Raw genomic sequence first — 64,056 nt, forward strand, 5'->3', positions numbered from 1 at the left:
TTTTTTTTTTTTTTTTTTTTTTTTTTTACATTTTCATCTTTCTAGGATCACATAACAGATTTTCTCAGGCATTGAAGAACATTGAGCATGATTTCTAGTAGCAATATTATGCATACTTCTTATTATTCCCTCTTGAATTATTAACAATACTTGTGCCTATGTTTTCCTACTTTTACTTTCACAACTCTTCATATAGACCCCTTTTTGTATGTTGTTCCAACTGTCATTGCTGTCAATGTTTGTTTAAGTTGTTTCTTCGAGAAATGGAGCACTCAAGACCATCTGTAGTGCCTGTTTTTCCAAAGTTTAGGCATTGTCTCACGTTTCTGTTAAACACTGTCTTCCTTGCTGCGGACTGCCCATTGCAACTATCTTCAATAATAATATGAAACACTTCTTATTCCTAACACTAAACTACCTAATTCTTATTGGAGCTGTTGTACTTGTAATTAGTGTTCCAGCTTTTTGGGTGTACAAACTGTTTTCCTGCTACCTTCTCCAAAGAGGTTTCCCTTGCAACTCATGTTCTAGTAGTAGGTCATGGAGATGAACAGTAATTACATTTGGCCCTGCTCTGCCCTGTTTTTGCAGTTTGACCTGAGTCTGGGCTGTGACATACAATCCCTTTGCAACTCCATCTCAGCAATTCTCTTCCCTTTCTTTCTCCCTACTCGGAGCCTTGGGTACCTCTTCTGCTTTTGCATGCCTGCTGGGGCAGGGCAGAGGCACAAAGTATGTGAGGCCAATGAATCCAAAGACAGAGTGGATGAAGGAGGTTATTTTTCTGGGGTACTGTATCACTGATCTAACCTCAGCCTTGGGTGTGATGGAGAGAGAAAGAACTGGTCCTAATGCTCTTCCTGACAATTGGCACAACAGTCTCCACTCTGGGGCAGAGCATCCAGAAGAGAATCAACTGAGCAACAAGAGGGAGAGACGGGTCATGACAAAGGTGACAACAGAAACCCTCTGTCTATTCCCTGAAGCTCTGGTAACCCTTTATCCTACTGGTTTAATACTATTTTTAGTATTACTATTATAATACTATTTAATACTATTAATACTCTCAGGGTGAGTGCTGTGAAAGGATGAAACAGAATAAGCCTGTTGCTGCTGGACTCCTCCTCCCACCAGCCAGCTGGCGTGATGGAGGAATGACACCCTGTGGGCCTTGCGTCCAAGGAACCCAAGGAGGTGACTGGCAGCTCAGGGCTGCAAAGAAGATCAACTGGCTGGTAGGAATCAAGGCAAGAAACAGGTTCAGCAGCCAAAGGAAGCCTGTTTTATCACAATCAAACAGAGCAGAAAATTATCCAGCACAAGACATAAGAGACAAAGATAATTGGGGCAAACTGTCAGACTTACAAGTACATGCAATTACTTGTATAGGTGAGAAACAGAAAGACAGAGGCAGCAATTAGCTTTGTCTGGCAGAGGTCCAACAATGCTGAAAAAAGAACAATTTTTGAATTTATTTCAAGTTCTAGTAGCTTGGAGGATCCTAATAGTGGTTGAAGTCCAAAAGCCCATCTGATACATTGTCTGGCATACTAGACTTCTGCAATAATTCTACCAAATTTAGAAAAACTAAATGCTTGTTATATCATCTGTGCTTTCCACCAGCAATTATACAGGACCACTCCCCGAAATACATTTACTTTCACAACAGAAGTTAACTTTAAATGGGTCAAGAAGAGGAAATTATGAGACGACTCCACTGCCTCTTCTATATCAATGTCAGGAAAAAGTCCCCTTTGGCAATGCTGCATGCACCCTGAAGGGCAAATATACTTCCAAGGTAACTGCTTTCCTCCTTTTCATGTTCCTTTCAAGGAGCTAGCCACCCAAACGGAACTGTCTGAATGCCTATGAACTATATGGAAAAAAAGACATTGAAGTTCTTGCATTCTCACAAAGGTGTCTGGAGAGTGATCGACGGACGAAGGAAGGGAGGATACTGTTTTGGCTTGCACAGGCAATGCCTGGCAGCCCTTAGCAATCAAAGATCATCAGCCAGGCCTTTTAGAGCAGGATGTTTAAACAAAAGGAAAAAAAATCAACCTAAAAATAGAAGATTCTTCTTACTTACCTTTTGGGTTTCAAGCACTCATAGGATTTTTAAAATTATGTTTTCTCCATGTGCAACAGGACTAAAAATTTGTTTGTTTTTTATCCAAAGCCAAAATTCTTGATCATCAGTGGACTTGAGGAGCTGAAGCTTTAAGAGATATGTGAGACAAAGAACTAGTAACACTGGTCCATGTTTTGAGACTAACTCATGACGTGATGGCTACCTCAGTCTCACAGCTGTTCAGTGTTACTTCTCCACTCAATCCATGTAAAGATCAGGCAGCTGCCTCTTGAGTCATGCTAACTCAACTTATTGGTGCAGATGGGAGAGAGGTCTATGGAGGCCTATGCATCAAGTTTAGGCAGTTAGCTGGTATGGAGAAATAAGGCAGTGTTCAGACTTGGGAGAGGAGAAACAGGAGAGAGGTGGGAACACAGAAATGGAAGCCCCCCACCCCAAACTAGCTTTTTTGACTGGGCTGACTGACTTTTGACTGACTTTGCAGGGTTTTCTGATAGTGTGGAATGATTTGTTTACCTTCTCAGAGGTAAATAGTAGATTGGTGACAGGGCTTTTTTTGTGTGTGGTGGTTTTTTTTTTCCTCCCCCCCACAAACTCACCATAGTGATCAGGTGTTACTGATCATCAGTCAGTTCTTCCAAGGTTCCGGTAACTGTTTAGACACATTACTGCTGGGCTGTGCCTGAACTATTAAGTCCTACTGAAAGATCATGTAAACATATCTTTCGTTAAAAAAAAAAAAAAAGCCAAAATGCCTCTCCTTTGAAAGCTGTTATTGTTTTCAGGGAAAATATGTCAAATGCTCTTACAGTTTTCATTAATTTTTTCATCATTTCAGAAACCATTTCCATAATAGTTTTTTTGAAGTTCATCATCTGCCTTATTTAGAAAAGGCAAACACTGAACAAACATATCTTAACATTAATAACCAATTCAAAATATTTTAGATAAATCTTTTCTCATTGATCAGCTAGAAGCAACAATTCACATTTAATATTTGGGTCCCATGGAAATGAAACTACAGTTTCTAAACTGACCATGCTCTGTGCATGTAGAGATACATATTTTAATTTTCAGACTGGTTCCAAATTCACCAAAATACTCGAAGAACTGGGAATTACCTGAGTTGGTGACCTCAGTCTATTTGCTTGCTGGGAAGGGAAAACCCTATTCTCTTAAGACAATAAGCCTTCTGATCAAATAAAAAAAGGCGCTCTCTGTCCCCTTGGGGTAGTGAACAGAGGAAAGAACTGCCGCAGAATTGTTGTATAAGTAGAAACATTTTCAGAAGGCTTCAGTTGAAGTGAAAGTCCAAAGGTGAGAGATATCACCTTCTCTGTATGTTCATAAACTGACAGTGCAGGTTTATATGATGTTGGAAGATGAAGAACTTCCAAATGAACTGCAATTGCATAAACTTGCTATACAGAATTCCTTCAGTGATTCTTGGAAAACTCATCAAAAAGAAAGGAAAAGAAACTCTGAATTCAGTGTATTACAGAAATAAATAAAGATACAGGAAGCCTTCCTCCAAAATAAGAACTACAACCAAGAATTTTAAGTTATTGAGTTATTTTTTGAGGGCTTTATGAGAAGAGATGATAAAAAGATCATCCTTCAGTAGAAGAAGAAAAAAATATCTTATAAGATGTGGTTTCTTGACAAAATCATAGAAACAGGCATAGAAGGGATATGTGATATATTGATATATATACATATATATGTATATGTATATACGTGACATAGTCTAGGAAGAAACAAGCTCTGTTTAGCAGCACAGAGCCAGAAAACTCAAAGCCTAAGAACAACCTTCTCAAAAGCTGTATGACTACAACTGAGTGGCTGAGCCCACATTGTCTCTCTTCATTTTACCAAACTTGTTAGCCTGAACTTGACATTGAAATGATTCTGTCACACATCATGTAGAATAACCAAAAGTGAGTGAGATATGCTAAGGCCTCCATGTTCTGCTGCTGAATAAAGCTGAAATGACTGCAAACTAATTGGTGTTACCGATTACCAGCCTTTGACTAGGACTAGGTAGTGCTTTCCCCACTGCATTACAGGATTGTGGAATTATGTTGTCAGTTGTTGCTGAACTGTGAGCAGATACAAATAGTGTGGAAAGAGAAGTGATATGACAAAGCTCATTTACATGTTGTATGGTCATATGAACAATGGGATGCCGGTTAATAATAGATTACTACTAAAGTGGCTGTGGATAGTATGTTTCATTTAGAAAGTTACCTTAGGCTTCCCAAACTGACACTCCATTCCGCTTTAAAATATGTCCTTTTAAGGTATTGTAACTGGGGAAAAACTGCCTGTCAATGACATTTTGGGAAAACTTGTAGAGATCTCAAAAATTCTGTGCAGGACCTTCAACCATCATTAGTATCAGTTTTACAAAGGACTCCCAGCTTTATGAACAGGCTTTTATTACTGCCAGTATTTGGCCAAGTAACAAAATGACTGTCTCTGACACGTGTCCACTGATATAACAATAAGGCTGAGAAGGAAGGAGACAAAGGAGGTCAAATATTAGAAGAGAAAGAATAAGAGAAGTGAAAAAAGGGGGAAAAAGAAGAGAAGGTATTTGGGAGAGGAGGGATATGGGAGAGAGAAGGAAAGTAAGATTAATTTAGAAAAGAAAGAAGCTTGAGAAACCAGGATCAGAAGGATACTCTTTTTCAGCACCCTGCCTGAATGAGAGAAAAGGTGGGGGAAGGAGGCACAAAAAGCTCAGATGCTTTTGGGAAGAACTGGAAGCTTGGAAACTTCTGCTCCACAATGCCTCCTGTAGTAGTGCTGAGGTCTTTTCTAAAATCTGAGAGTTATAATGCCTCAGGCTAGTCTAACTTTACTTTTCTGAGGAGCTGGCAGGACAGCAACAGCATTCAGTAACACTGTCTAGTGTTTGGAATACTGTCTAAAGTACCATGATTAATATGTAATCCAATATTTGAGCCCTGTCCAAACACAGAGAATCTGTGCCGATGTGCAAATAACACCGATGAGCTTTCTTCAGATCATGCATTACTATATTCTGTGCACTAGTTCATGCTGATGTGGAATTGCCTTTTACAATGAATTCCAGAAGGAATATGGTAATATGCCACAGCCATGAATTTCGTTAAAGATTTGTTGGAAACCACATGAAGAAGCAATGTCAGCTGGCAAATCAACTCTGCAATGTTCTCAGACTTAACCCTTAATCTGTAAACCATATGCTTCTCCATGTGCTTAATTTTATCAGCTAATATTTCAGACACTGGTTGATATAAGATCCATGGTCTGCTAATTTTTAGTGGCCCTGTAACTTGTTGGGGTTTTCATGGAGCGCTGTGGCCCCTCAAATACTTTCACGTGCTGAATCATGGCTCAGATGTAGCACAAGCTCAGAAGCAAAAATGTTTTGCTTCTTGCTGGCTTCCACTTAACATCATGAAATGAAGAAGTCCTATTTTTTTTTTCTAGAAATACCAAAAAAGGACCGTCAATGTTGAATGCAAAAAGCCTACATCAGATGATTATGGAAACAATGTATATAGAAGTTCTAAGTACAGTCACCTAGGGTACAGTCTGAACAGTAGTTAATCATAAACCTTTGACATCTCTATTGTTGTAAATGGGATAACTTTGTAAATTCACCTCATTCATAAAAGGTAAACAGCTGGATACTAAAGCTTGATTAATACAATTCAAATTCAGATTTCAATATCTTGTAGAATATCAGAAATCCCACTGTCAGAAATTTTTTATCAATGGAGAACTGGTTAGCTTTCCAGATAAACATTTTTCAGGCATTTTTTTTTTCGTGTCAGAATAAGCATCTGGTCTTACTTCTTTTGGGGTTTCAGGATTCTAAGATGCATTGCTTATTACATGGATCAGTTGGGTTGTTTTAGTCCCAAAATGACTCCAGTCAACAAATCTGCAGTGAAAACAGCAGCATTATTTTGAAGCAGCCATAATGACAGCAATAGCAACAAAATTCAGCTGTTCCCTCACTCTGGGCTATGAAGTCAGTGAAGGAGTCATTTCCAACCAGTGAGGGTGGCCTTTTGGGCCTCCATTAAAAAATAAAGGGAAAAGAAATGGGTAAAAGGAAAATTATGTGAATTTCCCTAATTCCTTCTCTAGTTTAACAATAACTACAATAGTGCAAAACGAGATTAACTTTGAGGTCTGAATTTCAGTGACAAATAGGATTGAAAAGCTGAGAAGGGAGGCAATAGTCTCATATCAAACCCGTCTACCCGCAGTATTACTTTTTGGCTTAATCTTAGCACAACAGCATTTTTATTTCAATGCATAATTTAGTTAAGGAAAAAATTGTTGTACTGGACTGTGCATTCCCTCTCCACATCCACACATGTTCTTGCCACAATCCCACAGTGGTAGGGTTGTTCTTTGTGTCAATAACACAAGATTTAGTGGTATAAATGCTTATTTCAGTATATTGTTATCCAATTAAATATATGCCTGGTACACAGAAGAAACATACTGAATACACATAAGACACAGGGTAGGGGACAGGATAATAGTGAAAAAATATATTATGAAACAAAGACTTTCCCCAAACTGTTTTTACTTAGAGAAAAATGAAGCTTTTAACCATAATCAATGCTTCAAGCTATTCCGGAAATAATCCAAGAGAAATGAAATGAGAATGAGGTACATGAAAGCTTCAGGGTTTGCAATAGTACCAGCCGTGTCTAGAGAACCTGGGGATGGGAGTTTGATATTCAGATATGTCTGCTTTAAATATCATTTTAAATTCAAGCATACATGGTTGTCCTTTAAAACAAAGAAAAATTCCAGGGTTAAGCATACAGTACAAACACCATATGATCTTCAAGAGTCAGCCTTACAATCAAACACCATGTAATTAGTGCAAGAATTGAATGCCAAAAATACATTGTGATTCTATTAAATGTACCCTTAAGGATTTGTAAAAAAAAGAATAAATATTCTAGGACTCATGCCCATTTATCCTGTTCTGTTCCACATGAAAGAAATTATATTAAATCAACTGAATATCTGGAAAAAATTAAATCATCATCTCTCATTGGCAAGCCTAAAGGAAAAATTCACAAGAAAGCACAGTTTTATATAATAAAAGCTCTCATGCTTCATGGAGTAAAAGGCGAGGGGGGGGAAAGACTGCCAAAGTGAAAGTTTTTGTTGCCTTTGGTTAGTCTTCATTTCAGATAACGTATTATGGAGCTCTTCTCTGCTCCTTTTTCTTATCTTTATTCAATGGTCCAAAGCTGCACACTTAGTACACAAAGTTATTTAGATGAAATCAGTTCAAACTCACAGCAATCCTATAGGAATGAACCTTTCTCTGTAGTTGCTGATATCGTGACAGTCACTGGCACTGTACAGTAGCAATCAAAACAGACTGGCCCCCTCAGCAGGATACTTTTTTAATGATAGAAATGTCTGGCTTTTTTACTACCCTTGAGGTCTGTTTAAAGTAGACTGTGGCCCAAACCCTGCCTTTGTTCAGTAGTGTTTCAGAGGTGTAAATGAAAGCAAGGACTTTCTCCAGCAGACCAAACTCACCACTGGCTCTAAATGATGGCTTTAGTTCAGTACTGGAGTGTTACAAGTCATATGGCTCTGTGCTTTAATTTATATCCTTACTAACAAAAGATCATAAGTTAAACAGGTAGTTTCAGCATATCATGGTTGTGTATTGGCTACTCTCATTAAACCACCAACTCAGGGCCAGAGTCTCATTTAATCAGTGCTCTTAAATACAAATCCGCTGTCTTACATCAGCTGAGGATATGTGCCTCAGACTTTACTAAGAAGTCATAAACTACAAATACTAGACATTACAACTAAGATTTAGTTACAGATTTAGGGAAAGTTTGTTTTTTCATGCTTAAAATTCAAGCATCAGAGGAGAAATGCTTTAATATTGCTGTAGAATATTAAAGATTTTAGCATATTTAAATGTATGCATAACAGAAAGAAACTGAAATTTCTTTTTTTTTTCATGAAAATAATCATGTGAGCAACTGGCTGTTCAACATCTCAGCTCTGGGCTTTATCAACTCCATCCATTCATGGGTCTCCTTTTTCATCTCAGGTCATTTCTCAGCAGGTCTTACTCCTTCTCCTGCTCTCTTCTATGACCTGATGGTCTATTTTTCCTTAGATAAGCTACTAAGTTCACCCTATTTAATTGTTAAAATCTGTGGTGAGGACTACCCAGTCTTCTGCTGGAGGCCACATTAGAAATTTCAATTTGAAATGGGAAAATATGGAACTTCTGCTTTTCCCTCAGTAATTCTCCATAAACCCATCTATGTGTGCTCCTTCCTGCTGTCCACTTCTCCCCTGCTCTTCTTTTGGATTCTTCCCTCCTCCTGCTGTGGTCTGAATTTTGTCGCTACATGCCATACTGTTTCCTACGCCTAAACAATTTTTCCTATGCATGATTTTTGTCAGTATTTTTATAAAGCTCAGTCTTTATTGTTAGAATCTCTTCTTTCTGGCCTCTCTGCAAGGAATTCCTGTTTCTGTTTTATTTTTTTTTTCTCCTTCTATCTCTTGACACACATGCTCACACACACCTCATACATTAAAAATTCAGATTTTCAAATCATCTTCCTTGCCTATCACTTTGACTACATTGTTCCACATTTGGATTTTTCCACTCATCCCTTTCTCCAGCTGGTGAAATTCAAGCTTACGATCTTCACATAGGACTTGTTCACTTGAGCCAAAAACCTCTGTTAATTGCTATCACATAATCCGATTCATATATTTCTATAATTCAACACTAAACTAGCAAAGGTTTCATCTTGTGTTTCACTGGGACAGTAGCTCCAAAATCTATTGCTTTTACAGTTTGAAAATTTTAAGTTCTCACCTGATTTTGTATGTGGCTGATGTAGGCCCTTTTGGTGTGGTGCCAGCAGATCTGTTTTCAGTCATTTACAGTGAATCAACTGACTACCAAAAGGAATCAGCAAAATAACTGTGGACATCTGGGCAAACAACACTATAACCACCAATTGCTCATCAAAGGACAGAAACAAAAAGAAAGCATCATTTATACAAGAAGAATTTTCCCCTCCACCAGAGCTAGAGTAATTTCCTCAGTCTAAAGCTGAATGAATCTGGATTAATTTGGGGTTTCTGAATTCAGAAAGCTTGCACAAACTGAAACTTGCCCATGAATGATCCCCTCGCATGTTCATTGACAGAGCCATTAGTAAGCTTAGAAGTATCACTGAGAGATTCATTGCTACTCTCACTCACAACCTAAGAGTCATTTGCACATGCTCCTTCATTCATTGCTTTGTTCTCTGAATCTGCAGTTACTTTGAACCCTAAAACTCCCCTTTCCATTTGCATGTCTGATCCAGTGCTAGTGTATTTTCCAAATACTCAGCACACTTGCTCAGATCTGGTGCCTAAAGTCTGGATTTGCCTCTTTTTTGTGTTATAAAGCAGTAAAATTCCACCCAAAAGAGAATTTTACCTATATTTTAGCTATATTAGCTGTGCTAGATAAAGGTAAAGACCATCAACTAATTCAAATCCTGTTTGTGTTAATAGTAAGACAGAGATAACAGAGCTCATGGGACAGAGACCACACGGTAACTTGTTGCAGATGATGACCTGAGCAAATGCTGATTGCAGTTTAAGTAGTGAGAGTCAATGACACATTGTGCAAGCAGTGAAGCAAAACATACAGACAAAAGCCCCTAAAATACAATTCTGTAATCAGACCTTTTAAAGCCATTTGATTATGCTGACTTGAGGTTCTGTCAGGCTACCAGGGTCCCATATGTGAGTGTCTGAGTCTGTGTGTCTGTGTCTGTGTCTCTGCTTGTATAAATTAAATAAGCACTTTTGGAAAACAGCACATAATTCCAAATAGAAACTCAAAAGCGATGTTGTAACACTTCGTTTCAACCAAAAATAATCATACAGCATTAATTTAGGTATTTTTCTTGGATATTGTCTTTTAAAAATGTTGCTAATGTCTGATCTTTAAAATGATAGAGAAATTCATATTTTGCTCTTGAACCAATGTTAGTTTTCTCTGTTGCTATGCTAATAGAAATCTGCACTTTTGCTGAACTGCTATCTGGGATGACCTTTTCTGCAAGCTAATATGTTTTTAAAGAAAATTTCCAAATATTTCATTGATATAAATGGAGGGCTGGCTAACATAATATTTCATTCTTGTTTAGAGGTACATTATATTGCAGATAACTAACAAATCACCATGGTAATTCTAACAGATGAAGAAAATTATTATTTTCTATATTTTCTAAAGTCTATGAGAAAAGTTTTCTATGATACGCTGAATTCTCACATGCATGCTTCATTAGTCTCATGGGATATGTTCCCAAGTCTGCTCAGAAAAGAAACAATTTAAAGCAGAAATTCAAAACAAATAAACAGAAATACTGGCTGAAGGGTGGTGTCTCTCTTATTTACTGTGCCAGAGGTCCTGGAGTCAAACTGTGGTTTAGCAGTGGCACAGACCGGCTATGTCGGTCTCACTCTGCGCAAGATTGGCAAAGTTGCCTTCTGATGTGCATTCCCCAACTGCAGCATTCGCGTCCCACACAATCCCAGTCGAGCACTGCGGTTCCTCTTGTGCTTTTCATCTGTGCCTGCTGAAGCTGACTGGCCAGTGTTGACTCGGACCAGGCGTCCAAAAGCTGGGGAGGGCCTGAAATGCTGTGCTGTAGTTCAGAGTGGGTTACCTAACAGGACTCCATGCTCTTTCAGAAGCCCCACTAGGAGATATATCTTTGGTTACAGCTCAGATCCATGGTCGCTCCCCCATCACATGACCTAAAGTTGGTATGTCCTCTATATCACTCAACCCACATGCATGCATCTGTCAAGCATTGTAGTCTGGCCCATCACATGAACTGACCTGTCGGAGTGGGAGGCGGGCCCGGAGTAATGACGGAGTCTCAATATGAGTATGATCGTTCTCCCTTTATTCAAGCTTTTACAGAGTATATATAGACAGGCAATAAGCATGTGCTAGCGATAGCTATATGATTGGCTTACAGTTTCTGTCCACGCGCATAAAGCGGATATATGATTGGTGCAAGGTTGCTGTCCACGCGGAGGTGTCCGTCGACATTTATGGAACCTAGTTCCGTCTAGACTTGTTTACCAGTTTTGTGAATACCTTCTTTTGTAGTGCTCAAGGCCGCTTCAAGGATCGCTTGCCTTGGCCTCGATTCCCTCCCTTACCATGAAGACGGGATTGCTCATCCCAATCAGATCATGCCCTCTCTCGCTTAACCATTCCTCCACACTGACCTCTTCATGTTCCCTCTAGCTGTCATTTGCTAGAGGGAGCAGTAAGGGGGAACTTAGAGGGTGACTAAAGCAGGTATAATCCCTTACCTCCTCCCATTTCCAGTGGCTGGTGCCACGAGTCATTCCATGGGCCATCGTGATGAAGCTGCTCTTCTCCGCATAGCCTTCCTAAAACTCTTGGTGCTACACCTCCCATTGAGGAGCAAAGCTGGACCATGGTCTTTTCTTTTATCAAATTATTTCAAAGTCAGAAAATGCTAATTCGCTAGCTTGACTACTAGACTTCTAGAAGAAGCAATCAAAAGGAGATAGAATGCATAAATGTCACTGAAGTATGCAACTGATATTATGATAACATGAATGCTATCCTCATGGCTGACATGCTGGCATCTGAGCAAAGTGTAAGCATGACCAGTTTGTACACTGTACTAATAAAGCACAGATTATGTTCTGCTGGTTGGAATATTTATATCTTCTTTTGCATTACAGCAGAGATGGGACTTACTAGTGAGTTATACTAATGCTGCAAAATTTCAGATAATACAAGTAATTAATATTCATATAGTTTGTAATGAATTCAGTGAAAGCAAAGATTGTTTTTATGTTACAAGCACAGGATTAGGTGAAGGCCTACAAGTGAAAACAATCATGCTATCCTCTTTGTAAGCATTTTTTGAACACTTTAGAAGTATATTTAGAGGATATAAAAGACTGCAATATATGCAGTACGCAATTTCAACTTAAAAACACATATACAATTTCATCTTCAAACTTCATAGGAAACAGGGTAAAATTTATGCTAATGATAACATAAGAAAAACCACTTTATGTCTTCCATTCCAAATTTGCTCAGGATTTTGAGAACATTATGACCGTCCTTATGCTACATAAAATCATTTACAGGCTGTATCCATGAATTAAGTATAGTATAATACGTTTCACCATTTCTTTTGATTAAATGGGTATATCAATATACAATATACAGTACAAAGCATGTGCTCTAGTAAATTCCAAATCCTTGTGCTATTGAATCTTGTTTCTGGTTTATTTTTCTGTCCCAGACAAAACATCATAGATCTTTTAGCGATAAATATGATAACCCAGCTCTGAACTGTACATGTTTAGCTAAGCAAAAGCACCCTAAAGTTTTCCATCTTTGGGGCTAGGAACGGAATTTTCCTGAAAGGGTCTAACACCACCAATCCACAAGCTAGGCTAGAACAGCAGACAATAGCTCTGGATGTTAATAAAAAACATTTTGACCCACCACATGTTTGCACACTCAGCAGTGCTATCTTGTGTTTAACTATGATTAAAGAAAGAACAGAGATTCCTTTCCCAGCTTCTCAAAACTGATGCAAATTATACCTCTTAAACTGCAAACTGTAAATTTTAAAAGAATGGCAGTCTGTCTAATGTGAATGGAATATAACCCAAATATGTAAGTTTGAAGCTCTGACTCAAGCCTTTGGGCTCAGTGGGAATTCCAAAGACTGCATTCATTAATGAACTACAGTATAACCTGTATACATACTCTGTCTGCATGTGTATACATAACTGATATAGCAACAAAGCACAAAATGCACATTTGTTGTAGCATAATTAATTTTGAAAGCATGAAAGGATTAGTAACAAGGTTGAAAAAACCCTGACCCAATATTTCTTCAGCAGATTCTTCAGTCTCTCCATCTCTCTTCTCCAAGTTTATATGGAACCCAGAAAAATGTTATGATAAGCATCAACCTCAAATTAGATTACATTTCACGATTGCATGCTGGTTGTGTCCAGACGTAAACTACTAAGTATCTTGAGAAAAATATATTCTCTTGAAAATTTTGAATCAGATAAAAGGAAGAAGTGCAAGAAATGTAAGTTACTATAAAGGCTATGGAGAGATTTTCAGAACTGTATTTGCAAACATTAGAAATTTCTATAGTTTGGTTTCTCTGATTTTCTAAGTGCTATTCTAAGTTAAACATATGGCTTACTCATTTCTAATATAGAGTAATAAGCTGACAAGCCTTTCATCTGCTTGGAAATATATAACATAAAGAAGAAAGGAATAACACACTGTGATGGATTTAACTTATGGGCTGTTTAAACAAGCAAATGTTAGAAAGGTAAAATTGGAAATGGATTTAAGGAGGATCTCTGCATTTTATAGGTCAGTCAAGACAGAAAACCTGACTAAAGATGACTAAAACTAATAGTTTTTGGATCACAATCATGGTTTGCAACAAATTTAATGTTTTCAGAAGCAGGTATTGCAGGAAAACACCTAAACAGTGTTTTCCAAAAGAAAAGTGGGAAACATCCATTCCTTCCATTATAACTACCGTTTTGCTGTTTGATTTTACTTTAAATTTGCACAGTCCCTGTTAAACCTAATGCTTTATTCTTAATAAAATAAGAAATTCCAGGTCTATTGAATTCAATGACGAATTAGAGTTTAATTAGCCATGGGTTTTACTTATGGAAAAAAAAAACCAAACAATATTCTGAGTGGTCATTCAGAAAAACATCATACTTTGGTAGATTAGACTGCATGAAAATATTCTGAGATCTCACCATTAATAATCAATATTAACCAGATCTAGTATGCATCTGAAAAATTTGTAAATAGGCTTGTTGATTTTTTTTTTCTGGAAGATAAAAAACAGCTGGACAGGCTGTACAAAAGAGTAGCAATTAATATCTGGATGACAGAAAAAAGTTATATACTGAAAGATGTGTCACTTTAATCTCCCTACTCATCAACCATGGAAGTGAGAGGTGACAGTAAAAGCAATTTTGAAGGGAGCGAATAACAGGTTTTAAGGGGCATGTGAATTTAAAGGAAATTAGCCACCAAGAACCAAAGAACAGACAAACTGAGGTCAAAAATAAGGCATTTAAGTTGATCCATACAGAGTGGGGTTTTAGTTATATCTATGACTCGTTAAAAAGCTATGTGTTTCCCTGCATTCACTGTTTATGCTGAAATAATCACTCCTAAACAGGACTTTTCTAGTAAAAACAATTGTAGTTATCTTACATTTTCTTTTTAACTCTTTTTTCCTTCTTTTTATGGTGGTTTGCACAAGGGATGGAACAGTTGGAGCACTCTTAATTCTTCTTTTGTGCTCTGTTTAACTTTGATGAGCGAAATGGAAATGCTAATCCCTCTGCAGACACATGATTTCCTTCCTTTCTCCTTCCCTCTGAGACATTTGTTTGCTCTGTGCTCCAGCCTTTGTTCCCTAGTCCCAGCAAGGTTCATATGACGCACATTTTTTCCCAGGGTCTCAGGGTGAACTAGGTTACACAGTCCAGCAATTCATAAAATACAAGTGATACTGAGACAGGCAAGGGATAGGTAAACACAACTTCCTACCTCACCATCCTCTCCCTATGCCTTTAAAACAAACAAACAAACAAAAGGACAATGAGGATATTCAGTATCTCAGAAGCAAACACTAAAATACTGGGCTGCTTTAGCCCTGCCTTTGATTGCGGCTGACTTCAATGATTCCAGGATTTCACATTGTGGTTTCTCTTTGTTCTACATAGCACTGACCAGATATTTAAAGTTGAAAAAAATGAATAATAAATAATAATTCAGTAAATAGTAATGTCACATACTGAGAACAAGCTGAGAAAAATGTTTGTTTGGAGATGATGCAGGCTCGCTGTTACAGGATAAAGCATTCACCAAAATATTGGAAGATTCCAGTATTAAAGTTCTGGGGGAAGTGGGATGTCAAAGAAGATGGATCTGGAGGCAAAGAGGGAAGGCTCTTTTCTGTACCTTAGCAAAGTTCTTCATGAACAGTGGAAACAGTTTGGAGTGCTAAATACTATTTTATTTAGAAATTTAAAAGTTATTCAGTTGGATTAGATTGAGTTATATATATGCAGGATAGAGGTTAGAGACTTAAAAATCATATTTAAAACTCTAAAATAAAAATTTTATAACTTCACCATAATAGGTGTCTTTCCAAATAATCTGGAGTGTCTGTAGAAAGTTACATTTACTTTATAGTTTCTTCCCTAAATTAAAGGTAAAAGAAACAGGCACTTGTTGTGGACATTTTATTAATAAAGGATACACATGTGCCACAAAATAATCTGAAACCTGAAACAAATAGTGACCAAAGTGACACAATATATGACTTTTTTTACTTCAGCTAGGAATTCTCTCCTAGTATATACAAGATGAGCTTCATATTACACAGGGATTTTAGGGAACTAATGCAAAATTATTTTTTCTAGTAAAACTCTTTGTTTAGATTTACATATATCTGGAATACACCCAAAGTGTCATTTTTAATGTTTAAGAACAAAGTTTATATCCACTGGGGTGCTATTCTCATAATAACTTGATTCAGATGGCTGGCTCTTGCTCCTGCTTGGTAGGCTTAACCTATAGCTTTTACCTTAGAGCCAATGTTTTATGATTCAATTAGTCTTCTCTTTACTGCCTTCTTTTTTTGAGTGCCCCACAGTCTCTTCCTCATGCTAATGCTAATGGTAACATTCTGATCCTAATGTTAACATGCTAATGTTACCTGCATTTTGGTCACATGACATAGCATATCTTGTCAAATGCAGGCATATGGACCTCCCGCATGTGACCAAAATGCAAGTGTCCCCTGTCACATAAGGAAGCATGTACTTACCACATAATGCAGGTGACCCCATATTGGTCATGTGGCAGATGCACTTCTGATCACAGAACATGAAAAGGGGTTGGAGCATAGAAATCTAATGTATCTTTTTAAGAGGCTATGTGGCCCAAGCAGATGAACTTACTGTCACCACTACTGGAACACTCCTTTAATTAATTGCCCTTATGCAGACTGGTTCCTGGCCTGAGAGAAGATAACCTTTCTTTTTATTACTGTAGTTTTATATGAAAACACATTAATGTCTTCATTTACTGCTCTTACTGTATAGTTTCAGACTTGGAGCATCTTTTGGCCAGGTGCCAATTACAAACAGCCAAAGGAATGACTCATTTTGGGACTCTTGGGTCATTTCTTCTGAAGTTGGACATTATCTTGCCACAGTTGTTTAAAATCAGTACTAGATCTTGCACAAACTTTAGTAGTAGGCTAAAGATAAGTAGTTCTACTCAGGCTGGAAGACTGAAAATGCAATGAGAGAGTACCATACACAAAGTCATGTTCTGAGGGACAGACAAGATTTTTCACTTTATGGCAAAGCCAGTAGTTTTCCCACACATTCTTTCTTATCACAAGTTTCTGGCAATGAAGTACATGACATCCAAAAGAAAACAAAGCAAAGAAAAAAAGTATATATATCAAGTGAATGCTGACAGTCTGAAGCAAAGGCTCAGTGCTTTATAAGGAAGGTTTTGGAAAAACAAGAGCAGGACAACCTTGAGGCTTTGGCATGGAGTTCAAGAACACAGTTAGGAGTCACTGCACCTCCAAGAACTGGGAGAGCTGAAATGGAAACAAAACCTTCTCAAAAACAAGGAAATAAATTAATTCATTTAGTGCTGCCAGCACTTATACAATTGGAATGCATTTTAGTTAGGAATGTGTTAGGCAATGACCACAGCTGGATATGCTCGCAGCTGAAATCATGCTCCAAAAACCACTGATGCAATGGCACTCTCTATTAACTTCAGTGAGCTTTTAATCAAGCCCAAGTTAGTAAGTCAGAGAGTAAGATTTAGAGACAACTGGGGAAATTTGCAAGAAACAGTAACTTACGCTGCGCAACAAGGCCAGAGAACCTGGGGAAAAAATAACTGAAGAAAGGTCTGTGAAGGCACTAATTAGAGGACATGAAAAGCTCAGTCACAGATGTCCTTTAGTCAGACTCTGGAATCCATTTCATTATCTTCTGTGATAGCAGGACGCAGAAAGTACAAGGCAGAGATCTCAATCAGTTCCTAGCTCAAGCATAGATTTCCTGTAAGCTTTTTTAAATGCTTGTCTTTCTGCTCAACAACACCAACAGGGCTATAAGAAATCTTTCTTTTCCTTTGCTTTTGATGGCTTAATATTCTCCAGCTGCTTAACTGCTAAGCCTTTTGGGTTTCTAGCTAGTCTGGATTTGCTAGCATCAGGACTGATAGCAACCAAGGTCAAACAAAATCCGAAACTTTCATTCCAGCATCAGCTAAGGTGTGTCCCCTACAGATATACCACTCAGCCTCCAAGGCTGGATTCTTTAAGGCATAAAGTGAGACAAAGAAAACCCTTTTCTTTCTTTGGCCCTTGTTTAGTTTGGAAAATTTGTGTGCCACATAGAACATCTTGTTCATATGCTTGTACAATGCTTCATATAAAATATATCCTTTTTTCATATAAATTTCCATAGTTTTAACAAAAAAAAAATAGTAGTAATAACAATGTTTCTAAGTTAACATTTGCCTTTGGCCTTTATTTCATTTTACTTGCTTATTGGACTCCTTGTTTTTGGAAAAACAAGACCAGATTAGGAGTAAACAGTAAAGCATATCATAGACTGCCAGGAATTCAGTAAGCCACTAAAGTCAAGATAAGTTAAGATCCAGAGCCAGAATGGTTTGAACTCCACTGGTCTTAACAAAACACAAATAAACAAACTTACAGACTCAAAGATACAAAACTTTCAGGCCTGAAGTTGCAGTAGGTCTAAATAAACTTCACTGTGTAAGGAATGAATAAAAAAAAAACAAGAATAGAGATGTGAAGAAACTGTCTTAGACAAGACTTTTCCTTCAATAAAAAATATAAGATCAGGGGTTTTGTACAATTGAAATCAATGAACACTGGACCTGTCTAGAAAGAATACATTTTTTAAATGAAAAAGATATATTGGGAATGGCATTAGAGGAGTAAATCTTTTAAATGGCCAAGCAGGGCAGCAAATAAAACACTTAAAAGTGAAATAATGTTGACTACTTCAGCACCTCGAGCAGCATAAAAATTACCAGTAAAACTAAGAGGGTGAAATGATCCATTCCACTGCAAAAGCTATAGCTCTTTGCTTTGTAGCCAGGAAGTAGTATACATAGGCATCCAAGGTAATCAGATCATTAACTTTAGGACCAACCTACACTATCTTGAGGACGTTGTTACTGACCTAAGGAAACAGAATAGCAACAGGACACAGGAGAATGATGCTCCCACAGTACTTTCTGCCATGATTCTTCAGGGAAGAAGATGTTTTTACAATGGGAAGGGTCTGTGAAAAAGGAAAAGAAAAATAACCAATTTAATGAATCAATGCCTGCCTTTTGATAGAAGTAAATCATGCTGAACCTGCCTTAGAAAGAAGTCTGCCATCCAGGAGGGTGATAGTACTGTAAGGCACTGCAGGCTTGACTCAGTCGCCAAACCAACAAATGATAGCTCATGCCATCTGATACGTCCTTCAATATTCTATCCTCTGTCTACCTGCCTACAGAGGTATTGCTCTCTCTTCCTCTCCTGTAGGCCTTTTGTCTTATCTGCTAAGCACTTTCAAAAGTCTTGGATTCCCTAGGCTAGTTCTAGAAGAAGTTGGACATTATGTTCATACTACTGAGAGCTGGCTTAAATATCCTAGCATGCTTTTACCGCCTCATACAAATTTGGTCTTGTAGGATGGTCTCCCTATTTATAAAGTATTGATGTGGAGATTACATAAGGTGAAGAGAATCAGATTTACTTAGAACATCATAATCTTCTATGTGAATCTTATATTCCTCCATAGATAAGTATTGGGTTCCAGCTTTTCCTGACTGTTAATATAGAAAATTGACAGTATTTGGGGATATATTTAATTGAAGAGCTGGAGGAATGAAGAAAAAGTGCTGAGGAACGGTTGTATCAAAAACCTTCATAAGAAATGCCAGTAATACAAAGGCAATGACAGAATCAAGTGAAAGAAAATACCGTCAATATGAAAAAGAGATAGCCTGACTTGTGTTAACATTGTAAAGCCTATTTCTAATGTAATAAAGTGCATGCTACTACAATGGATATATTTCATCTTTCATTTGCAATATTTGATAGCAATTCATATCTGTTAAGTAGCATTTCCCCTTCAGGATGAAAACATACCAGAAAGAGTATACCCCATTCCCATAAGTATTTAGAAAACAAAAAAACCCCACAGTACATCTAAATACATAGTAGACAGTACCTATAACAGACTGAAATTCAGTAAACCCTATCACATACAAAGAGCCCCAAAATAGAAATGTTACACACAGGAAAAAATATTAAATATGTAATCCAATTTGCTCAGGTCTTGGTTTTGGAATTAGGTAAATATGCATCTCTAGATCATTAGGGGACACAAAAGATTATTTCCAGAAGCCAGTGCAGAGTGTTATTTTGGCTATTTTCAATAACAGTAGTAAAATGTATGTCTGCTAGGTAACAAAAGACTTCAGTCATCTTGTGGTAAATCTGGAGGAACTTGGCCAGCTTTGCTGGAATTATGGCATGCTCATGCAAGTTAAAACAGAAGTTGTCCCAAAGTTTTGTCACATGGATTTTGAATGGATTGTATTACTGTTTGCCTACATTTCTTTTTACTGTTGTGTTGTTCTGTGTTTATCATTTACATCTGCATATTGAATTAGTAATAAAGAATATAATGCTAAATATCTATACTCCTTCTAGGCATTTTTTTGCAGAGGTCTGCATTAAAATATCCCATCTGTCCTTGAGTGATGATTATGCATTGCATATATGTTCTGTGCTGTCACTGTTATCGTAGAAACTGTAATGTAGGGACTCTAAAATTAAAACTATTTCTCCTTTTTGGTCAGACTTATGAAGTTATTGATAGAATCACTAAGAGATTTGAAGGGAAGAGTAAAAAAGCTGTGACTTGTGAAATAAATGCCATTTGCTTACAATAAACCTTTGTTTGATCTTGCTCAAATTTGATTCAGCAAAATTAATATGAAGGTGTCTAAAGACCAAGAAACGCCCTGGGCTGTGGTCTCCAGTTGAGGGTAGAGGTTGTACCACCTCCCACAGCCCCAGAATGCCACTGCCATTGGTCAGGGTCTAATAGCACTGGCTCTGCATTCTGAGTAACTCTTTGCCGTTTGAGAGATTGGAAGCAAAAGGTAAGTTTTTGTACTTCTTTCTTAGATCATCTAATTGGATTCTTAAGGCTGGAAATATTTTTTTATAATATTTGTTTTTATTTTATCATGCAAAATACTGATTCAAAGGCTGCAGATTGAGGAAATTATTATTTTTTCCCTGGATATGCCTTAGTTCCTTCCTGTGAGAGGAATACATAATCTTCATCAAAATATTTGATCTTGCAGCTACTGCAGATGCCAATATCATTACAGCATGTTCCAATATATTACACATAAGGAAAGTACAGAGACATGCAAACTCTGCAAGTTAGCACAGATACTATAGGCAAAAGTAAAGGGAAATATTTTCACAGAGGTTTTTTTTTCATATATGTATGTATGTGTGTGTATATATATATTTATATTGTTGCTAAATTTGTCTATATATACAAAATGAAGTACTAATAAAGCCCCATACCCTTTAAAAAACTTTTATATCTAGGCAACGAAAAACTTATTTTTAATAATCAAAACATAAACTTTGTAAATAATTTTGAAAAATGAGTAACTTTATATTCAAGAAGTGTTTATTCAGAGAAAAAAATACACTTGATGTTAGTATATGTTAGTATTACATTTAGGTTTATTTGAGATAAATGACAAGCCAAAGAAAAGCAAGACTAGGAGCAGTCCTATCAAAAATAGGCATCAGAAATTATAAATACAGGAAAAAACAAACTCCAGTATACTTTAGTATACCCAGAGTATACTTTAGTATACTTTGGTGTATTTATACTTTGGTATATATATACTTTAGTATATTTCAGAGACTGGTTATATTTCATTTTTTTGTAATGAAGCAGAAAACCTTTAGTAATCTTGGAAATTAATACTGAAAGGCGCAATTCAACTAAGTCTGCTCAAAGACAAGCTAATGTGACTCTAGCTTCTCCCAGCAGCAGCTGAAAAGTCTTTTGAATAAAGCAAATGAGGGAAAAATGAACGCTTTGTGTTGCTGACCATCCTCAGAGGAATTTCATATCCTAATGCCTAAACCAGCTTCATAAAGACCTCCTTTCAAGAAGCTAAAATTCAGCTTGTTTCTCAGCACACACATTCAAAAAAAAGTCTCGTGAATTTCTTAATCTATTTTAAGTAGCTACAGTTTAAAAATATAATATTTGTGTGTAGTATGGCATCACATCAGGAGAACAATTTATTAGACTTATGCACTGCTCATTATCACTGTCTGTGCTTTTGGTGAAATAAGTGGGAGCTGTAGCTAAATGAAGGTATAACTGAAGAATTCTGAATAGAGCCTTGTGTCAGGCAGCTTATATGATAATAGTGAATTCATCACTTATAAGAGAGAGGAAATGAATGAATGCTAATATTCAAGCCCAGTGTGAATTTGCTACTATTTTACTAAAATGTGAAACTTTTAAATTGGTGATAATTTGATTTTACAATTCAGTTCTCCAAGTAAGGAGAACAGGTGACTGTACTATGCCAGCACTTCACACTGCTTTAAAAATGGTGTTGATTGGATAAAGAAAGAATGAAAAAGAAAGAAGAAAACTGTCATTTATAGGGCTGTGGAAGACATAAACTGCTTTTTATTTTTTCCCCTAGAACTTTTCAGAACTGATATTTCAAATATATCACATCCTTTGATTGGTTAAAATGACATATTCTAGCTGAACAGCTAGTGGGTGAACAAGTGCTTTGATTTAGCTCGTCTAGGGACAGCAAGGAAAAAGGTCCTAATATTTTCTAGTTCTAGTTTTTTGTCATGAAGGAGAAAGACAAAATTACATTGCTGGACATTTCAAAAGATGGTTTATTGTGATAGACACAAAAATATAATAATAATATATCCTTTGGTTAGCTTCTCAAAACACCCTCTCTAATGGTGTAGTTGAAATAGATGAAGTTAGATGAAAGGGGATAAACATCAAGATAAGCTCCCCTTTCACCTTTTCAGATCTTTTCTCATGGAGGCCAGTTTGTTTTCATACCATCCTGAAATAGTAAAACTCAATAGGTCCTTTCTAAATTGAACTAAATGTTAGTAGGGCCAAAGTAGGCTGCAGAAATTCTCTGATCTGGGGGCTCTTCATGAAATAAAATGGAATAAACCATCCAGCCATCATGAATAAACATGGGCTACCCATCAGAACCATTGTGGCATGCATGCAGGTACTATATTTATGAGATTAAACTTTCATAGATTCTTTGCAATTACCAGATTACTCACATTTTGCTTGTTTTCCTCCCTTTCAGAAAAGGCGGCAGAATGAAGACCTTTGTAAATATTTTTCTGGGATTTTTTATCTTTGAGTCTGTTGGTGCTGCACCCACCGCTGACACAGAAACTTATGATTCTGAGTTCTATGAAGTACCACTTGGAGAGCTGCTCCACCCATTTGTCTATGTTGAAAACGAGCAGTCTGACCAGTTAGAGGTAATCAGAACTTCATTTATGCATTTTTTCATCTGTTTTCCAAAGTGCACAAATGCAGTGGCTGCTAATGATTTTTTGTAGGCCATGAAAACATTTGTCACACAAGTCTACTCTTGTGGTTGTTATCGCCTTTGGCTGATCAACAGTTTTCTGTGCTGTACTTGATCCATATTTTCCTCTGCTCTTCAAATGAGGCCAAAATATTTCCTGAATTTCATTTTTTAATTGTAACCTTTAAAAGTGCGGGCAGAAACTATTATGTTTCTCCCAGGTCTCCTTGCTTTGACACAAGCTATGTCAGAGATTATCCTGATGATTTATCTATCTGTATAAGGGACTGAGGCAGCTGGAATAGGACACCCAGGATTTCCCATGAAATGAAATAGTGCGATGCTGTTCCCTGAGTTTATCTCTTATTATAATAGATATGTTAAATACAAGCCTTTCAGGCCATAAATGCTAGTGGTTATTATTAATATTAGGAAAGAAGGCAGAAAGAAGGAAAAAAGGAAAGGAAGAGCACAGGAAGTAAAAAATGACAATGGAAGAAAGATCACTAAAGAAAAACTGAGAAGAACTTTGCCCTAAAAAAATGATTTTGCTTTTGCCTACTTCCCTATGCCATACACAACCAAACCTCTTTACATACTCATGCATCTGAGCTTTCTTCCCTGAAAATGTCACCATTGCCTTCATTCGCTGAATATCTGTGCTATCTTTATTTCATATTGACTAATAAGTCACACTTTCAGTGTCTGCCTTTGCTCTTAAAAATGAAACCATATCAGTCCTACGGTGATGGCTTCCTCTACTGGAGGTCTCTATGCAAAGCTCTCAAACCTAGGCATTGTCATTGATTTTTTGTGTGTGTCTTGCTATGGAGATCTTCTAATTTGAACAACAGATTTCTTAGTAACGCACTCAATGCTAGGTGTGGCCTCCTTGTGCTGTGCTCTTTCTGTGAGGTCCTACAACACCGAAGCACGGAGTCACCCCTTTCCAAGTTTCTGCGGTGGAGGACAGAGACAAGGCAAGTCTCCCGTGTTGTTTTTTTTTTTTACATCTAAAAGAAACAAGAGACCAAAAAGCTTTCTTATTTTCTCTTGTAGAGTTCTTTTCCAGAGCAGCATTGTCTCCCATTACTGAGCTGTTCAGCTAGTCATCTTAAAATTCTTCAAGTGAGAGTCATCCATCACAATAGTTGGAAGGAAAGTTACTTTATAGATGAACAGACCTCTCTGTGAGAGCCATTTTTTCCCAGACCTTTAGCCAAAATCTTTGTTTGCTTACATTCCTCTTACCATGTACAACCCCAAAGAAGCCCAAGTATTCACAGTTCCTCAAAAACTAGGAGAGCTCAGAATGGTCAGTGCTGTAGAAGTCAAGCAGCTTTTATGGATTTGCCTAAGTCAGTAATGAAACTTATCTTTTAGGCACTCCACTTTGAACAATATCGCCATCACTCAAGTTTTAAACAAAATAAATTTTTCTCAATCACTGTTACTACTTTCCTCCCTGAAATCCTGTTATCATAAAGAAGTGAACTATGTGTAAAACCCACTATTTATACAAGGTCACAGGTTAGTTTTTATTATGCATAGCTTAAATGATTAGCAATACCACAGAGACCCAGACAAACAGCAGACCTTCGTTCAATCCAGCCTGTGTACAATAACTCTTTAGGGGCCTGATTCACATTTCTATTTACTTTTAGAGATCTGTGAATCATGTCTTAGCTTTCTGAAATAGGGGAGAAAACTGAAATAACATTTTCTGTTGTTGTCTTCAGTTTAAGAATCTAAAATTCAGTTAAGTGTATGTATAAATCATTGAGTATAAAACATATTTTGACTCTTAGGAAAAGGTCAAACTTTTCCAAGCTTGTTTTTCCAGTTGATTTTCAGTGGGTCTAGTTAGGCACCTATGTACTCAAGGAATTGAACCAAAGTATCTGTATCAGTTACATCCTTTTCAGAACATTACCCAATGAGTTCTGTAATCAGTCACTGAACATATAACCACCAAAAGGAGAAAATATCTAGATGTACTTAAAGTGGGATTCCTCCCACTCATCTATCTGGCTAATATTAGGTGTTGCATTTCAAGACAATCCTCCAGCACAAGTGGGATGAATTACTCTGTTGGAATACCTATCTTGCTCAAATAGCTTTAGAGGGACCCTAGGCAGCTGTCTCAGACTGAGGACCAAAATTTTAGCTTACTGAAGTTAACTGAGAAGGAAGCCAAGTTCATGAGTTCCTTTCTATTTCTCAGGCTCTTGAAACGTTCCTTTTGAAATATGTATGCCAAAAATGAAAATAAAGTTTACGTGTGTCTGTACACACACACACACACACACTTCATTGGCTTGTGAGAAGTTTTCTATAAATGTCTAAATGACTGCTGATATTTTTCCACGTGAAACCTGCCTGGGTCTATTTTTCTCATAAATTTTAGAGCACCTTTAACATCTGAAAAAGTGATGCTTATAACGGAAATCCGAGGTGTTCCATCACTGTCTCCTAACATTGGCAGATCTATTTAATTTCTTAGTGTTTTCATTACATACAATAGGTGCATGTGGAACCCCTTTTCAATGCAAAGATTTTGCAAGGGGAAAGTACTCGTTGCTGTGACTTGTACTGAATCCTGAATCAAAGTTATGCATCATCATCGATCACACAGGTCAAATTTGAGCCATGAAATGTGAGGTTTCCAAGTTCCCAGGTTAGTGAGATGTGGAAGTCCTAGCTAAGGCTTTGCATCCAAAGGACATTTGTTACTGAAAAAAAACTTAAGTAATTCATCACTCAGAATGAAAATTTGTATTTTTAAAGAGACTTTAAAGAGAATAATATCAACCACAGATAATGGGAAAATGGCAATGCAACAAAAAAGCCTATAACCAAGGAAGAAATTTCGAGGTCCTGAAGTAGAAAGAGACTACAAAGGAGTATCACTGAAAGATTGCCTACAAATTTAGTGTTGGATTTGTCTTCTGAAACTGACAGTTACAACAGTATAAACATGAACTGCTGTATCACCCTTTTTCCTCACAGTAAGTTTTGTTATTATTTTCAACGAATATTTATACCATGGTGGTGTCCAGAGGCCCCAGTCAAAACTGGGATTTCATTGTCCCAACTACTCTGCAAACATATACAGACAGAGTTCCTTCCTTAAAATGGATACAATCAAGCTAGATTATCAAAGGCATTCATTGTATGAGTAAGCTTCTCACTGATATAAACAGAAGGCTCAGAGTTTTTCCCACTTTGAAATTAAAACTTTATTTGGATAATATGTGAAAAAAAACCAGATTGTGGAGACAGATTCCTACATACATTAGCTTCTAAAGTCTAATAAAATCCTATTGCAAACTTTTGATTACAGTGCCTATTTAAACACAAACAGCCCATTTCCCTTAGGAAAAAAGCTAAATTATGAAAAAAAACAGTCAGTGAAAAGACAGTGATATCAGAAAATATTTTCACCAATGAAATAGGCTATCAGTGAGGCTGCAAAGCAAGGAATTGTCCTAGCACTGAGTAAGCAACAAAAAATCGCAGGGTGTTAACATAGATTGGGCTGAGTCTGGATACACAAAAGATGTGAGCTGGAAAGTATGGATCCTCAAAATAATCAAAACAGGCACTATAAAAGCCTAATATTTCATGCTGCACTAGCTTGTTGAGATATGAATCAAGCTGATATTAGAATACTCAGATGCCTGCACAAAGCCAAGAACTTGAGGTATACAGACACACACACACAACAGCAGTGATGTTATGTCTGCATATGCACACACAGGTATGTGTGTATGCAGACATAGCATCACTGCTGTTACCATAGCACATATTAAGATGGATCTCAGTTGTGCAAGAACTCCCTCTTGCAGTTCTTCAGAGCTGAGAGAGTCTTATGCTGCTGATTCTACATGTATAGCAGGTATCTGATTAAACAGGATCAAGGTGGATATGCAATGACTTCTGGGAACACATCGCACGCACTTTTAAATTTTATTCACTTTATATTTTTTTGAATTTGCACAAATAACATGGAACTCAGAAGCTACACAACTGATAGGAGAATTAAATTTATCATCTGGAGCTTTATCCCAATGTAGGAAAATTTCTACTCTTTTTGGAAGGCTTTGACTACAGCTTTTACATTCACTCAGCTGTTCACAACTGTTCATATGCTTCTATACCAATGTCTCCACAAAAGGTAAACATTTCTGTGGATTAAAAAGTAATCATGCAATATCTGAGTGATGTTCCAAATATTTTGTTATATAGTAAAAGCAAATAGAAAAAATACCACAGGGCAAAAAAGAAGGATTTGAAATAGCATGCCATTCCCTAAGTCCAGTAGAGCAATCAAATAAGAGCTAGTCTTACCCACTTAGTTGCCTGAAATATTATAATGACTAAATTTACTAGCAAAACATTCTTAAGTACCTAAGACTCTGATAGTGGGCATGAAATTAGTTACCACTACCTTGGCTGAATTGAGTAACTACATCCTTCCTACTGCCTCAGAGTGGGTGGGTTTCTCAAAGCAATTGTCCTGGTCTAAGGCACTTAAATTCATCAAGATGGGGCTCAATGCTTAAACACAACTATCACCCTGTTTGAAATTCCTGTGTGAGAAGGGACAGACATGTCACTTCATATGTCATGAAATAACGGTTAGATTACTTGCTGAAGGACTGGAACAGTTGATTCAATTTTCTTCTCAGCCTGAGGTATTCAGAGATATAGTTCCCATCTCCCAGGAGAGGTACCTAACTACCAAGTTCAAGGCTGATCCATTGCGGGGGAAGCTTTCATTCCTTCTGTTTAGTCTGGATATTGTGCAGCCAAGTACATAAATGCCAGAAGGAGAGAAGAGAACATATTATAAAAACCTTATAGTAGATGCTTGCTATCTTGAGTTCCCCAGTCACTTAAGCAAACCTTTCTCTAGACTTCCAGCCTTGTTGCTTCCTCTAAAAAGAAGTAACGTGCATCATTCCTACTGATATGGGATGTGACACACGGATACAGATATTTTATAAAATTAATCCAAATTCCTAAATTGAACATATACATACTCATCCAATGGTTATACATTATTTTCTGAATACTGACAAGCTTAATAATATGTTTAGCCTCTGCACTTCTATCCCATTTGAAAACCATTTAATATATGAAAATTTCAGAATCAGTCAAAAGAGGATTCAGACTTCAAAAGATTTCCCTGTGCTTAGAGCTCAGAGCATGGTCCACACAGCTGGGAAGGAAGAGTACTGTGGTTCTGAGCTCTGCTCTGAGTTGTTTCTATCTTTGTTCATGTTCAAGGATTGTCTAATGTATAGGACATTAATCATCCTTCGAAATGGTTCCAGGTCTTGGTTGTCTTTGTATTAGGCTGCAGAACCATGTTTCCTTTGGCTTGTTCTCCTTGTCCTGCCATGATTTGCCTCTTTGGATGCACTGTTGTTTTGTTTCAACATCTCATCCAAACTCTCCCCTGGCCCTCATTTGGAGGTTAAAATGTCTCCTGGAACAGAGATGCTTGGGTGCCAACCTCTTCAGGCTAACAGTCATATCTCAGTTCCTCTGCTTCTTGGATGGATGGAGAACAGGTACTTTTGCTTTCATCTGAACTCAAACAGAGTACAGAACAGGTGTGTAAATTTAGCAGATGGGTTCTCTGAACTATTTAGATGCAGGAATGCCTCATTCCCTAATAGATAGGGAAGATAGATAGCCTTAGCTGTGAGATATGAGACAGGTAGCTTAGTAAATGCTTCTGAAAATGGACAATGGTAAATCCCACATGAAATTTCTGCCTGTGACGATACACCCAAACTAGCAGAGACCTTTCTAGTCCTGGAGCTGTAACAGCTGTGAGCACTATATCTGTATCACTGTAGGTCACATGCATTTACCAGTTTGGAATGAATCAGCTGAAATGTCCATGCACTGTAAGCTGCAGAAATGAGGGGAAGAGCAGATCTGACACCACAATCTGGCCTTGATTTCTGGCAGAAATATGTTGCCTCCGTGTGGACTCCCTCACAGCCAAAGGTGGATAGACAGGTACCTCAGGAAGCTGATTCACAACTTATATGGGCTGAACCATCCTTAGGAGTTGATTATCTGCCTCCACTGACTACATAGGGAGCCTAAGGAGTCCAAGCTGCTAAATACAACGCTTAAATTCAATGCCTGATGTTAAGTGGAGTGAAACCACTCCTTTCCTTTCATGTTTCTAACACTGTTTGGTTGTAGTTCAGATTCAAAGCAATCACAATGCATTTAGGAAAAGTCAGGCTGGTGAACTCAGCAAAAGCACATTCAGCTCCACCAGTGCGCAGTCTCCCTAGACTACATGACTAATTACGCTTGAGGCAGCAAACTCTTCTTTACAGAGACCTCTAGAATTCAAACTGAGGCAGCTCCTTAACACTTGGTAATGTTCCTGGCTGCATAATTCACCTTTTGGCTTGGATCAGCAGGAGTTCTAGCCTAATGGAGAAATCTTCATTAAAATAGCTGCGACTAGTTTTGCTTTTATTCCTTCTAACAGTGCAAAGGGCTCTGATCTGATTTCAAAAACTGGCATAGTAACTTTCTTCAAAATATTATTTCCCTTTCAAAACTTTATCATTTACCATTGTCCTAAAGAAAAGGGTCTGCTGTAGGCTGACTTACTTAAATATTAAATAGCTCTCAAACCAAAATGTTAGAAATAAAATCTGTAATTTCAAGTACAATGCTGGAATAGGAGTTTGACTTCATTTGCTCTGATGGAAATCCAGATTACCTCCATTTATATGGACTTTATGCATTCTCAGACAATAGAATTGGTAAGTAAAATCTCTGTAGCAATGCTGTGCAGCATGGGTGTTTTTACTCAGCTAAAATAAGACATGACACAAATATACTTGCTTTTGATACAAGAAGTTTTAGCAAGCTCTGTGGTCAAGGTGATAAAAAGACTACTTGTGTTTTTTAAGAAAGATTCATTAAAAGAACATCAGAATCTACCTAAGTTTTCTAAGGCAGAAGCCACAGATGGTAATTTCTAAAGAACTGGGTTACAGCTGTAGAGCTCTGCCATAGAAATGTTAGGATTGGTCTGAATGAAGTATGAAGGGAAATGTGTGTGTATGTGTGTGTGTGTAAGCCGCAGCAGAAACAACAGAATAATTTTTAAAAGAATAAAGGGTTAAAGGGTTAAAGGAATGGCCTGCACTGATAATGAAGAACACTTTACCCAACTGTACCACTTCCAGAACACTGTTCCCAGCAGCAAAACTGAGGAATGTGTTGCTTATGCCAAAACCAAAGCGCTTGTGCTCTGAAAACATTACATCACAGATGACTTCTCAGTGAAAGACCCTGCATCCTACCACCGGCAGGCAGGACACAAGGTTGTAGCATAACATATACATATATATATACCATTTTTTTCTGTGGTAGTCCTCATGAAAACAAGCACATTTGGAATGAGGAAATGGGCAGCATCCCAGCCTGATTTATGGAGGCTGGAGCATCCATGATTCTGAGGCAAAAGACTGCCTCAGAACAGCTGATTGCTCCTAAAGAATATAAAATATCTGTCCTTAGTTTTCATTGCCTCTCAAGAAGAAGAATGCCAGAGGCCTGATGAGAACTCAGTACTTGTGCCCCTTGTGCTCTGTGTTGAATACAAGTGATCCTGGCCAGACCACTTGAGCACACATGTCTAGACAACTGAAAGTATGTGGGCAAAAATGTGTGAATGATTAAAACCTATGACAGAATGAATGTGAGTAGGTAAAATCAATTTACTTAGGATTTTTGTAAACAAATATCACTTTCCCCTCCTCCAACACCTCACACTGAGTTTTATTAATTTCCCCACACAACTTGTTGTTTATGTAGTCCTGTACAAGCGCATGACAACTTATCTGAGCTGCGGAATTTGCAGTCTAAACAGTTATTGCATTAACATGCAATTTCCTTCAGTTTCCCTGTTTTACAAATTTATTTATTTTTAAGATAGAATAGAAGGAGAAATGAAGACCTTAAATGCAAAGAAAAAGAAACAATTATGAGCCACTTTTGGAAAGGAAAAGAAACCCCAACCCTCTTCCATAATTAGGCATTTTTCCTGTAAAAAGAAATATTTGGTAGTTTCAGAATATCTGTGGGGGAATTGGTTTCTTTTGACTCACAAATCTGTGGTACAAGTGTCCCTTGACATTTATAATGTTTCTTTTTAAGTTGCATACTTTTGTTTGAGTTTTTAAGCAAAGTTTCTATAGTAAAAGAAGCATTGAGACAGTGGATCCTGTGCATTCAAAGTTATTATATGCAATATACTAACTTTGATACTAAAGGCTACCAAAATCTTTTAGAAATAAAACAATAGACCATCTACCACTGGAATGAAGCTACCTCAGAAGTAAAATGTGGCAACTGATGATCTTCCAGCCTTGTTCTTTGCCTCCTTAAATCTCTTTATCTCCTGTGTTTTATTACATTGTGTGGATTACGTTAATTCATAGTCCTCACACAGGTTCCTGTATTCTGTATTCCTCCCCTGCTGACTGCTATCCTGCAGGCACTCTGTCTTCTTACTTTTTTTCCACAGGTCAGCCTCCTGAATCTTTTCTAATCTTAAAAACCTTTACATTTGACTCACCTCCCTTTTCAGTCAGTGGAGAGAGACAAGTACCTAAAAGAAGCATGTGTGATACATGGGAGGAGCTGCTTTCCAGAGATTCCCTTCTCTCTCCATTGGCTGTGAAAGGAGGCTAGCTTTGACTAGATGCCTTGCCCATGGATGCCTAAAGTTAGGTAAGCTAAATCTTACTGGTTGTATTTCATCGCTCATCAATATGCTTAGATTCTCACTTTTGATTTTCATAGCTTCCTGATCTCTAAACTGGCCAGCCACATTAGACAATCTCATTTGCAAAGGTAGTCACACTGTATAAATCTTTGAAAAGATATTACTCTGCTTATAAACCTTTGTATAAATATTTGAAAAGATATTACTCTGCTTATTACTCTGTTTATACTTTGTAGCTAATATTCTATACCAGTATTCTTTCTTGTCTCTCAACTGATTTCAAAGGCAGAGTAGGGTAACTATGAACCCCAAAGGTGGCTAAAGGTAGTCCCTTTCACTGTTTTCTCATGCCATGTATTATATCTGGCTGTGGAATACTGATTATGATTTGAAGACTTGCCTATGTTGGTTAAGAGAAATGTGTTTTATTGCATTTCTCTACAATATCCTCCTGCTTCGCAATTTTTCGAAAAATAAATTGTTTCGAGTAGCAGATGAAATACACACACACACACAAAAACCCTTCAGAGAATAATGCCATTAAATGATATAGAAACATTTTTGTCTCAATTTTTGAATAAAGTGCATGTTGCCAAAAACCAAACATATAGAAGACAAAGGACAGTCCTGTACAGTATATAGCCTAAGAAACATCTTTCTATTGTTATAATTGTGCATGATCTATCAAATACCTAAAAGACAGAAAGCTGCCAGGATCAGATGACTGATAATATGAAGCAGATTTTTACCTCTAGGTTACTGGTTCAAATCCAGCCTATGTGGAGCAGCAAATATTGCTCGTGTTTTGCAACTGACATGTAACACACCTGCATCAGTGAACTCCTATTCAGTTTCCAGTGTAAAAATGGCAACATCATAAAACTCACCATAATAACTGGTGCAGAAGACTGAATAGATATTAATGCTCACTACTTAGAATAGTTTTCTAGAACCCAGATTCAGGACCTTGTCAAAGAAAAGGTATGGGGAGGCTTTCAATTGTCTGTCCCTAAAACCAGATAATATCCTGTTATAAAAGAGAGATGCCAGTCTAGTAATTATAACCTGATTTCCTTTACTGGGCAGAAAATAAAATTACTAGAATTACTAAAATTACTAGAAGTTAATATCTCTGCTTTGGTACCCAACAACTGCAGTAATCAGCCAACAAAAAACAAAACAACAAAAGGCAAAGTATAAAGCAAATTACTAAACCCGAGCTAATAAAGTAAGCTATCACATATTCAGAGATGTGCCTGGCAGTCAGTGTAGATGACCCAAATCCCATGACAAGTGTAAGGAACGTTATCTATCTCTGAAGCATGTTTACAACTCCTTCTTGAAAATGGTCTTCTCCAGAACACTCTTTTCAGTAGAACTTCCACAAAGAAATGTACACAAAGCTGCTAATAGGTCTCAAAATCTCTTTGGATTTTGCAGTTCCAAAGTTCAGGATGGGGGCTTTTACTTGATTTCCACAAAACTGGTGAAGGACTAGACAGCATGTGCAAATACTTTAGTGCAGTACTACCCTGGGTCAATAAATGTCTGGAATGTGCCTCTCCCCCTAGGCTTCCTCCATTCAGAGAACATCTCTCCCCATTTCCTTTGATCTCAAAGTCTTCTTTTGATTTGTCCCCTAGTCTATTCCTGGTTAAGCTGTCTTACTGTCAGTGCTGCAGGTGGGAACATTGTGTGTTTGTCTGCACAAAGTGAAAAGGTTCATCCTTGCTCTTATTTACACCAATGGGTTACTCAGTGAGTTCAGCTGAAGTTCTTTTTGTTCACTTGATCACTATTCATTTTATAAAGTTTACTAACTCTGTCAGGGCATACTTAACTTGAAACCCTATTTAAGTAACAGTATCTATGGCTTATTGCAATGTAATTAAAGAATATGCAAAGAACCTTATGAATGTTCAGTCAAAATCTGAGTTTGTGAGGTTCAGAGTGCTCTCTGAGGTTTTACATTGCTTCTATATTCTCTGTCTTCAGTGAAACTAAGTAATACAAAATACTTGGACCTATGGTCACTATCTAACTTAAACCAAATTCTTTCTGTGCAAAGAGTAGGTTTTAGATGGTCATTTATAATGTTCCCAGGAAGTCCAGGATCATGATGTTTGATACTGCTAGCAATCTTATATAGTTATAATACATGATCCAGAGAGCCTATTATAAAGTGTAAAATGTTTTCTCTCCAAACTGTGAGATATATATACATATATACACATACTATATATGTATATGTATGTATATGTATATGTATAAAATGTATGTCATCCAGGAATAATAAGATAAAACTAAACTCTACTTGTTGAAGATTGTATAATTAAGCTAAGAGCTCACATAGGGATTAGAATACAGGAAAAGCTTTGTTCATATGTGGGACCCAGATCAAGCGTCTCATGTCTGTTAGTTGCTTTAACTTGTATAGACTACATAGACAGTCTGCTTTAAAAAATCCTAACTGCCCACTCCAGATGCAATCCTACCTCCTTTCTGTACCCTTTACAACCAGAATTTATGGGCACTACTGTGAGAGACTTCAATAACCAGTTCTCTACTGGGACAACAAAGTGAGCAGTAAATGGGAACTAGGTCAGCTGAAAAACTGGAGATTCAGTAGTTTTATGGTGCTGGTGTAGGGTGCAGTGGAGGAAAAGCTTTTATAAAGCTTAACATTATGTCTCAGTGCCTTCCCACGGGAGAGAAAGGTACTGTGGTAAAAATCCTGCTTCTGAGTATGCCTGAGTATAGGCTGAGAAGTATTAACTGCACCACACTACATCTGGAGGGGTGGATGTATTATGTAACAGTTAAACAGCACCTCATGTGTGCAAAGTACTGTAAGGACACTAATTCATTGTCCTCGGAAGGAAGGAAGGAAGGAAGGAAGGAAGGAAAGAAGGAAGGAAGGAAAGAACTAGATTATTACACATGGGGCAATCAAGACACAGTGGTAAAGTAACTAACTTGCCAAAGGCCACACAACTACAGTGGATTCTCAATGCCTTGGTTACATGATTATATCAAACTACACTGCATATTTGAAAATGTAGGCCCCTCTGTATCAAATTTGACAAGCCTGCAATAGTCCTTTTATGAGGGACGATATGACAAGAGAAAATTGCCACATTTTCATTTTTATCCTGAAGTTATCAGGTAGCAAAATCAAGGGAATGCAGTTTTACAATTACAGTTAACAAAGCAAAATTGATTCTTTGGCTAATTATGTTGAGTGGAGGATTTAAAGAAGAAAAAATAAGGGCTCTAGTCCCACGACAGGATCTGTAAAATTTTATAGATTCTTCTAAATCAAGATTTTATCTAACATTTTTAATTTATATTCTTACTTCTCATTACCACAAACTGTCACTGCTAATGAAGTTAACCTGGGCCTTCAGCCATTCAGATTGAGAAAAAATTTTGACACAAGCACTGACACTATTACAGCAAGTACTACATGTACTTAGACTGCAGAATTCTTAGACAATAAGATTTTTTGAGCATATTACTGTTCTTAAAGCAGGCTCTGCATAACTACATTGCATTTGGATTTATCTGGTAGAGTTTACAATTTTGTAGTTAAATGACTGTTATCTTTTTGATTTTTCACAGTAAACTTTCATTTATCACACAGAACATATCCAGCTTTATCACAAAACTCATTGGTTTAACTTTAAATAAATGTGAAAAAAGCATTTGATTAGTACATATTCTCATTAATGAAGTATATGCAGTGAGCGTTCATGTGCATATACAACAAAACGTTAAAAAAATCTGAGATAAAAAGTGAATAAGCATGTTGGAGTTTCATAAATCGTTTACACACACAGCCAAAATTAGTTATAGCAGCCAGACAAAATGCAGCTACCGCACTAAGTTTCAGAACATACGTGACCTCTAGCAGTAGAAAATGAAGCACTGGTAGAGGAGCAGAGGCCAGTGCGGATAAATAGTAACATTTCCTGTACCCTCTTAATTTTCCCCAGACAGAGATCGGGACAGCTCTACCTTCTGTAACTCAAGAGAGTTATTCTTTTGCACTGTTGACAGAAGAACCTGAGGAGGAAGCCTCAACACCAAAATTAATTGATGGCTCTTCAGCACAAGGGTCTGATGTGCTCGGGCTCCAAACTCACGACGGTTAGTAGAAAAGAGAAACAAGCTTTGCATGTGTAGCTTCCCTGTTGAGTGAGCCCACTTCGCCTCTTTATGAATCTGTACCTCTCTTAATAAATTTCTATCATGTCTATCATGAATGCTCTGAGGTCAGGTAGGCACCTAGTCAAAATGTTTCCACAATAAGTTACAACGAGAATGTCTGCTCACAGAGATTTTTTCAAATAAAAAATTTACTTCTTCAGCATTGTCAATAGTTGGCAAATGCTATCCCTACATTTTTATTGACACAGATTTCAATATCATTATCAGACATCTTAATTTTATAATGGTTTGTTACATGATTTTGATAAATGTGTTCATAAAAACATAATTAAACTTTTGGAGACCTTTTCACCATGAAAACTAGAAACTTAGGAAACTTATGAAATGGAAAAAAAAATAGCAACTTCCTGTGAAGCTGATTTTTTGTTCTTCTGACTATCTCTAGTCCAATATAAGCTTTCCACATCTCATAGGGAAATTAAAATTCTAAACCACAGTCTGTCCCTCTCCTCCACAAACATCACTATGTTAATAATTAATATTCACTAGCAGCTGCTTCAGGCTCTGGATTTGAAGCTCACAAGAGTTATCCACTGCTGTGATGAGTCTCTGTATTGTGTGGCGATTATCATACAACAACAGGAAGAATTTGAAAACTATTTTTACTACGTCTAGCAGCATAACCGAGTGCTGTGGAAGATAAATGAAACAAAGGAGTTCATGCTTCCAAGCTTGTATGTTCAGTAAAGAAAAAATGAATCATTCCTAGTCTTGTTTTTATACATATTGCTACAGAGTCTTGACCAGAAAAAAAAAATATTCTGATGACAAAACAAATAAAAATGATAGTGAGAACTTCCCAGGACAGTTCTGTAAAACCCATGCAATTTCTTTCAAAATTTAAAGGATATTTCAAAGCATTTCACATAAATATACCATATTATGAATTCTTTATCTGTCAACCTTTTTGAGCACTGAATGCAAACCAACTAGTGCGTGAACTAAAGAGATGAATCGGAAGCTCGAGGCTATAACATACCAAATCAGACTTTTTTATGTCTTCATGTTGTTTTCAGCAACATATTTTCATGTCAGATGTTGCTGCTGTTCTTGGCTTGCTACTGGCTAGAAGACTACAAGACTCAGAAATGCCAAGCCAAGTTCATTTTTCTTGTTGACATCTGTTTGAACCCTTCCCATGTCTCTGTGCTTTTTCAGCCTACACTAGCCAAAGGTGGCAAGCACCACTCCTCCAAGATCAGAAAAGGAACAGAAGGAGAAACTCTCTTCCTGCTCTATGTTGCAATATTTTGTAAAAAAAGCAGACATCCTGAACTCTACATTCATTTAGGCCTAGATTTGTTGGAATGGTTCAAGTTGCGGCAATTTATTTTCTTCCTGTGTCAGGCTTGCTCCCTGCAGCTAATTTAAAAAATCCTGTGAAGGAAATTAAGGAAAATATAGGAAAAGTCTCATCTCTCCAGAAATGTTATTTCTGGATGCCCAAGTAGTGATTCACAAAAAAAAGAGTACTCTGGTCACTGGTTCTTTAATTTTGCCTTAAAGGACACCACATATATTGCCTGCCATTGGAGGACTGTCCTTCAGCTAGTTACTGCTGCCTGTTGGTAACTGCCATTTTTGCACAGATTAAGAAGGCAAATCTACTATGTAACCACAATTGCTTAGGCAAACAGCCACGTCAGAGAGACACACACACACACACACACACACACACACACACAAAAAAAAGGATAAAAAGTGCAACCATATTTTATATCCATGAATTATGCTACTATTTAATTAAACTAACCAGAACATGCAACCATTCATCTGCTACAAGGAGAAAAAAAATCTAGCATGAAACAGGAAAGTACTTCCATGGTACTAAAAGATGAGAAACAGATATGCTGATTTCTACCCTTAATCAAAGAAAAAATGTATCAAAAGACAATGCACACTGAAACCAATGATATTTCCTGCTCAAGATAGCATTCAGACCATCTCGTCAATGTCACAATTCTCACTTAATCTGAGCACCATCATCAAAAGAAACTTTTGACTTCACTATCCTCATACAATTTAACTGAGATGAAATGGCTTGCTTTTTAATTTTCATGGACTTCTGGTGGTAGCCAAATGTTTTTGTTTTGTTAACCCACAGCTTTCAAGCTATTTTAGCTCAGAGGGATAGAAAGAAAAAAATTTCCTGATGTTGAATTTCTGAGTCAGAAACCCTAATTAAAAACAATGCAAAGGAAATTGAGCTTCTGTGTCCAGAGCTCTGTAGAAAAATATTAATTTCCTCACAAATTATTGAGAAGTAATGTTTACAGAACTAAACTTAGGAAACTATAATAAGTTTCAGAATCATCATATTTGAATGCTTAGGGTGGAATAGCAGCTAAGGAGGTCAGCATAACTATGGCCTTGCAACACTAATAAGAAGTAATTAACTTCTATTAATTTCTGTTTCTCCTAAGAAAGTTACTAACAAAAATTGATTGCTTTTTTTTTACTGCAGTTCTTACCACTGCTTACTTAATCTGTGCCATCTTTTTCAAATGATTTTGCAGTAAATATGCTGATGTATTTCCTTCCAAAGCTCACATAGACACATTCATATGGTATTCTTTGATTGATCTACTCTTTAATACAATTTTACTGTGGAAGAAAGGAGTTATAAAGCTACAGGCACCACTGAATATTATATAGGGATTGTACACTGACAACCCATACAAAAAGTGGTAAAATGAATTACTGATCCCATACCTAATTTTTCTAGTCAAACAATAAACAAGATTGTTTTATTGACACGTTGTATACATGAATGTGGATTGTGACTGTTTAAGGAGATATGAAAATCAAAGCAAATTCGCTAATGCCATTAAAAATTAACACCTTTGCTCTTCTTGTAATGTTACAGCGAGCTACAGACCCTGGGGACAAACAGTGTAAAACTAAGCATCACTATCTACTTTTTGAGCTAGTTTTATAAAAGAAGGTCTGCATCCTTGAATGCTTGGGAGGGATTTCAGTTAAATGTAGCTACAAAATTGAACAAACCGACAATGGCATGAGTAGATCTCAGTACCATCTATAATTTTTACACTGTTATACAAGAGCTTAAAGATCAAATTGTGAGAGTGCATTCATGAAATGCACTGCAGTGTATAAATAGTTTTTACCATTTGCATGGTTGCTCTGAAGTAGTTCACATTAACTCCCATGAATTCCTGCATAACACAGACTGTGAGGTCTGCTTGTTCTTTTTTCTTTAAGAAGAGTTTGACACTGAATAGAGTCTAGGAAGTGACAGAAAGGAATCAAGGCCATTCTGTCATACTAGCTCATAATAGGAAGGTGGTGCTGGTAAATTCTCACCTGAAATGCAATGCTGATCACTCCTATTAAAATAAATAAAGTACAAATTGAAACAGGTGCAGATAAAGGCTAGTAGACCCATCAGGTGGCATCTATCTAACTTAGTGACATCTATCTAACCTAGAGAACAGGCTGGTATTTGAACAACCGTGTATGAACTGTCCATGAAGAAAATTAGGCTGAATATTGGAAGATGATGCCTAACTATCACAGCATTTCTCAAGGTTTTTTTTAAACATATTTGTGCACTTCTTGACTCCTTTGTGTGTTACCCTCAGTTGGTAGCAGTTCAGTTCCTCCACACAGGAGAGTGGGAGCCAGCTAAAATTATGTTCCCCTACTCATAGGGGACTGAATTGCCAACAACTAAAAGTAGTTAACTGATCCCTGATAAGCGTAAACTCTTACAGCCAGTCATTACAGCAGATGTTATTTCTTCATCTAGATAGAAGCAAACAGTTGCCAGCTTAGGGGGAAATGGAATTTGTCTGGCTGCTGCCACCTAATATTCTATTGTTATAGTTTGAGAAACGCTGTATTAGGACAAGCAAGTAGAATAACCTACAGAAAAAAGTAACTAGTTTTAAGAAAAAATTTAATCACTTTGTTGGTACAAGCATACAATATATTGATCAAAAAAAAAAGCAGAGTGAACTCTATCATCTACATAGTCCTATGATTCTGTGCTTAGGCAAGCATTTTGTAGCAATTTATGTATCCCTTTTCTATGTTTTTTACACAAAACTGACTGCTTTCCTTTAAATTCTTTTGTAGGCCTTCCAACTTGCCTTTTGTGTACATGTCTAGGGACCACAGTCTACTGCGATGATCGTGAGCTTGATGTTGTTCCACCACTGCCTAAGAAAACCATGTACTTCTACTCCCGCTACAATAGAATCAGAAAGATCAACAGAAATGACTTTGCTAACTTGAGTATGGATGATAGTATTGATGCAATTACATTTAATTTCTAATATTTCTGGCTCATACTAATCTAAAGCACAGTGATTCATTTTATATAATGCTTGCATATAATCCTAGTAGGATTATACACATAAATACACATATAGAAAAAACTCTTTGCTGCTTTTGAATCTAAAGGTCAGTAGTTTGAATGTAGATTCTCAGACAAATTTTAGAATTAGTAGAAGTAATGATGTTTTACATTGTTTCTGCTGTTACTTCTAATTAACCTTAGAAGGAAAAAAAGAAACCCTCATGGAATATTTGCAGTATTCTAGAAAGCATTTTCTTCCTAAACAAGACAAATTCTCGGGTAGATATACATTCAAATATTAGCAAAGTTAGCAGAGTATCTGTGTGAAAGGAGTTTTACCTTTACATAGATATATTTTCATTGTTTTACTCCAGAATTATCTAGGGAAATCTTAAACAAATCAAAAGGCGGAAAATATTTCCAGAAACACTTGCTAATTCTAAATCCTTTATGACCTAAGCCAGCCAGAACTGACAGTGATTTGGAGACATTCTATTTTCTATTTTTGTGTTTCCTACTTGAGAGTCCTTAAAGATACCTGATTTTCAGAAAGTATTAAGCATCTCACTGTTTTAATAGGAAATGATCTACACACCATTCTAAAAATCAAACCACATTCTTTGTTTTGTATTTTAGACCTAACTTTACGTAGCTAATGCTTATTGATTTAATGATAAAAAGTATGGTACACTTTAAAAGATACCCATAAGATCTCATCTGAAACAGGCTATTGTGAAAAGTACAAGTAAGACTTCATCTGGGTATTATGAACAGTTCTGGTCACCTGCAACCAAAGTGGAATCACTGCAAAGAAAGACTACTCTGGTAGATCAATGAAATGGAAAGATTCTCTTATGAAAGAAAATTATCAAGGGTTGGGTTGCTCAGTCTAGTAAGGTGAAGATAGGGAAGGGACACAACTGTCCTATATAAACAAAACAAAGAGAATAAACACTAAGGAGGGAGAGAAGTTATTTAAGCCAAAACATACTGCTGGAAAAATAATAAAATAAATAAACTGACCATGAAAAATGTTCTGGGTGGAAATTAGAAGTAAGCCACAGACTAATGCACTTAAAATTAATGCATATTAATACACTGATATTCATATATTATTCTCTTTTTCCAAAAGTAAGTTTGTTTTTTTGATTGGAAAAAATGAGTGTAATAAAACAAAAAGTCAATGTATCCAATTTCTTGCATTGTATTCCAGTAGGGAAATGTTGACAGTAAAGAAACATGTGGGACGGGTTTTCTAGAGAAAATATGTAATTGCCTTTGAGTGTTATTTTTCCAAGGGAAACTCATTTAAAAGATTCCCAGAATACACACAAATTATAAAATCTTTGATTTTGATATCTTTCACTGAAAGATGTATAAGAATGACATAGGAGTTGCTAAACAAGAAGAGAGGGAGATGTTGTTCCCCTTCCTTAGAAGAACCATTCAAATGTGGATGATTGCATTATATAAAAAGACAGCTATCACACAGGGAGCTAGGAATAGATTTGACTGAAGACTCTTCACTTGCAATTTAAATAAACTGTTTGCCTTTTTATTTTTTAAAACTTTCAAGACATACATCCTGATATGCTACTGTATCAAATTTCTCTACCAGGTAATTTAAAGAGGATTGATTTGACTGCAAACTTTATATCAGAGATCCATGAAGATGCCTTCTGGATACTGCCACAACTCCAGGAGCTGGTGCTCCGTGAAAATAGAATAAGGCAACTTCCTGAGTTACCATCCACTTTGACATTCATTGATATTAGTAACAACAGGCTTGGTCGCAGGGGAATACGTAATGAGGCATTCAAAGTAAGTCTGGATTTGATGGAAAAATCTTTTCTACCTCTCTCCAAACTAAACCAGGATGTGATCAGAAGAGCAGCCAGGTGTCTGAGCCATTAAGGTTACAGTCACTACAACTGTGCTGGCTGCCAGGCAGGCTATAAAGATAGAGGAAGATGGAGGACTTCTATCACTGTCACTGTCTACTATCAACCGGTTGTGAGAATACCATTTCTTCTTTGGCACAAAGATCCACACAAGACAGCACACTATGGCACACTGTAGCTATGCACCAGCGGCTCATGTTACTAGAAATACTCAGGAGGACAGACTCCAGAGACCTGCTTGATCTCTCCTTACAAGTAGGCAGAAGGAACTTCTAAAGGGCAAAGTTATGGATGCTCCTTCTTCACACACACTCTACCATGTAGCTATGTGGGAACTTCCTATGGTATTTTATGGTAGTTTATGTTGGAAATACCAAACAGAATATAGATTAGATTCATATGTTAGATCTGGCTCATATGCACTATTCAATTGCCTTTAAGAAGCTAGTTATAACCAGCAGTCTCTGAATTTTTCCTTTTGAAGGTAGCTTAGTAATGAGACAACTAGTGGCAACTACTGAATCAGAAGCTTTTTCCTAGACCAGCATAAAGCAAGTGTTGGGGATGGGAAGGATGGGGAAAAAGTCAGCCTCACAAGCTGAGACTCTGGCCTACCACAGTTTTCTTCTGCACTCTCCTGATTTTAGCCAGGAGAGGTCTCAGCCCTGATATTCCATATTTATCAAGCACTTTCACCCTGATATCTCAAAGACCTTTGTCAACAGGAATTGAACTATAACACTCAGAGAAGTAGGTATTATAGTAACTTTTGTGTGTGGAAAAGGGGAAAATGGGATCATTCTATGGCACTTTATTGACCTGGCCATGTTTATATCTTACTAATGTTATAACTATCTGTGACTGCAAGGAGAGGGAGGGTGAGATAGCAGTATAGAGAGACACTCAAGGTTCATGAGGGGTTAAACAGGATAGATTTATTAGGAGACTTACACTCCAAACTGTGCAGGGAGCCCTGGGAACCGTGCGGAGGGGTAGCTGATGGGAGGCTGTTAGATGCGTGGATCAGATGTCCAGGCAGGACTCAAGTTGTTGTATTCTAAGGGCCCCTTAAATCTACTAGAACTATTTCCTTATCTCAGCTCTGCTAACCTTGAGTAGCTACCGGCTGCGAAGCAGATAGACATCGTTGACAAAACAGAATACGCATGTCCATCCTCGATGGGAATTCAGTCAGTGTGTAGAGAGCACACTCTGGGACTGTGCTCACATACTCTGCCAGTCACCTGACTCCGTGACAGATCTTGCACAGGTGTTCTCACTACACTATGAGGTCAAGCTGCTTCTTCCACCATGCCAAGGGAGTGCATGATTTACCTTTTCAAAAGGATATGAGATATTTATTTTTGGCTTAGGCATTTATTACGCAGTTGTAATTTGCTTCACCACCAATGAGCTTCTGAAAAATTGAGTAAGCTTGTCACAAGAGCAAGAAAACAGACTGAACAGGAAGCCTTTTTGCATAACATCTCAGGCATTTTCCACTTCAGAACAACATCATTGAAATGAAGTCTCTAGTTAAATACATTTCAAAGACACTTTTCCCTTATTTTAATCCAAACAGTCGATTTCTAATAGTAATAGGCCTCAACCTGTGTAAATGAAAGTCTACGACTATCTTTCAGTTTCTACCTTTTCATCCATACCATGCTGAAACAAAATGAGTCAGTACCCAGTGTTGCTTATTACAGTGATGGATTTCAGAACTATTTGCTAGAGATTTTCAAAAAGTTCTAACATGCATACTTTTCTTTCCCTGCTTTTCTCCTTCATCCTCCAGGATCTGCATGAACTACAGCATCTTTACATCACTGACAATAACTTGGATCATATTCCATTGCCACTCCCTGAAAGTCTCCAAGCTCTTCATCTTCAGGTAGGCTACAGAACCAATGGCTCTGTGTATCGTTTTCAAATAGTAAGTAAAATTGGAAAGGGTTACTATTGTCTTCTGTTTTGTTTCTTCTATTTATTCAAAAGTCTCCTTGCCTGGACTAAACAAACTGTTGGAAACACACAATTGACTAATGATTGCAATATTTGAAAAAAGTAAAAATTAGATCAGCTGAACATCAATTATTAGAACTTGCAATACAATATTTTTTCAAACATAAAATGCTGGATTTATTGTTAGTACAGGCCAAAGTCAGGTTCACGTCAGTCAAGAGCATCATCGGTCTATATCAGTAAAAGAAGTGACTTGAAAGACAGAAATCACTCACATATTGCTCCTACAAATCCTTTAGCAGGAATCCTTTAAAATACCCAAAGAATGTTACTTTACATATTGGTTGTATCTATACTCAGTGTATTTCATTTTCTTAACACAGGTCATTCCCAATTGTTAACATTTTTTCATCCATACTCTTCCATTTGACTGTGGTAGAACATACTATTCATCTTCTTTCTATATTCCTATTTTTTGTATTTCTAATTTTCTGTACCTTTACTTCTGGTTTCTTCCTTTTATCTTTTTTCATCTGTGCTTCTTTACATTTATCTTCTCTCTTACCAGTGCCCAATTTCCATTATCAGAGGATATTTTGTTTATTATACAACGCAGAAAAAAAAAGCTTTGAAAAAATGATGTACCATATCTAATTTGACTTCTATCATCAGTAAATCTATAGAAATATTCTGCCAGTTAGCTGACTGTTCTTTTCATCTTGCCATGCCTATAAAATAAATAGTCAGTACTGTACGCTACAGATCAATAGAGCTAGTGAGCTGGATTTTTTCTCTGCCTGCACCAATTTCTGAGTGCAAAAAGTAATGTAAGAAAGGAAGAATGTTCAGACGGCCCTCATTTTAGGGCCATTTAAGATCATTTTTTAGGTCATTTTTTAGTCCCAGTTTCCAGATGGTCTTGGGTCTTAGCACTTCATTGTTGAAAATGCTTTGCTTCAAGAATAAAAGCTTGGTGAAGCTAAGGTATATAAGAGCTATTTACATTAAAGAAATAAATTCTGAAGCATTCAGTTTTCCCTGTATGTATACAGCTGTGGACTGGGCTAATGTGAGAGGGCCTGAGGGAAAGTTATTTGTCATACATCAAATTCCAGATTTGTGGCTTTGCAGGTTGAAGCATATCAAGCTGTCAGGATGATAATTATAACTCCTCTTCTACCAGGTTCCTCCTGCAAAGACTGTTTCTGCTACACAGTTTGAGTTATTTTACTCTGAAGCTTTACACTGGCTGAGAGATTCCCCCTGCTTGGGAGACTTCTCAGCTGGCCACTTGCAGCCACAATTTGACCCCTTGGGTTCAAACTAATATCTCTCTAGGCCTTCAAAGATTAAAAATTTATTTTCAAGAAACTATCCTGATAGATATTCTGCATTTTCTTTTCTAGAACAACAACATTCAAGAGATGCATGAAGATACTTTCTGCGATACGAAAGATTTTAATTATGTCCGTAGGGCTCTTGAAGACATCAGACTGGATGGTAATCCCATCAACTTGAGCAAAACACCTTATGCATATATGTGTCTACCCCGTTTGCCAGTTGGTAACCTCATGTAAGCTTTGGCAGAAGCCAATACTGCCATACGCCATGAGAAATTTAAAGACAAATGCTTAAGTCTGCTGCATTAAGCAAAATGCATTTTTTTCACATCTCATTAAATTGGGAAATATTTCTATTAATAATGAAATTGATTAATCAGATACAAAGAATAATATAAATGCTAAAAGACAAATCTGTTATCTACCCAAATATATGTTGCAGAGCAACTCAATAAGAAGAAAAATGTATTACTACAAAAACTGCACCAAAGGCAATAGAAGATCAGTGAAAATTCATAATTTTATGATTAATCAGTCAATTTAATGTAGGAATTCTAAAGTTAAATAATTTTATATGTTAAAACCTAATTATAACACAGTAAATAAAGAAAAAAAGAAAATACATGTACATAATTCAATATCTATCCCTTTTGCATTTAATTAAATATTTTACACTCTGAGACAGGCACATTTTTCTACACCTTTCCTAAAATATTTTTTTGTTTTGGAAAAGTAATAACAGTATTTCAAAAAGCATGTTTTCTTTAGAAAACATGGAATCTTTCTTTGAACCAATAATAAGATGTAGAGATTAAACTTGTATCAGTAAAATAAATAAATAAATAAAGTACATAAAATATTTGTCAATGCCTTTGCATTGGTCTTTATAATGCTGAAGAGACCCAAAGCCATTTTCTGTATCTTTGATAACCTGGCCCACTATTTTCCCTGGCTAATAAAAATCTCATGTTAAATTGTCTATTTGAGAAATACTGAACTTTATTCTGCATGGGAAGTGGAAAAAAATCCCCTTGAGATATTTCCACAGTCACGTAAAATATAGAAGTTCAATATTTTAAGGACCAGTATCCAGAGACCCAAGTCACAATGAAAACAAATATCCTTGAGGAGCCATGGCCAGGTTTCTAATTATTTGTAACCATTTCACTGAGCTTTTCTGCTTTGCTTATCAGTTAAAGATGAGGAAGTTCGCTCCCCCTGACTAGTTTGAACAATTCTCCTTCTTTTGGGGGGAGCTTTAATACATTTTTCTAGGGATAAAGTTGCCAGAAATGACCCACTGAATACAATGTAGCTACTTATTCATTCCACTCTACAATTAAGAAAAGGAAATAACATCTGCATATCTTTGGTGACAGAAGGTTTGACAAACCTGTCATCCAGACAGAGCCCCATAAAACGTAAAAAAACTTCCATCTATGCAAACTGACATTTGTTTAGAATGAAAGTTCATCTTCACCTAGTTGAGCATATGCATTCATTTGAAACTCAGGTGGAGCTGACATGCTAAATTTCTCCTGGGCCAGTCAATGGAAAGTCTGTGCACAGAGACAGCATTCTTCACCCTCATCCCCCACTTTCTAGAAGTGCACACACTAGGAACATTGGACAGTGAATTTGTACACAACAAATTCAGACAGAATGAAATCAGAGTTGAGGAAATACAGCAGGCTTCAATGACTATGCCTTTACGACTTACACGTCTACCGATTTGGCAGTCTTACTTAAAATCTAGATAGGCAAACAAACAAAAAACCCATAACAGCTGGACCCTTCACTTGTGTTTAAACTAATTTTTCTTTTTTTCCGGACACTGATGCAGATAAAACCCACAGAATAAGATCTCTCTTCATTTTTGCATTTCCTTCCAAAGAAATAAATTGTTTTTAGGCCCATGTTCTTAGAGCTGAGGCAATATTTCTTCTTCCACCCAACCTCCCAACTGAAAGGTCAATGATCTTTTAAAAAAACCTTCTTAGCTACAGACTCTATTTCAAGCCTAAAATCTAAACCTATGGGCCTGTGTTTAGTGGTCAGAGGGTAATGGACAATGCAATGCATTTTTTAATATTCTGAAACTACACTGGTTTACTCTGTAGTCATTTTATCTTACCTTTGAGCCTCGGCTTTCCCATCCTGTCAATCTATATGTAAATAATGATCTTTATAGTATTTTATCAATCAAATGAAAATGAATATTGAGAGGGGAAACATTATTTTTTCTATTGGGCAAAGACTGTAAGGATTGCCACTCTAATGTTAGAGGTGAAGTTGCACTCAAAAGGCATGATAGATTTTATAACATCCTTGTTTAAGAGCCCTTAAAACTAGGCTGCTATTCTTGTTAACAGTGGTTCTGAAGGAAACCATGTGTTTGGCTGTCCTAACAGCAGAATGAATCCAGGAAAACAGTGGAAAAGTGGGGGAAAGCAAAAACTTTTGAATAATAGGATGTGAATTATTCAGGTCAGTTAGCAAGTCCTGAGTACATGAGAATTCATCTTTTTTCCAACCGAACACACATCATCATTTCTTGTGATTCATATTTTTCTTGTTTTTTAAAATAATATGAAAATACTAAAGTTTATATCAAAATATTATATCAAAATATATATCAAATATTTTAGTCACAGAGACAGGCTGATTGTACAAATGTTAAACCTTAATCATGGTAGTATTATTTTTTTTTTAGCATAAGAGCTAAAAACTAAATTGAATATTTAATTCCAGAGAAAAAATAAGTATTTCATACTTCCACAACAATTTTTCTAATTTATTTTACAATTTATCAAGATGACTTGGCCCATTTCCCTCCACAATGGACTGAAAAATTAGTAACTTGAACTGTCTGGTGTATCAAGACAGCCTGATGATCCAATTCTTTCCGATGTGAAACTGAAAACTGAGAAGCCTAAGTCCAACAGTAAAATAATTTCTAAACAAAACCATGCTCCAGAATGTAAGAGTAACCAGCCCGGAGTAACCCAGAGCTGCCTTTTCATCTCTGCCCATCAAATTCAAGGGATAGTTATATTCTGCACTGAAGATCACTATGCATACATATTCACAGGAAGGCAATGATCTGAAAGGCTTAACTGATGCCATGTGTAGCATCAAATAGTACAGCCTTCAGGCTTGCACCAGAGGGGTATGCCATTCTCCTACCCTCAGCACATGGAGAAGTAAGGAGAGAGGTTGCAGGTGCATGCAAAGTCACCCTGAAATCAACTACCAATTCCCAAAGCACGATATAAGGGGAACAAATCTCATTTTAAAAATTGGAGCTGGATTTAATGTAGCTGCTCTGCTTACATAAAGCAAAAAAATGTGTAGGCTGTTATATTCTCTGAATTCTCTGTTCCATTGATAGTGAAACCACTAGAAGGTTGAAGGTTTAGAAGGTTGTGATCTCTTAGGGTATATATGCATTGCTTTCTAAACAGCAGCCAAAGCTTGCATCCACAATAATTTTCTGCATATCCACATTGTTTGGGCATATGTTTGTATTCAGACAAACGTTTAGGTAGACTTTGGGGTATACCATGGCAATATTCATTCTGTGTTAGCCTTTAATGTAGGTACACATTCATCCCCCGGATATACATGCAGGTTGAACATTGCCTAATCTGTAGCCATATAGCTTTCAATATAAACACATCTTTCAGAGCTCTCACAGACGTGGCCAGTGTCATGCAGACAATCTCATTCCTAGAAAATTCCTAATATTGTGGTGTAAATTTATCTTCAAAGACTTCCAAAAAGAAGAAATACCCAGTCAATTTTGCATGGATAATGCAGGCAAGGACATTGTCTTATATTCCAGTTTAAGTGACATATTTTTCCCATGGGGGAATTGTAAGATGCCAAACTACTGAGCAGAGGTTCTCAGAACTGTTATTAACCACGTAGTTAGCCCAGTTGTATCACATAAATCAAGGAAAGGGTCAGAAAACTGGTCATGAGATCTTGAAAAAAAAAGGAAAAAAAAACACTCTCTTGTGATATTTTATGGTAATCTAGTTAATATTAATATTAGATTCCTGCAGAAAAGCCATATTTTGATACGCATATGTGCTTCATTACCTATACAACATGTGACAACTTCACACCCCAATTATGAAGGTCTTTGACCTCCAGCAAGTTACAAATGGAGGTATAAGCAAAGGAATTTCTATGTTTGAATGAGTGACTTGTCTACAAGGCATTTTGGGCTATTTGGACCAATAGGTTTCAAAGGATCACAGATATACTACAATAGAGGGAACTGTGCTGTTAGAGAACTTCAGAATGCTGAGGAGGGGATGGAGCTAGGAGGAAGGAGTGGAGGCGAGACAAGGACAGGACATGGAATGACATGAAGAAGCAAGAGAGAGAGAGAAATAATAGAGCTGAGAGCAGAGAGACCTTATTCTGGTTCTCTCCTGTCATGCTGAGAGGCTGAAGGATAGCAGCAAATTCCCAGAAGTGTTGGACTTTTGCTGCAACTACTTTTATGCTAAAGAAATTTTAGCCATTCCTTCCCATGCACACCTCATTTCTCATGCCATCACCAGATCTTCATGCCACCAGTGGTGCACATGTGCTCACAGAGATGTGGCAGGGAGCATTAAAGCTTGTTTAACAGTTCCTGCAGGAGGCTGAATCAGCCCTCAGTTCTAGCGCAGAGGTAAAGCATCATCCCATGGTCCTAGAGACAGCTGTGTTGCTCATCCCAAGTCTGCTTCATGGAAGACTCATAACAGCTGGAGAGAACAACCCTTGCTGGTCCTGATAAGTGTGATGAAACTCAATTATACTGATGGAAGAAGGTGTTCAGAAACCTGGCTCCCAAGCACTTACTATGATGCGTAACCTGCTTCTCAGATTGGGGTAGTAAGCAAAGGTATGTTGTAAAAAAGCATAAATCGCTGTGTTAGAAAAAAAGCAGCTATTGTACTCCAGAGTCAAGAACTACTACACAGAATCTAATCTCTCTAAAATCTGTCTTGGAAGAAACTTCCAAAACCACAGAGCAGAACTCCAGCCCTTGTATAATGGTCAGCTGTTCTAATCTAATGCAGACCTCATCCGTTGTGGGAATCTAGCCAGGGAGCTCTCAGTCCCTGTGTATAATTTTTTTTATTTATTTTTGTGTGGTTTCTCTGGACTTTAGTTTTTGTTCCACTTTATAAATCAGATTGAGTCTCATGGAGCTCAGCTGTGATGCTCAGGTGCAGACTTGCTTCATGTCAGAACTACTTCTGAAGCCCACCACCATATTCTATTCTGCAGAAGTTCAGGTGAGCACTGAGGAGTTCAGCACGCAGAGCATGTGTGCAACCTGCTGCTTCTACTTCCTTTGTCTGAGGCCTAGCTACTCTTTTTCTGCAGTTCAGTATCCTGAAAGAGCACTGCTAAACATATAGTCTAAGTCTGTGCTTGTGTTTCAAGCAGTCTTGTGACTGGCCCATTCAAATACATGCCAAGCACTCCTCTCTAAAGGAAAAGAAATGTTCTCACTTCTGCAACTGTGCATGTGTGAAAAGTGTAAATTTTTACCAAAAGAAAAGTTGTACCATAAAATAAAACCAGACAAAATTCTAACAATGTGTCCTTTGCTCAGAGATGTCATGCCTGGCACCCACCAGTGATAAAAAGACAATGCCGGAAATGCAGAAACTAGAGAACTCTACTGAGTCAAAGACTTCCATTTCCAATGACTGCGGAAACACCAAGAGAATATTGTTAAAGCCATGAACAGAATTGTAGCTTCCATTTCCCATTGGCTTTTTTGACAGAAAAGCCTTTAGAAGTCTTCTACCTGACAGTTTTCTTCACACCACTTTCACAAAGGGAATGTGCATTAACCTGACTGATTTTAGCAAAAGATAAAAACAGAACAACTAAGAGTCTTGACAAAAAAATGCACAACGGAAAAACTCAGCATCAGAGATGGAGCATGAAATTCTAGTTCTACTAATGTGAATGGCAAAACACCTACTAAGTCCAAGAAGGGTCAGGATTCCACCTCAGAAATTTCCAGCTTTCAGTTCTGTGCCTATACGGTCAGTCTCTACTTCCTTCCCCTGCTGCTAGGAGGTCCGTGATCTCAGAAAAGCTCTCTTCATGAAACACAAAAATGAAACCAGTGTTTTTTTTAAACAGAAAATGATTGCTGTCACATTTCATAGACAGCTCAGTGCAGCAGCTGTGTGTCAGACATCCTTTGGGAATGACTGCTGGGGCAATGGCAGGAGAAATAATTTCTGAATCATGTCTCAGTATATGGGACTGAACAGTGCTGGGGGTACACATTAGGTGACTGAAACAATGTAGCTATGCTAACCCTTGTGCCAAATGTGCCTTAAATCACAGAAACAATCTGTCTAAGGCTAGGAGAGCCATAAGAATCTCAATCATTCAATATTGTACAACCACTTTCAGTTTCAGTGAGTTGATGTTAAATGTCTCGTTTCTATTGAAGAGCTCATCCAAAAGGAAATCCATGCAGGCACATTTTGCAGAAAGGCTGAAGATGTCAGTGTTCAACAAGGGGTTAAGTAATGACTCATATGAAGATCATACGAAATAGATCATTGTGAGTATTAAATTACTTTTAGGTAATTTAAGACTTTTACTTAAAGTCTAAAAGACTTTTCCTCGACATATTGGAGGTGTAGCGACAAAGTAGTTTGGGAAACATTGTGTTTGCTTAGTTAATACAGGAAGCCTCTGCTTCTCTCCAGCAAACATCATTGATCCCTCATCCAAAACTGATCATAGATGATGGAACGTTATTAGCTGGATTAGCTGTAATAGGCTTTGGGAAAGCCCTCTAAATGCTAAAATCTGACTGAGAGATAAAGAATGTCTACAGAACCTGCTATAGTTAATATCATAAGCTAGAGAAAGCTTACTGAAAGCCACTATGGGTAATGACATCATCATACTGCCTCTTTATACATCATGGCTGAGCTCACAAGCCATATCTGCAGTAACAGTTAGGGCCACCTTGATTAAATAAACACTAAAAACCTTAATCTTTTTTTCAATATTCTGAGGAGCTGAGCTCAGTAACTGTCAAGATTCATAAGTAAAAACTGTGACTATCTCTACAAAAAAAGAAGTTGAGAGATTTTGTTTTACTAACGTGCGCTATCAGTTAATCATTTCATGGCCTACTACTGCCATCATGTGTTGATAAAAAGTAACACTTGTTATCCTACCAACGCCTATTATTAAGGATATATGTACCTTGTTTTCGTTTGTGCTTGGTAAACTCAAGTCTATGCAATTTTTTTCTTAAATTTTAATACTAGCAAATCAACTATCTTTATGGCCTCCTTAATGAATGCAAAAGAAACAGGAAACTCTTCTGAGAGAAGAACAAAGCAACGTTGTATGGATTTGTTTTCTAAATCAGGCTGGAAAAAAAAACAATAAATTCCTTGTGGTATGCTTCTTTAATAAAACTATTGCAAATAAATATTTTATATTTTAAAATACACTGCTATTATTTTTTGTTTTGTATTTAAATAAACAAATAGAAATGCCATCAGAGTATCTTATGTCTTAGAGTGTAGTATTATACAGATGCTGTAATCACTGAGTTTTAACATTCAGAGTCTTTGATTCAGAGTCCTCTTGGCAAAAGATGGACACAGAACCTGATGTAAATGTGTATCTACATAACATAATACAAAAGCACGAGCCTTAGCTGACAGTATTATTGAATGCAGAGGAGGGCTAAAAAAAGTAAATCCCCACTTACTCCTAGCTACATAAAAATTGTGAACTTCTACAGAGACAAACACAGGCAAGAAAACGTACCTCTGTCTTACTATTTGGTAAGAATGAACACACAACATCTGTTTTTTTCAGAAATAAATATGTAACACCTATCTTCAACCTAGCTGTCTTTTATAAGGCTTTGTCTCTCACAATAAGAGGCTGGTTCATTTATTTCTTCTGTAATCCAGGAAGTAAACAAAAGAGAAACTTTAACTAGTGAACAGTGTGATATAAATAGGGTACTTTGATAAAATGAAAGCTGAGATATTCCTGCTCTCCAACTTGTTACCCTTCACAATAAAAAGAGAGCAATGATATTCACATTATAGAATATGGGCTGCTACACTTTGCCTTTGGTGAGGCATCATCTCAGGAATTTTCTAACAAAAGGCAATGTAAAGTACAGGATGCAGGATTTGGAGTCAAGAGGGCTAGAACAGCTTTTTGACAGTGCCAATTACTTGTTCTGCAAGCTTGTGAAAGTTACTTAATCCCTCCATGTCCTCCTCTGTAACTTGGCAAGAATAATGCTCACTCACTTTTATGAGGTGCTTTGAGTGAAGCAAAAATTAGGGCTAACATGGAGGCTAGAAGTGGTTTGGGGCCTAGGTGTAACATGGGAGTGACATGCAGATACCCTCCTTCATTCGCCAGCTGACCTAGGCCAAGGTCACAAAGGTTAGTCCTTGTCATAGGACAGAGCAAGTGTCTGCTCACTCATTGGTCACAGTCACACCTGAATGATCTCCCCAGGGGTGGGGATGCTTGGGGACCCTCATTTTGCCTCAAGGCCACCGCAGGGCAAGGCCCATGTGTGGCACGCAGCAGGAGTGCAGGACGTCAGCATGGTGTGGGTTGCGTGCCACCTGCGGTGGGCCAGGCACAGGGCTTCCCCCGGGCCCCCCGGGCCAGGGACGCCCCTGCGGTGCCGGTGGTCTTGCCCTGGCCCTCCACACAGCGATTGGCTGCCCGTCACCCGCGGTGACAGGGATGCCACGCTCAGTGTGGACCCGACCCCCGGCGGGAGAGGAGGCCACTGCCACCCCTGGTGCCACCACCCCCGCCGCCTGCAGAGTAGCGCCTCACGCCAGGGATTCGCCATGCCACCAGCCACTGCTGACACGGGGCAGGGCCACAGGACACGACAACAAGGTGAGAGGAGCAACAACGGACAAGGACAGCAGCAGTGGGGGCCACAAGCAGAAGTGCCCGACTCCCTACGGTGGCCCAGGAGGGCTGGTAGAGGCAGAAGACGACGACAGAACCGAGGGAACTCGTATTTTAAGCTGCAGACAGAGCCAGGGAAGCATGAGAAAGGAAAGTATTTCATGGAACAGGATCCAAATGCATCTTCAACAAGTGGCTGGAGGAGGCAGTATGGCCAGCACTGGTTTTCTGCACAGGGACAGCAAGGTCAATGGCCTACCACGACAGCCTGGCATAGTGAAAGCAACAAGAGCAACCAGCACCATCAGTCTGAGCCCTTCCTCCAAGACTGGGCATGTGGGCAGAGCAGCCCAAGAGAGTTCTCACAGCACTACTCTGCCACTGGAAAGAGGCAGCCCAAGGCTGCCCATTCCACTCACAAATGTTACTACTGCACTTTTTTAGGGACACAGCAATGTTGTTGGATGTTGGCAGGCAATGGCAGCAGATCCCAGAAGAGGAATCCAAAATGTTGGAACATAAAACAACACCGCTGGACCTCCAGGTTCCATGTGCCAGCAAGGGTGCGTGAAGCTTTGGCCACCCTTCTTCGTCCCATGAACTTGTGGGGATGGTGTGCACGAGGGATGTGTGCACCCCGCAACACGACCCAGTTTATTATGAACCAGGTATATCAGGACATGCGGAAACAGGAGAAGGAAGCCGCAGCAGCAAGCAAGAAAGCAGCAGCAGCAATATCTAAGATAGACGAAGAGGAGCTAGTGACAGACCTCCACAGAGAAAATACCAGCAGTCCAGTGGTTGAGGATTTCACTTCCACAGTCCCTTTCTCTTCCACAACCCAAGAGAAAGATATCTTTACAGAAGAGGGAGAGGAGGAGAGTGGACAGCACTTGAAGTGTGAGCCTTTCTGCCAAGACTAGAAGTGCCAAGTTGATATCTACTGTGAAACCTAAAACAGAGTGACAGCACAAGGGAAGTGCCTGACTTGTAAAATCATCAGCTATTAAGAGCAGACAAGCTCCTGACTTTCAAGTCCTTAAATAAATATATATCTGCACTTCTATTCCTGCTGCTTACTGCCTAGTGATTCACACACTCTGAGACAGATACACACTGTCAGAATAAAAACTAGAAACAAAAAAGTTAGTACTGCATATGCCAAAATGGTCAAAACAGCAGCCCCAAGGATTTGTCTTTTAGACATTGTGCATGCCCTTCTGCATATACACCTTATTCAGGAAAGCTTTTAAGTACATTATTAGATCTTACTGAAATCAGAAGGCCATACATAGATTATTAAAAAAACCCATATACTTAAGCACACATTAGAGCGAAGACTTAGTCTGGACATTAAAAATAGGGAAAGAACATTTGCTACAGAAATATATTTTTTGATATAAACAAACACTAATACCTGTTTATCTGTGGCTAAAGTATGTATTTGTACATATACATGTATATATTGTATAGTATAAGCAAAAAAAGTGTAGGAAAAAATAAGACAGAACAAAAAATCCCATTTGAAGCACAACAGCTCCCTCACAGTGCATGCATCTTGACGTGCCTTCAGTGCTCATATGGTTTTCCTTTCATCAAAGGCCAAGAAGAGAAAGAAGCTTGGTGACATGTCCTAGCTTCACTTTTTAAGCTGACTGAAAGTACAGCCATAGGAACCATCACAAAAATACTAGTATTTTAATCTCAAGGTGAAAGAGACAACAATCATACGTGTCTATCAGAAGGAAAAAAAAATCATAACAGAAAAGCAGTAGTAAGAAACTTGTTTTGGCTCACTGCTGCTGTTTAAAAGAGAATGATGCTTGTGTGGGCTGAGGATTTAATACAGGGGGAAGGAAAAATGGAGTTAGTGGAAAGGACTGAGTCACTGACTTGTATATTGTGGACAGACAAAGATAGGAGAAAGTGACATAAGTCTTTTCTAACTTTTGTCTAAGTTGAGACAAGTTCTAAAATACAGCTAGTATTAGAAATATTCTTTTTTTTTTCATGTTTGTATCAAAAAAACAAAAAGAGAAATAAAAGTAATTACTATTTTGGTATAGATACAAATGTTTTCTGTTTAGAACAACTATCTATATATATATATAAATTTCCTGAAAACATGAAAAATAATTAAGTATCAATGTAGATCCATGGATCTATTTTTTCCCCCTTTTTTTCCCAACTAATTGTTTAAAAAACCTGAGCCTCTTACTGAAATTCACTTTAAATCTCATAATTCTTTATTATGTTTTGCTCTTTCTCCTTCACATTCTGCTTCATTGCTTGTTATATAAACCGTCTCAAAATGATAGAACTTGAATGTTTCTCACTATCAACACAAATCTCTCACTTGGCAGAAATCCTAAGTTTTAGGTGTCATAGCTTGAGACATCCCATGAGACAATATCATGGACTGAAATGGGAGATGGTGGGATTGAGAGAGAGTAAAGTAAGAAGGAAAGGTTTGGTATCTCATAAATTAACTCTAGCAGGTATTACTACTACATGTTAGACTTCTCAAACCCATACTTATTTGAAAACTATGTGACTAAAATTATTCCTAAACCAGAATAGTTTTCAATCTTTTTTTTATATGTATAAAAAGTATTTAAAATAGTGCTAATGATGAAGAACACAGTTTGAATAAATGTAAGGTTTATAGCCTCATTATTAGTATCCCATTGCTGTATATTCCTGACTTTGAAAGGCAACAAGGTTTATCAAAAGCTAACAAAATGGTTAACAAAAATGCAGTGTCACAAGACCAGAAAAGATTGTTTCACAAAAAGCATTTTAAACTGAATTCTTTACTCTGTGTTCTCATGCAGAATGTTTCTATTTAAATGTTCTTATTTGAATTTAAATTCCCAGATTAATATATAAATCTTTCTTTTTCCTTATGGATTAAGACAGATTTTTCTGATTATTAAAGAAAAAAAAGTGGCGTGGGAGAGAGGAACAAGTTATGTGCTCTATCAAGACAGTTTCTAAGACTGCCTGAGATTAGAAGAGGAAAATATGTTTTTCTTCTTTCCCACTCAGTTAATTCATAGTTGCTTGTAAGAGCAAAACTGTCTGGAGAAACGCTTTGACAAAATTACAAATGACAGGAGGTTAGTGATCACTCAGAATTTGATATTTTGGTCAAACTGAGTATTATATTAACCCAGTCTTTACTGTATTCTTGAGATATTTACTTTGACAGAACATTCAATTCCAATGTGCTGGAAAGTAATTGGATTTAGAGAAATCTAAAGCTTTTGGTGTAAAGGAAGGTGTGTGAGCTCATACAAAGTTTGGAATAAGTATATTAGCTGGACATTTCTGCTAAAATGATTAGTAGTCAAATAACAGTGCTGATTTTTTTACTTACTATGTCTTCATTGACTCCATATTGAAATTAACAGGAAACTCACATTTCCTTGTTTTATATTAATTGTTTTATTATTAGTTTTTAATTGTTTTCCAGTTATATAGACTAGTAGTACTACATGATCAGTTTTACAAACAGTTCATAATGCAGTCATAGAATGGTGGAACTAATATAGGGCAACATGCATTAGTATTAAAAATTAAGACAGAATAAATTCTTGCTTCTTTACTTAACAGTTTTTTGGCCAGTGAAATAACAGTGCCTATGAAGCTGGAATTACCTATTCATTTTCTCTGTTTTGTTATGGAACTAAAAAAGATAAGACTGCAATATAGCATAGTTAGTACAAAATAGTTATAATTTTGCTATACACGTCAGCTAGTTTGAATTTATTGCAGTATATTTTCCCCACATGGTATTCACAATCTATCTACAAGTTGTCTGTCATCTTCTTAAGTTCAGTGATGGACCATCAGCACAGTATTGCTCAGGTATATGCAGGAGATATAGTGTTTTAAAAAATCCTGAATATGAGCTCAGTTACAGAGTTGAAATGTCTTTCTTCAGAATAAGTTTTGCCATTATTTATACCTACCTAAATCTTTCAGAAGTGTTTGTAATCTTGCAGTAAAAGTTTTAAAGCCTAAGTTTTGAATATCTGATGGTTTGTTCTACTCTAGCTGTTCTTGTGATATAATTAGGAAAAGAAACTCTATGGTACTGCTCAATAATATAGCAGAGCAAGGTTTAAATATTGATTTTTCTGTTTAAAAAGCTTCTAGAGAACAAGGTTTATTGCATTTTTAACATTTTCATCTTCTGACAAAAGAAACTACAGTGTTAGATGAGTGCTGCCCTTGAATATCATTTTATCTCAAGAGCACAAAGAAAATTTTCATTTTTAATGTACTGGTATAGTCTATTGTAATGAATGTAATCGATGGGAGAAAGAAAAAAAGGAGTTAGGAAATGGAAGATATTCCTATAGGAGTAAAAGTACGTGGGCAAATTTGTGCTAAAGAGATTATATACAATGGTATTGCAAGAATGTAGGAGGCAGGCATAGGGAACTCACAGTGAAAAACAATAGCTGATAGAATATAGCAGTTTGTTTTTTTATTTATTTCTTTTTTTTTTAATATGGGCTAATATGGCAAAACAGTTCACTTTAAAATGCTCTTGCAGCTCAGAAGCTGCCCCAACACTGTAACTCTGTGGCAATATTTGGAACTGATCTTGTTTATCAAAGTACATTTTATAACTAAGATCAGTTCTCCCAACTAGTAGCATCTGATAGTTTTAACCTGACTTGTAAATGCTTTCAAATATGTGGTATATCAACAAAATGAGGATGTAAATTATTAATGTATAAGGAGAAGATTTCTTAAGTGACAAATACGTCCTGAAATTACCTCGAACATGAACATACAGTGAACTCTATCTGAATAAGTGAAGTATTTCTGATGTCAAAGTCAAGGTGATCTTAATGCACCATCAGATGTCATTTATGTAAAAAAGCTCATTATGTAAAAATCTAAAACACAAATATTTTTGCAGTATCTAATTAAGTATATATTCAATTTGGTAAATGAGGCCAATAGGATATGGCTATGAATGCCATTAATGGCACACCACCGACCTGCTAATATCTCTTCTTTGTATATTAATGAAGCAGATAGATAGATAGGCTATTTTTACTATTTCTGTATTTTTTGATGATGGCATTGGAAAACAAAGTCCTGTTCCTTATCAGGTCTGTGGTCCCTAAGATTTCTCATGGAAGTATTTTTCAACCATCAAAGAGCAATTGAGAAGGTAAATAGTTGGCTATGAATAAACCTGAAAACACTGTCAAAGAATCATTTATTGTATAATCATTTTTATTACTTGACTCTATTACTGATCAAAATTATTTTCAATTATATAAGCTCTGGGACACAAAGTCAATGTGGAATACAGTACATTTGGGTTTGAAACATAGGATATTTGTTAAGCTTTCTGAGGGCTTTGCTTATTCAACTTAGGATGTCATTTCACTCCCCTTGTCAAAGTAGAAGGGAAACAGATGCCCAGATTTCTAACCTGCTAATACAGCACAGACCTGTTAAGCCTCTTGTACTGAATGTCATATTCATATGGTTACTACCTTGTGCTCCTTATATCTGGGAGTGATCACATATACAACACAGTAATGCAGCCTCTCAGGATTCATCCTCTTTGTTTCTTCCTTCAAAAAGCACACTCTCTCCAAAGCTACAGAGACTTCACCTCAAGCAAAAATTGTTTGTCTTCTAAGAATGCATGCTAACTGGTTTATGAGTTAAAATGACTTTTAAACTGGGTCCCCTCAACAAATTAAGCATCTGCCAGATTTTCTTCTCTCTGAACAATCTCAATAATGAAGTTCCTTGAAATGCTCCATGTAACTAGAAAAGATACTGAAATAATTTTTGTAGCCTATACTTGAAGAAATTCATTCATAATTAAGCTAAATTATTGACAGATCTTTTCTCCAATAGCTATGGCCATATAAGGTACTGCCTGGTTCAGAGCAATAGTTAGCTCCCGGAAACCCTGCTGTGATGCGTGGATGACACTACAGTGGGTGTGGGGATGGACGCTTGAAGGGCTCTCCAGCTCCCTTGAGGAAACAGCATTACAGAAAATGGAACAGGACTAATTTGAGAGCCTTTTAAAAGAGAATTTTTGGGACGGGCCCATCTTAACCACACTTTCACACTGCTCTGGTATAAACAAGCTGTTGGGGTAAGCCCAGATTAAGATAGGTGTGGGCTCCTCAGCACAGCAGAGATGGAGACATACTGGCGGGAGCCCAGTGAAGGGCCAGGAAGATGATTAAGGGACCAGAGTATCTGTCATATGAGGAGAGGCTGAGAGAGCTGGGCCTATTCAGCCTGGAGAAGACAAGGCTCAGTGATCTTATCAATGTGTATAAATACCGGATGGGGAAAGAGTAAAGAAGGCAGAGCCAGACTCTTCTCAGTGGTGTCCAGTGAATGGACAGAAGACAACTGAAATATGAAAAATTCTATTTAAACATAAGAAAAAAAACTTTTTTATGGTGGAGGTGGTCAAGCACTGGAACAGGTTGCCCAGAAAGGTTGTGGAGTCCCCATCTTTGGAGACATTCAAAATCCGACTGGGTGTGGCCATGGGCAGCCTGCTGTGGGTGACCCTGATTTGGGCAGGGGGATTGAACTAGATGATCTGCAGAGGTTCCTTCCAACCTCAACTCTTCTGTGATTCAGTGATTCTGAAAGCAGGTTACCTTGGCTGCTTTCTACTACTCTGGCAATGCAAAGCAGCTGCAAACTCAGTAATAAAAGAAGGTATATTCTAAATGTTTTCCACTGCTCTGATAAACCAGTGCTTCTACTCTTTGAAAATAATTATAAAAGCACAGCTCCATACTCTTAATGATACTATATAACAATACTCTTTTGCATTTACTGCCCTAGTGATAATGATAATGAATGAACTTTTTAAAGGGCAAGAAAATTCACACATAAATTATACTTTAAATGGGAGGTGTGGCTTAGAATATCTATCTGAAGCATAAACATTAAACAGTACTTGAAATTGTTTCCAAATTAAGCCACATAAATCTAATTCTAGGATGAGGGATAAATTTAAAAGAAATCCAAAATGTAATGAAAATGATTTTGTAGGTGAGACATCCAAAAGATTTATGTTCTATTATATATTGATGCCATTACAAAAATACAAAAACACAACAGCCTTCAAAATTGGTGAAATCTAATCTGGGACTGCACTGCAAGCACTAGACTGTTCATCATTCTGTGCTTGCTGTCTGCTATTATTGCTACAGCAGAATACAGATTTGGGCACCTTGCTCTGACAGATGTTTAGGAGATGAGAATACAGTATCTGAAAATGATACACTTGTTTACAAAACACTACAATTAAATTACTTTTTGATTCCAGCCTTCATCATTCAGGAGTTCTTCATTCCTAGTAAGCGTTCTCTCTAAAGTCAGTCAGCTCTCATTCTCCCATATCTTTAATCAGACCCCAACCCCAGTCTCCTCCTCTGATAGTCCCAGTTTGCTCATCTCTTCAGCTCTCAGATGGTGTGACTGAATACTTCCCCTGTTCCCACCTCACTCCCACCATAAGCTGGCATCTACTCTAGCAAACTAAAAGGCCTAGAGCACTGTAGCATGGACCCTGGTATGGTTTTGGTTTGAACCAACTAGCACTCACTGAGACAATACATGGGCATAGTTCAGGAGTCAGCATGGACTAGAGACCATTCAAAATAAGTAGTCTGGATGCGGCCACCCAGTTTTGAGTGTGAAGTGATTTTAGCTATATGGACACAAGCTGTGCTGTGTCAGTTGGCCTCAAGGCTAGAGAATAATCCTGGCCAATTTTATCTATTAATATAAGTGTAGCTTCAGCATCCTTGTTTCAGTCTGTATGTCCTTCCTTTCCTTGTTTGATACATCTGTTCTCTCCTCTAGGTTCAAATTAAATATTTTCTCCTTCTATGTTACCTGGTAGAAGCATGAGGTCACAAAGAATAGAGTGTAAGCAGGCTTCCTTTTCTGAGTCCAGACTTCAGCCCCAGCTCTGTCTGCAATACACAGAGCCGCCAAAATCATTTTGAACCCCTTCCAACCCCACGTTGGAATATCTGCTCTTGTACATGTGTATATGCGGATAGCTGGGAGTGCACATGTGCTCTAAGCAGATGGAATCTTGAGATATTAAAATTGCAAAACTTTAGCAAGTCTTCTATAATTGTAACTAAACTGCAGTTTTTAAGAGATTCATGAATTGAACAAAAAATAGTGTTTTTTTTTTCATTCACGACACAAAAGGTATGCCCTTCCTTAGTCCAATATCAAGTTCCTGCTCCAAAGTGTGGATGATTGAAAAGAGGGTCATAAGGATTGTTTAACAGGGACATGGCACCTTTTCACATTCTTGTGGTTAGAAAAACATGAAAAAAAGTTGGTTAAAAGTTTCCCAAAAGTTCAACCTGAAGAAGACATCCAACATGGAATATTTTAGTCCCAATGGCTGAAATCTGGCAAAGTTACAAACATATGAAGACAGGGTATTAAAATGAGAATTAACATTGGTAATAGGCAGTGCTACCAGCTGTGCCTAGCATTATAAACTAGTGAACTACCAACAAAAAATGCACATGTGAAATAAGTGTTCCCACATGATACTACACCTGAATAAAAGCGTATCCTGATGGAATACAACAGTAAACCAGATGGAATAGAGAATGCTGGTGTGTGCCAAAGTTTTCATATCTAAGTCTAAGATGAGGCTATTCCTACCTTAGACATCTACAATGTCAGTTGTCCCCTGACCAAGCCCCAGACTCAAAACGGAAGCAAAATTAGCTTTAGCTCTAGCAGGTGCAAGATACACTTTCTAGGCCACACAGAGCTTGGCTGGCCCCATACCCCATCCACAGCACAGCTAGATCTGGCCTGGAGGGCAACAGGTGATTTCTGAGGCCTTATGCAGTTCAAGTTGGTGCAAAAATTTGGCAGAGTAATGCATTATGGAAGTATTAGCAGGATACAACACTCACATTATATCAAAAAAAAAAAAAAAAAACACCTCAATGAGAAACAAAGCTGCACGCACACACAAAAATTGTTGCCACTCCCAGGTTGAATCTTTCCTTTTTAGGGTAAACAGAATATAGGTGAGGGATATCTCTGTCCTTAGAGACAGAGGGAGAAGACCTATTCATTGTCAGCTTAAGATGCATGTACAAAACTTTGTCCATTTAGGCTCCTGCTTGCAAACCAATGAGTTAAGACATTTCATCAGTCGGGGGACTGGCCAGGTTGAGAGATGCTGTGGTTGATATGACAATTTTGAGACGTCAGCACTGTGTCATTTCTTCCAAAAGGGGACCAAAACTGTGGACTAAGCTACCTTTTAAAATCATTTTGAATTTGAAAATCTATCTGGATATAAATCCTAAGTAATTATGAAGCTAGTATAGTGACACAACAGAGGAAGGTGCTTTGAGATTAGCAAATAAACAAAGTAACAAATGTCAAATGTTTTTCTGCATGTGAATAAAGATTCGCCTTAAAAACCCTGCTCCGTTACTTTCCAGAGTGGATCCTCTGCGCCCTTAAGGCCGCAGGTTCACTCGTCGCGGTTGGCAGAAGGGTCGGAGAGCGCCCGCGGCCGCCGGGGCTCGGCCCCTGCAGG

At 37.4% G+C, this 64,056-nt stretch overlaps 1 protein-coding gene across 1 annotated transcript; it reads left to right on the top strand.

Annotated features, from left to right (window-relative positions):
- The first annotated feature begins 22,731 nt into the window (after window positions 1-22,731).
- Window positions 22,732-45,722, top strand: EPYC (epiphycan). Its single transcript, XM_026058446.1, has 6 exons — window positions 22,732-22,899; window positions 35,724-35,877; window positions 40,057-40,215; window positions 41,898-42,100; window positions 43,979-44,074; window positions 45,552-45,722. The coding sequence occupies exons 1-6, from the start codon at window positions 22,732-22,734 to the stop codon at window positions 45,720-45,722; spliced, it is 951 nt and encodes a 316-aa protein (XP_025914231.1).
- Window positions 45,723-64,056: the final 18,334 nt, after the last annotated feature.

Source organism: Apteryx rowi, unplaced genomic scaffold (assembly GCF_003343035.1).
Source record: "Apteryx rowi isolate R43461 unplaced genomic scaffold, aptRow1 scaffold_147, whole genome shotgun sequence".
Lineage (NCBI taxonomy): Eukaryota > Metazoa > Chordata > Aves > Apterygiformes > Apterygidae > Apteryx > Apteryx rowi.

Bases quoted from the DNA above. Each gene is read 5' to 3' on its own strand.
- EPYC (XM_026058446.1), top strand. From the start codon at position 22,732: ATGAAGACCTTTGTAAATATTTTTCTGGGATTTTTTATCTTTGAGTCT. The intron at 22,900-35,723 runs GTAATCAGAACT...AATTTTCCCCAG, and splicing joins AGCAGTCTGACCAGTTAGAG to ACAGAGATCGGGACAGCTCT. The intron at 42,101-43,978 runs GTAAGTCTGGAT...TTCATCCTCCAG, and splicing joins TACGTAATGAGGCATTCAAA to GATCTGCATGAACTACAGCA.